This window comes from Populus nigra, chromosome 1, assembly GCF_951802175.1.
Source record: "Populus nigra chromosome 1, ddPopNigr1.1, whole genome shotgun sequence".
NCBI classification, from domain to species: Eukaryota; Viridiplantae; Streptophyta; class Magnoliopsida; order Malpighiales; family Salicaceae; genus Populus; species Populus nigra.
In genome coordinates, this window is record NC_084852.1 from 9573337 (window position 1) to 9629491 (window position 56155).

The 56155-nt window shown below is 31.4% G+C and overlaps 4 protein-coding genes across 5 annotated transcripts; 2 read left to right on the plus strand and 2 right to left on the minus strand.

Moving 5' to 3' along the window:
* The first annotated feature begins 6922 nt into the window (after positions 1-6922).
* LOC133676318 (uncharacterized) lies at positions 6923-12048 on the plus strand. The gene is made up of 7 exons (XM_062097980.1): positions 6923-7246; positions 7363-7437; positions 7535-7702; positions 8160-8330; positions 8780-8989; positions 10017-10105; positions 10575-12048. Exons 1-7 carry the CDS (start codon positions 7153-7155, stop codon positions 11499-11501), a joined length of 1734 nt encoding a protein of 577 aa, XP_061953964.1. The 5' UTR covers positions 6923-7152; the 3' UTR covers positions 11502-12048.
* Positions 12049-14986: 2938 nt separating this feature from the next.
* Positions 14987-19585, plus strand: LOC133669275 (uncharacterized). The gene is made up of 4 exons (XM_062089348.1): positions 14987-15417; positions 17040-17162; positions 18915-19034; positions 19277-19585. The coding sequence occupies exons 1-4, from the start codon at positions 15381-15383 to the stop codon at positions 19339-19341; spliced, it is 345 nt and encodes a 114-aa protein (XP_061945332.1). The 5' UTR covers positions 14987-15380; the 3' UTR covers positions 19342-19585.
* A 607-nt stretch (positions 19586-20192) lies between these two features.
* On the minus strand, positions 20193-24012 carry LOC133669260 (uncharacterized). Of its 2 annotated transcripts, none has more exons than XM_062089337.1 (8): positions 23728-24012; positions 23559-23614; positions 23407-23468; positions 22572-22731; positions 21682-22076; positions 21037-21513; positions 20672-20780; positions 20193-20552 (listed from the first exon to the last, which is right to left on the minus strand). In XM_062089337.1, exons 1-8 carry the CDS (start codon positions 23893-23895, stop codon positions 20417-20419), a joined length of 1563 nt encoding a protein of 520 aa, XP_061945321.1. In that variant the 5' UTR covers positions 23896-24012; the 3' UTR covers positions 20193-20416. The 2 variants fall into 2 exon arrangements, with proteins under 2 accessions (XP_061945321.1, XP_061945312.1); XM_062089328.1 differs by having other exon boundaries at positions 23344-23468.
* Positions 24013-26262: 2250 nt separating this feature from the next.
* Positions 26263-31951, minus strand: LOC133668245 (gamma-glutamyl hydrolase 2-like). The gene is made up of 10 exons (XM_062088022.1): positions 31325-31951; positions 30838-30924; positions 30541-30630; positions 29656-29750; positions 28963-29023; positions 28207-28296; positions 28065-28127; positions 27339-27427; positions 26596-26688; positions 26263-26490 (listed from the first exon to the last, which is right to left on the minus strand). Exons 1-10 carry the CDS (start codon positions 31775-31777, stop codon positions 26391-26393), a joined length of 1221 nt encoding a protein of 406 aa, XP_061944006.1. The 5' UTR covers positions 31778-31951; the 3' UTR covers positions 26263-26390.
* Positions 31952-56155: the final 24204 nt, after the last annotated feature.

Genomic DNA, 56155 nt, shown 5'->3' on the forward strand with positions numbered 1-56155 from the left:
TATTTTTTATTATTTATTTATTATATTTTATTAAAAAATCAAAAATTAAGTTATAACAATTCCTATAAACAACACCACTGATATAATCATGAAAAAATGTTAAGCTTTCCATGGCTGAGTTGATTGGCTCAATTGGTGGTTGTTTGATTTGCTTAAAAAAAAAGTCTTGTAAGGCATAGGAAATTTCTTGATGCTTAAGTCAATATGTGTATGTAGAGAAAAAAAATATACAAAAAGATAAAAATAAAATGAAGGTAATAGAGTGTGTATTTGGCCTATAAATTGTATAGCCTAGTCTAGTTTAAGTTGGATTGTATGGTCTTTGGCTAACTTTTAAGGTCTTTGGCTAAATTGGACTTGTCTTGTTAGAAATTTCTCCCTAACTTATAGGCTTGTCTGTACTCTGGTTGGGCTTGCCTGTGTGACTAGGTGTATTTATCCACCCAGTATCAAAAACAATTTCTTGGCAAAAAAGTACGTATCATTCATGTAAAAATTGGTGTTGATATTGGTTGTTAAGTTGGTCTGATTTGTTAGTGCTCTCGATGTCACCATTGGCCAACCATGGTTTCTTGTTAATTGATGTGTCATATAGTGGTTGTTGTGCCACACATGTAATTGATGAAAATGTTGGTGGTGGAGAATGTTATTGGTGCAAAAAATGGTGTATGGTATGTATAGAAAAACTTGTGTGCATATGTAACACCCCACCTCACTAGTAAGATATTGTCCGCTTTGGGCCTCCCAGTCCACCCATATCCAGGGCTTCCACCCAGGTCCCCCTCACGGTTTTGTTCTTGGCAGCCACGCATAACCCCAAAACGCGTCTTACTAGTCAAGGTGAGTATGCACTTATAAGGCCTTGGCTCTGGACGCTTGCTTCCGATGTGGGATCTTACAATCCCCCCACCTTATGACGAGCCGTCCTCAGCTCTGATACCAAAGTAGGTATTCGACATCTTGAATTTTTATAAAAAGATTAATTGAAAAACCAGTGTTAATTTTAATTAGAAATTCTATAATTTATGTTTGATATTAACGGATAAATTAGTACCGGTAATTGGGAGGATGAATTAATGCCCGATAATTGAGAGTGAATTAATGCTCGGTAATTGGGTGAATAATTTAGTACCGGTAATTGGACGGATGAATTAATGCCCGGTAATTGAGAGTGAATTAATGCCCGGTAATTGAGTGTGAATTAACGCCTGGTAATTTAGCGGATGAATTAGTACCGGTAATTTGACGAATGAACTAGTACCGGTAATTAAGCGGAAGAATTAGTACCGATACTCAAGTGAATAAATTAGTGTCCCTAATGAGGGAGCAATACCCCGTGAAACGGCTAAGATTGGAATTTAATGGAATGAATATGGAGGTGTAAGATATTAATGTTTCATAATAAAGTGTATATATATATGGTTATAGTGAAATGATACATTGCATTTATTGATAAAATGTTAATCTTATTTTCAGGACCCTCACAGCAGTAGAATAGATCATGCTTGAATATATGCTACTTTTTATGTATTTATTTTGATCAACATGTATTTTGAGAATTATGAATGATGTACAAGAGTTGAATAAACCTTTATATTTGTAGAACAAAACTTTTATATGTATTTAATGTATATGTCATACCTAAGAATATCTTTATGTTAAATTAAGTATTTCTATTCTATCATAGTTGTTCATATGATTAGGAATGTTGGCTTGATAAAATAATGGGGGTATTACATTCATAATCTAAGTTTTTACTATTTTTTTATATAATTATTATTAATTGCATCTTGATTATTGGACAATACTTGTTTTTTTTTGTGATGCGTTGTTTGGGAAAGAGGTCCAAGATGATTGGACCATGATTATGATTTGAGTTGTGACAGGAATGAAGATATCGATAACTTGGTATAGTCCCGTTACAAGGGAAACTCTGCCGAATTTTTTTAAAAAAAAATTACGTCGTATAAAATTTTACACTTTTAAATAATTATGTTATTTTTTTTAGGTTGTGATAGTATAGAAAAATCATGTGCATGAAAAGTTTATGTGAACGGCTCATGAAAACCAAAAAAAAATCCATAAAAAGGCATGCCAGGCAGGATTGGACAAACCGAGTCTTTGATAGATTTTTAGGTTTAAACTCCAATCGTTTCGGTCAAGCACAAATGACTTAAGAAATATATTTTTTTGGAAAAACTTTCCTTTTTTTGCCATCGCTTTGTTTAAGATGATTTGTTAATTCTTAATTTTCTAAAATTGAGTCAAATTTTGTAAGTTTTCTTTAGCACATAACATGTTGTGTAAATTGCGATTTGTTAATCCAAACAAATTATTTAGTTACAACTAACTAGTTAGTACACCCTGCGTTACGTTACGGGTAGGATTCCTAGCTAATTTGCTACACAAAATTAGAAGGTTTTAGCACTATCGATATGTTTTTCGGTAACATAAACATTTTTAATTAAAAAATTAAAAAGACGATGCTGGCATTTTATAAAACAAATTGAAAAATATATGAACTCATAAATCATAGAAACAATTTTTAACATTAATTAAAGATTAGAGTAAGAAGTTGATCTTCATTGCAAGAAGCAAAAAATAGATGCAATTGTACATATTTTAACCTAATGATGTGGGTAGCTTTTCAAATTTTTTATTTTATTGTGTGAAAATAAAAACATATATTCATAAGAAATACAATGATTTAAATTTTGTAGAAAATATATTTTTAGTCAAAAATCTCTTTTTTTATTCATGTATTCTTTTATTTTAAAAAATCAAATACTTTTTTATTAGCAATATGATTTATAAAACAAAACATGAGAAAACAAATTAGAAAAAATTCTATTGGTTGGAAATACAAAGTAAAAAAATGTATCCCTCTAATCAAAGCTTTGTTTTCTCATTCATATGTTACCTTTATATATATAACATGTTTTTTTTCATTAGAAGTATTGTTTTTTAAAATTAAATCTTAAATCAATAATTTTTATATGAAATATCAAAAAAATAAAAAATATGAGAAAAATATTAAAAACATTGATAAAATACATATTTTATTTGCATTAAATTTGTATAAGGGATTTTTAGAAAACAATGAAGCATGTTATGTTAATATGTAATTATTAAGAAAGTAATTGTTAATATTACCCTAAAAGCTAAAATGTTATTATTATAAGTAAATCTAAAAGTATGGAGTATTCACTGTGAAATTGTGGATCCCATTACAGGACATTGTGGATAGATTCTTCATAATATTATTTTTTTTCATTCCTTTTCTTTCTTTCTTTTTAGCTTTTATTGAATCAAATCTTGTAGGGGAGGGTGAGATTAAAAGACATGGGACCAAAGTTAAATAAGCAAAGAAAATAGGTGGCATTTTTCCTGTTTTTCTCTTAAAAAAAACCAAGAAACCATTTTATTGGGGGTAATTCAATGATTTCACAATAGTCCATTTGGCATTTGTTTTTGTAATGTACAAGGAAAAGACCTTTATACCATTAAATTCAATTTTTTAAAAAGCTTACGTCTAAGGGCGTTTTTATTTTTTTTTAATGAATAGTAGAATAACTCACATGCACATGGAAGTGGATTTTATATAACTTAAGTTCAGGGATATTTTTGTATTTGCATTTAGGCTTTTTTGTAATTATCAAATTGATTTAAGGGTAATTGTAATTTAATATATATAAATATTATTAAAAAAATTGTTCACACTAGTGATGGCCCTCGCGCCTTTCGCGCAGTATATAAGGGGTCGTTCAGTGGTCAAACGTCGTCTTTCATGATAACGTTTGAATCGTCTTTGCATTACCTTCTTAGAGAGGTGGTGCACGTGGTCAAAGATCGCTCGGTTTAGCGTTGAAGGCCTTTTCTTTTTTCTTCTTAATTCTTTCCTTTTTTATTTTCATGTATGCCCCTTCAAAATATCAGAGAGGCCATTCAAATTTTTTTCTCTTTGGATTTTGTTCCCTTTTTTATATATATAACTATTTGTTTTATCTGGATTTATTTATAGAATTGGAATTATTTTCAACTTCACTCCTTTTAATTTTTTTATTTTTCAAATTTAGTCTTCATTCTTTTAATTACTATTTTTTTAGCTTAAAATAATTTTTAAATTTGATTTTTTATAATTTCATCCTCCTTAGTTTTTCTTTCCTATCAAATTTAATCTCTATTCTTTTGATTGTTTTTTTTCACTTTAACAATTTTTCTAAATTAATTTTTTTTATTTCATCATTAAACATGAAATTGGTTTGGAATCAAGCTTTTTGGTTGAGCCCAGTTCTAAGATTTCACAATTGCTAGTTTTAGAAATTAACTTGTGTTTAAAAGGCTTAGCTAGTTTGTCTTGGTTTTTTTAAATAGATATTTTTTTTTATTTTATCCTTCAATATTAGATTGATTTTAATTTATTTTTTTTGCTATTCAACATTGAGTTATTTTATGGTTGAGCTTCACAGTTTTATTCAATTAGCTTTCATTAATGATTTGTTTGTTACCTTTTATTGGCACAAATAATCATTTAACTGAATAAAATATTTATCATAGGAAACAAAGTTATTAAGCATGACTGAGTACATGACCTATGTTGTGAGATCAAATATCTTAATCTTATTTATTTTTTGATCAAGTATTAATTTTAATTAATTAGATGCATGTATAATCATTTCAATTTATGATTGAGAATTTTTTATATCCAAAAACATGTTGAAAAAACTTTCATATTCATTTGTTTTACTGAAAAAAATTATATGACCCGCAACAAAGCGTGAGTCAAATTACTAGTTTGAAAACTGACATAATTATATAATTATTTTAATATCATTTGAATAAATTTATTTAAAAGTTAATTCTATTATAAAATTTAAAAACAAATTAGGGCCATTTCCTTTAAAAAAAAAAGATAGGTGTTACTAGCCTAGAGAGAATGATGTGTGTCTGACCCGGAATTATAAAACCCAAGCGCAATTGGGCTTGAAAAGCCAAGTTTGTTTGCCTAGTTTTTTTTTCTCTAAAAAAAGATAGATGATATATCTTTTGCTCGTAATTTATTTTCTAAATAGCATGAACAATATGTCTTTCACATATGCAAATGATGCATCACTTACCTATCATATTTTTCAATCATTAAAGGTGTTTCAAGTGATAAAAAAATTTAAGGTACAAGTTTATGTACCCTAAGAATTAAGTTACAAGTTTATGAATTTTAACATTTGTTTTTTTTGTTTTACCAAAAACATAAAAACTATCGGACCTTTAATTCCTATTTCTATTCCTATTTTTTTAATATAAAAAAACGGTACTTTTAATTTTAGCCACCTTTAAGAAAAGGGTAAGCTCTCTTCCTAACCATAAATTGGCTAAAATTGATGTGCCATTTTTTTAATTGAAAAACTAAGATAAGGAAAAACTAGTAATTAAGGAAGGAAAAACTAGTAATCAAGAGAAGGAGACATAAACAACTGAAAAGGCGCAGCCAAACATGCAAAATAAAACTATTTCTTTTATATCATTTTTTTATTTTTATTTTTGTCACTGTAAACCTTACAAGTCCTTGGCTACTAGATGCTCCAAATGTGAAGCTGGATATCAAAAACTAATAACAGAGAAAGCATTGGAAGTGAGATAGATACCTAGAAAGGGAAAGAAGGGAAAATAATAGTGAAAAAACTAAAATAATTAATTAAGAAATAAAAAAATGAATAACTTTTTAGCATATTTATACGGCAAACGATATTTAGGCAAACTAAAAAAGGGCAAATAAAAGATAAATGTTAAGAAATAATGTTAATTATATTTTAAAATCTCATTTAATAATTTTAGTTTTTGAATTATAATAATTTTTTAAAATGATATTAAAGTTTCAATACCAAGTAATTAAAAGTTTAAATCTCACTACTTTTATTTTATTAATAAAATCAAACACAAGATAGAAGTAATCTTATTTAAGTTTTAAGCTTAAATTTTTTTTAAAAAATATTATGGGCACATTTCTGAACATGATTTACAAGTGAGCGGCTACTTTTAAGAACCAAATTACATGGAAAAACCTATCAATTTAAGATTTACTGTACAATTATATGTGAGTTTCATTTGATTATTATTAACTAAATTACAAGTTTGCAAGGATTTTTGCTTAATATAATTTTTTTATATAATAAATGATTTGTAATCTAGTTTTAAAGGTAACGAGAACATCTATTATTAGTTTAATTTACAATAAGGGAATGATTATATAAAAGAGAATAAAAAATAATCTAAAATATCTCATAAAACAAATTACTTCATATATATTTAACTTGAAAAATTATTTTGAGAGTCACGCTTTAATATGAAGCCATCAATCCTAAAAATAAATTGATTTTTAGATTTAGTTCTAAGAAAAAGTTAAATTCGACACCTTTAATGATAACGGGCATTGTGCATGAAATGATATTGAATAATTAAACTGGGCCAAGCTCATTCCAATTTATTAGAAAAATAAAAAAGAAATAAATAATACAGAAAGATCAAGGAGAAGACATTTTTTGAAAAAAAAAAGTAATATTAAACTAAATTTGACCAGCAATGATGAAGGCATTAAATAAATAGTTTCTAAAATTAGAGGGATTATTTAATTTAAAAAAAACTAAAAAGACTAATTTTAGCTGAATTATTATATTTTTGCTTGAAGAAGATGACGAAAAAGAAGAAGGATGCAAAGCAATAACCAATCAAGAGTATCCACGATGACACAGACGACACCAAAGGTGGAACCCCATGTAGAAGATCCTAACCATCTCTTTCCTCTGTCCTCCTTTGAAATTTCACTTTCTATTTATCCTATCTTTTTATTATTATACCTCTAAAAGAAAATGAAAAAGAAAAAAAAAAAAAGAGGATAAAAAATCCACATGCAAAGAGAGATGCCAATAATTAAATAAAATAAAGCTGCTTTACTACAGTAATCACTGCTAGAAACGAGCTAGCTAGATAGCTGCCAAGTAACAGCTACAACGCACAGTGCTGCCAAAAATAATGTCCGTCCCGTTCTCTTCTTCTTGATAATCTAACCCCATAAATTTTACTGCTAGACTACTAATCTCTCTCTCTCTGTCGTTATTTTTTGAGTTTGGGTTTGTCTGGAGAGAGAGAGAGAGAGCTATGAGAAGATCGCATTTCTACTTTACTTTTATACTAGCTCTGCTACTTTCTGTGGCTTGTACTTTTCAATTCCAAGCTCATGCTGCTCCTCCAGGTTTTTCTCTCTTGTCCTTAGTTTTGATATGTTTTACTTAGAGGGGCTTGGTTATTTTTCTTTGATTTTTTCCTCGTTTGTGATTTAGCTTATTTTTTTGGTATTTGGATGCTTAGCACCTTTGATTAAGCACTTGTCTTCTCTTCTCAAATGGACCACCACTGTGGCATCCTCAAAAACACCCCATTCAGGTTAATTTGAATTACCCTTTTGTGTTCTCTTCTTCTTGTTATTTCATGATTAAGCTTTATGATAATTTTTTCTGCGTGGTTTGCTTTTTTTCTGCAGATGGGAATGTTCTTCAGTTTGAGGATGGATACTTAGTTGAGACTGTTGTGGAAGGAAATGCAATGGGAGTGGTTCCTTACAAAATACGCGTTTCTGAGGATGGTGAACTGTATGCTGTCGATGAAGTTAATAGCAACGTTGTTAAAATCACTCCACCATTGTCACAATGTATGTATTTATGCTTGTTGCTTTCCTTTCTTTTGTTGCAGTTTATTGGTTTTAAGCTGTGTTTGAATGCTGTGAAAATGTTTCAAGACAGCCAATTTATTGTTGAGGTTATGTTTCTTTATAGTTTAGCCTTTAAGCGCCTGAAAAATAGTAGATAATTCATTCTGTTAAGCATAATTCAACCGTTTGCTGCAAACAACGTAAAACAGATGTATCGATGGGCCTGCTATTGTTGGCTTTCTCAAAAAGTAGAATGAGATAAAGAATTCTTTTAGGTGCATTTCCTATTTTAAGAGCAACTCAGTTTAAAATCCAACTCTGTGAGCCTATATGATGCCTTCTTTGCACTGAGTGAGGAAACGGCAATTCTATCCACAATAAATAAATGAAGGTTTGGATTTGAGCTATAGATTTGGTGGACTTTTTGTGTTTTGATCTGTAATTTTATTTCTTGCAGATAGTAGGGCAAGATTGGTGGCTGGGTCATTTCAGGGTTACACAGGACATATTGACGGAAAACCAAATGAGGCTCGTTTTAATCATCCCAGAGGTCTAACCATGGATGATAAAGGGAACATATATGTTGCCGATACTTTGAATCTAGCCATCAGAAAGATTGGAGATGCAGGTATGAAGAGTTTGCACAAGATGTGAAGTTGTAAATATTAGTGTTTTTTATGAGAAAATGACTTAATTCAACTACATATACGGTGTGTTTGGCATTGCTTGCGTGGACAAATCTTGTATGGTAGCTTCCCCCAAACCATAGTTTGGGATGTGGTCAGTATTCCATCCACTCATACTGCACTGATAGGCTGATAGCCAATCATTTTTGGGTTTCTAAATCACGTTTTGGGTTGAAAAGGCCTTTTATAGCACCCTAATTCTGTGCCATATATACTCATAAGGTGTATAGTTCTGTATGGAGTTACTGGCATGTGATCAATTTTGACAATCCTTGACTAGTTATAATGTAAAAGATGATGCACTAAGATTTGAAAAATCTTAATTGTTGAAAGTTGAACATTTGAGTGTATATGATGGAATAAAGATGTTAAGTTTGGAAATTATCTGCAGGTGTCACAACCATTGCTGGGGGGAAATCAAATGTTGCAGGTTTTAGAGATGGGCCCAGCGAAGATGCCAAATTCTCAAATGATTTTGATGTGGTGTATCTTCACTCTACCTGTTCTTTGTTAGTTGTCGATAGAGGAAATGCTGCTCTTCGGCAAATCTCGCTTAACCAAGAGGATTGTGATTATCAGTCCAGTTCATTTACTATGACAGGTATGATTCCATGTTCTTTTTTATCACCTTTCTTTTAAAGATGGGGCAGTGATTAAGTCATGTTGCTGGTTTGTGGCATTAGATTGTTTGAACTTTATCTGGAATACAGTCCATTTCAACCAAGCCAAGAACTACACATGGAACAGAATTTAAGTTTTGAATCTTACTTTACCAGCCTAGTCTCTAGTTTGACCTTGCCATGGATTAGTCATTGACAGAAAATGTGTAATATGGTAGTTGGCTGCAGGGGAGGTGTTTAGTTTATCATAGTGAAGAGATGTACACATCCAATCAATAGAGTGCACAAGGAAGACAGCAATAGAAAGCAACAGGCTAGTGAGCAAAACAAGGTGTTGGGGGGTTCTCTTTGATTGTCCATGCCTTTGCTGCCATTTGAATTTTTGTCTTCCATGATAAAATCTTTAGCTTTAGTGCAAAGATATACTCAAATTTTCACATAATTTGCGACTTCCTGCTGTAATACCACATAGGAAACAGAGAACCACTAAAACATAGTGAGCTATGGAACCAAAATACCTATGGGTCAATCAAAGCAATTCATGTGTATCCCTACTCTGGTACAGGATTTGGTTGCTTCATGCTGGTTGTAACTTTTTTTTTATCATACCGTCAATGATCCACTGGTCATTAACTCCTGTTGAAAGATTGTGCAATGCATGGTATTCTTTTAGTGAATGTCATTTAGTCTTTTTGGATACAAGTTCCCAAGCATGTGTTAATGATCCTAGAAATGTGAAAAAATGGATTGGTTCAGCAACCAAAAACATGAATGCATTTTGGTTTCAACATTGAATCACCAAGTCTCATGCCCATTGTCCAAGGCCCCAAGCATATCTCCCATACCCAACCCAACCAAAAATTCTTTATTTTCTATTTTAGGCATTTATTTTTGTTGTAATGTTTCTTGAGGTCAATGGAATTAAACACTGTTTTACATCACTTGGATTTTGAATGCCATTTGGGACTATCCCTTACTGACTGATGTACTTCATGGATCTTTTGGAAGATGTGATTATGGTTGTTGGTGCCGTCTTGATTGGATATGCTACATGCATGCTTCAGCAGGGGTTTGGGTCTTCTTTCTTCTCAAGAATGGTATGATTTCTTACGATTTGTCTGATTTCCTCGAAATGGTTAATCTGGGATTCAAATACCTACTTGTTTCATCCTCACTAGCCTTCCGAAGATATCATTTCTTTCTTTCAATTCAGCAACTATCTGTTCGGCATTCCATTAAGTAGCCAATTTAATTTTAAAAATAATTCTGACACGGATGCAATCTTGAGGGAAGCTTGTATGCTGCTTGAGAATGTATGAGCATCTTTTTGGCTGTAGTTATCTGATTCTATCTGTTGTTGAACTGTAGATTAGAAGTGAATTTGGCTTTGTTTCCATTATCTGTAGCATTGATATAGTTTTAGAAGTTGTTTTGGTTTGGTTAGGGAAGGTTAGATCATATACTAGATTGTTACTCCAATGGAATGCATGTTTTCAGTTGCATCATAATGTTTCTCCTTTTGGATTGTTCTTATCCTGTTCTCTAAATCCAATGCTTATAATGCAGAAACAATCTTCAGAGAGTGAATTTAAAAAGAAATCAAGTAAGGAAAAACCCATTCCTATTATGGAGAACATGAAAGAGGAGCCCAAGTGGCCGTCTTTTGGTCAGCTTTTGATTGATCTATCTAAGCTTGCTCTTGAAGCATTGGTTGGTATACTCCTCTGTTTTGTTCCTTCTTGGAACAGACCAGGTGAAGCCAGAACAGGCCTCACCCCTTTGAAAGATTCTCTAACACTGCCTGAAGATAAAGTTGAGCCTCCATCAGTTCAGAGGCAGAGTACTCCTGCTCCTGTATCTGAAAGTCGCCAGGTCCATACTCCAACTACAAGTGATAAATACTTGGAAGGGAAACCACCAAAGATCAAGTCTGCCAGTTTTAAGGATCCTTCTTTGTTAAGCAAGCATTGGTCTTCAAAACGACAAGAATATGCAGGATTCTATGGTTCAGGTGAGGTTCCCTCTCATGGTGAAGCCAGAACAGGCCTCACCCCTTTGAAAGATTCTCTAACACTGCCTGAAGATAAAGTAGAGCCTCCATCAGTTCCGAGGCAGAGTACTCCTGCTCCTGTATCTGAAAGTCGCCAGGGCCATACTCCAACTACAAGTGATAAATACTCGGAAGTGAAACCACCAAAGATCAAGTCTGCCAGTTTTAAGGATCCTTCTTTGTTAAGCAAGCATCGGTCTTCTAAACGACAAGAATATGCAGAATTCTATGGTTCAGGTGAGGTTCCGTCTCATGGCAGGTCAAAGAATCACAAAGAAAAATCAAGGCATCGCCAACGAGATAAAAGTGGTGAAGTAGTTTTCGGAGCAGTAGGGGCTGAGCCAAAACCTGCTGAGATGAAGCATGTGGACTACGAAAGTCCAAAATTTGAGCATTACAATATCAGAAACAAGTATGGGCCTGATAGCTCCTACCGATTTTGATAGACTACTACTCTCAGTATTATACTGCCTGCCAAATCCAGCTTAGCTTGTTTTTTTCTCCACCCTTTTTTGTACCCTTATGTCTGTTATTGAACTAATATCTAATTCAAGTTTAAACTTGTAAGCAAGGGTTTATCTGTCAGACACTTTCATAAAGGAGTTCATGATATTTCTTAAACTGGCTGCTGCAACACAATCCATCTGCAGAACGGGTGCAAGAACTGATGAGCATTCAGGAGTTGAGCTGCTGGTCGTCCAAAAGGGAATGATCATGCATTCGAAGGTTGAGCGTCTTTGTAGACTCATTTTGCTTTCTTTATGTAGTCGGCCTTTTAAATCTACAAAACTTATTTAGTATATGCTTGTACTCTAGATTATTTTGAAGTATTGCATTTAGAGGGTGGGATTAATCTGGCATTGGCATCATGTAACAATTCATCATCATACAAGGATAAGCTTATGAACACCGAAGGTGTATTTATTGCCATGGATAATTTTTTCAGAAGTATATTTTTATTTGAAAATATATTAAAATAATTTTCGTTTATTTATGATATATAAACACAAAAAGAAATGGTCTTGAGATTCTTGTGGTTAGAGATGCTAACTTTGTTTAGTTGGACTGCCAGATTTATGCACGGGAACAACTTTTTACACCATTTTTTCCCCTTTTCAATCCATTTCAATGAAGGTTAATCACCGTTAAGATAAAAAAATTAACTGGTTAAATTCTGAATTTATTTTTTTATAAAATATTATTTAAATTTTATAAATCTTATAATTACTGAAAATAATTACTGAAAATTTATATGATTGTTAATTTTAGAACTTGTAAAATTAATCAAAATATGTACAAATTAATCTAGTTATTTACGGTAATCTAAAAATAAAAAAATTCATTCACAACATGTGATATGCTTCAGACTGATTAGGATTAGTTCCTTTGTGAGGGAGAAGAGCTCGACTTATCTTGCATCACTGAAAGTGGATTCATTAAAAAAAATAGCAACGACTGGAAAGTGGGATTGATAATTGGAATTTGGACGGTGACTCAAAACAAGAAGATCGAAAGAGCTAGTGCTGATGTGATGTATATCAGCATTTTTCCCAGAGATTTTAGCGGAAACCAAGGAATTCACGTGATAAAGAAAAATCTGTCAGCCCAGAACCCTTTTGCAGGGTTCGTCATTTCTAAGGTGGCACAGTGGCGGATACTTTTCAAGTGTGCCATGATAGATAACTGTAAAACGCTGTTGGGTTTTCGCATCGAGCCACGCCGCAGGTCAAAATCATCCCGGCTGCCATGTGAAGTGACCGGAAAATATCCACTAACGTCACTATTTTGACCACTTGATATGTTTTTCTCACGCCTCCGCTGTATCCATCTACTTCTTTCCAATGAAACGTGTAAAAGTTGGGCAATGCTATTCTGATTTAAAAAGTCAATAAAAATTATAGTTTTTAGAAAATTGATCCGGAAAAAGATTTTGATTATTAGGTATATCTACAAATCAATGGATGAGTCAATGACATGCATCAATCTCAACATAACTTCTAACCTCTACACATTTAATTAATTCAAAAAAAAAAAAATCTATTAATCAAACAAGATTTAATTATGACTCGATCAAGTTTAGTCAGATCATTCATTTTATTTAAAATCTTGTCAAATCAAACACATATTTTATCATTTTAAAATCTCGATCAATTTAGCTAATAATCCAACTTAGATTAAAATTTAGTTTTCAGTATCCTGAATTAAATCATTATATCACGAATTCAAATATAAAAATCTATTACTAATAGGTTTAGTGCAAGGTATCACTGTATTTTAGATTAGTTTAATTCTAACATAATACTTGAGATTTAGGTTTTAACTCAGTACATCGATTATTACAGGGTTGTACATCTGTAGCAGGATTAATGCTTGAACTTCCTTAAACATATAACAAAAATTCAACATACAAATGAAAACTCGGGCTATAAAGCGAAAAAAATAGAAATTGGACAAGCGGCTAGCTGCTGGATCTAACCCTTTTCTATGTTTTTGTTTTTTTTTTCCTTTGATTTGTTTTGCACTCAAAATGCTATATTAATTCATTTACCTTTTGTTTTGATATAATTCTTAAGTAATTTTATAAATTTTTATTTTATTTTTAATGTTTTTTTTTTCAATTATTATGTATATAATATTAAAATAATAATACTAATAATAAATTGTTCATGAAGATTTGATTCAAATATTTTTTTTAAAAAAAATTAAATACATTTGATTTAGTTTTTTTTTTAAATTAAATAGATTTTAAACATGATTTATCACATTTATAATTCTTTTAGCTTTTAATCACATATAAAATATGAATATATTATTTTGATATTTTTAAATTTGCTTTAACAATTTTATATATATATATATATATATATATATATATATATATATATTAACAACACATTAATTCCAATTAAAAACATTAAGATCACTAAAATAAACAAGAGATGAGTTAAAAAGAAAATTGATTTTAGACTTGAGAAATACTAATTATGTGCTTATTTAAAATGACTTATATTTTTAATCAAAAAAAATTATTATTTTATAATTAGTTTTAAAAAGTTAAAAAACTAGATATCAAATATCTTAATATGCATCTTTATCTTAACTTTCTAACTCTATCCTTGGTTTAAATCAACAAATTTATTATCATTTATTAACTCATGTAATTTTTTATTTAGTTTATTGAGCACACATAGTAGCATTTTATTTTGCAGTAAAAATTTATCTTGATGGGAATCTGTTTCTTCAAAATGACAATATCTTTAGGTATAATAATAATATCAAAAAATTTCTTGAAACCTGTATAAATTATTTTTGTATTTAAAAAAGATTTAGTCCTTCACAACATAGCGCGAATATGCAAGTAATAACTAATGAAATAATTTATAATACCATGTTTGAAACCAACCATTTACTATAATTAAATTTAATTATAGTATTTAATTTAAATTTAATTGATAAATTAATTGAATTCATGTATTTTAAAAAAATAAGTTTCAATTTATTTTATTTTTTATATTACCAATCATAACCTTTATCTTTTTTCTTTAAAAGTCTTGCAAAAAACAGAGGTTGGTGGATAGATATTTTGATAAAAAACTAATTTTAACATTAATGTTTTATATTTTTTGGAATTGTAAATAATATGAATTGATCTTTGATTTATTTTGTATACTTTTTAAATAATGAAATTCATTTAAAATTCAATTTTTTTTCACCATCAAAATAATTTTACACATGAAATTTCATTAAAATATTAAATTAAATTAAATTTAGAGTGCTCGAAATATTCTTTAAAGAGTTCAGACAATTGTTGTCACTTGTTAGTGAAAATATCGTTAAAAATCAACCCGCCCTATAATGAAACTGAGAATTCCGAAAAAGCCCCTTACTCAACAGATTACCTACAGGCAGCAAACAAAGATCATGACAGCCAACCATCAGCTTCGCTCTTAACCCCCTTTCTCACTCTAAACATTATCTTATAATTAAGCAATCATCATCCACAATTAAGGTAACCCTCTTAATTAATTTCTTTCACATATCACCCTCATTATTACAAACCTCGCCGGAATAACCGCACACAGCTCTCACCGGAAGCTGAATATAAATAAAATACCATCTCCCCACTCCCTCCCCTAAAAAAAAATAAAAAAATAAAAAAATAAAAATATAAACCCCTCTGTTTCACTCTCTAGAAACCAGCAGGGACCGAAGGGAACTTCATTTTGACTTGCATTTCAATGAAGCTTCTCTAAGAGCTCTCCCTCTCGAAAACAAAATTCTTTTATTGAAGTGATTTTTTGTGTTTAAAAAGCAAATACAGAATGGGATGTGCTGGATCCTCGCAAGCCAAAGCAGACGGTAACCTCACTCTATCGTCTCTCTTTCTCTCACCCCCTCTAATTCTCTTTGTTTGTTTGGCAGCCGAGAAACCTCAAGGAAAAAAAATTAATCAAGAATACATAATGTTTTGGATTTTTTTATTATATTAAAAGGAAAAGAAAAGGGCAGAAACTAATCGTAACTGATTTTGGACGTTATTTGTTGCATTAACAAGATTGTTAGTTTTCTGTTTTCTGTACTGTTATTACAATGCACTGGTGACTTCTGAAACCTGGATGATAGAGAGAGATTTGGTGACGGTGATTATAGTTTTTCAGATTTAATTACTACTTAAATGTGAGATTTCTCAATATCAGGATTTAATTTAGGTCAAAATGCTTCTCTTTGTGAATTTGAGATTTTCTCTATTGAAATTAAAAACAAATAATTTAATTTCTTTGCGAAACAGAAACAGAAAGTTGAAGATTTCATTCATTTTGGAACATACTCAAGAACTGAATGTTTGACTGAATGCCGTGGTTGCTTTCTTTTTCTTGTAAAGAGTTTTAACACGGATTTGTAAATTGATAAAATCCAATGAATCGGAATGAGTATAATTTGTTATCGGTGCTAGACCTCTGTGTGATTTTGAAGGGCAATGGATGATTGGTTCAGTCTTTTCGTGTTATCTATTAAGCCTGCTATCATGCAAGAGGTTTGAGACCAATCAATGATTTGAGCGGCATTTTAACTAGCTTCAAATTACAGTTATAGGCGAGTTTATTATTTTCCGGATTTAGGATTTGAGGTGATCGAATTACCAAACAGATGTACTAGTTGTATATCAACTGTAAAATATATTGTACAGCTTCGGTTCCAGCTTAGCTTCCATTTATGCAAGTATTGAAAAGCTTTAATTACTGTAATTTCGTTAAAATGTGCTTGTTTTTAATGAGGTCTAATTAGCATGTTTGGTAAGTATGTTCTGTAGGCACATGTAATAGCTGGAATAGTGAAATCTTCAATTCACGAGTTTCTACGCACCGCTGTTTAACAGATTTCTGGAAATTTCCGCAATGATCTCAAGCTTCTTTTGGTCACCATATTTATGTAATCTAAACATAAGAGTATTTGCTGAGCTGATCTTTTAAGTTCATGTCTGTGTGTGAGAGAGATCTTATGTTTCCATGTATGTGTTTATTTGTCTGTATACTCTTCAGTGGGCCTATAATTTCTATGTTTTATTTTGTTTTTCTAGGCTATCCTTTTTATTGAAGATGCAGGATTAGATAGACAATTAAGGAGAGGAGGAGAATTGAATCTTATCTGTAGAATATTTCCTTGCCATCTGCTTTTTTACATTGCCACTTTTATGTAAAAAATGAACCCAGAGCACTCAAATTTAACCAGCAATCCTATGTAAAGCACCTTTTCTTTTCCTTAAATATATATTTCAGTGTACTTTGTGGCATGGTATGTCATATGCATAATAGTCATAACATGCCTTTTTCTATCTCTTCCTTGATTCCATTAATAAGGGATGAATGTTAGGTAACAGTAGTTATGAAGAGAAATATTTGAATGCCAACCAGTTTTTTATGTATTCTTTATTTAATCATGGTAATTAACAGAGACGAATGTCATATTTGTTATTATGACAGGGAGTGCTAAGAAAATACGGAAGCCAAAACCTTGGAAGCATCCTCAGCCTATTACAAAGTCTCAGCTTTTACAGATGCGTGAGGAGTTTTGGGATACTTCGCCTCACTATGGTGGAAGGAAAGGTACCTTTTTCTGGAATGTCATACCACTTGTGGCTCTTCACTAGGATTTTTCATAGAAATTAACCTTGGGTTGAGTAATATATTAATTTTTATAATGATTGAATTTATCTTAGGAATGAGAAGAAGATACTAATTGATCTTTTGTTGAATAGGTGAAATCTGTCCTTTTTTTCCCAAGTAAAATAATAATAAAAAAAAAAATCCAGAGTGAAATACAGAATAAAAGTAAGAAACCTTGAGAGCAATTACATTGAGAAGTGCAGGTCTAAGTTATTGGAAACCATATAGAGGGAGTTTTGGGAAGAACCTCAGAAATTGCCACCACAGTACACTGATTGGACTGTGATACATATGTGTTCATCAATAACAGTCGCTGAATGTTTAGGAATGAGCATAAAGAAAACAATTGCAAACTATTCTTAATTGCTTTGCTACATAAAATATTCAAGCTGAAGGGATGTTTGATTTAGATTCCCCTATCAGTTATTAGTTATTACCCATGAATTGTCTGTCATGTCTCTAATCAAGCAATCAGCGTGCGTAATTCGAGCACATAATTATTTTTAAAACATTAATCTGCTGATCTGAACTTTAAGTTTTGACCCTTAATGAGGCAGGGTATCATTATGCCGCAGTATCCATGAAGATTTTGAAAGGACTATTCTTGACAGTTCATTTATAGATTTATAATTAGTAGGCTCCTTTCTGTTGATGTACAAGGAATATTGGAAAATTTTAGAATCTACTTCAGAGTGGAGATGTGCTTCGTAATTTTAAGGTTCCACTTTCCTTGACGACAGTTTGGCCATTGGCATTGCTGGTGCTGTGCTTTGTAGATTAGGTTTCTACTTTCCTTAATACTGTTTTTGCCATTGCCATTGCACAAGATCTATTTCTTCTCTCATATAATATTTTACTTGCTACTTAAGAATCTTAACGCAGCTTGCAAAGCCTACCACATATTATCTAGTCTATATTTAGGATACGTTCAATTGAGTAGAAATTATCTCTAGCATTGACAAAAGAAACGAAAAATAAAAAGGAAGCAAGCGATAGGATGGTTTTGGAATAATGGATGGCACTAGTAAAGAATTTGAAATGACAATTCCTAGGATTTTTATTTAGTGCCAACTGTGCCTTGAGGATCAAGTAAAAGTTGTAATTGGACCTGAATATGCTATAGGCTGTACAGGTTACCCCAAAAAAATAACTGTAGGCAACTTTGACTGGAGCTACTGCAGACTTGTTTCTCTATATCAGACAGTAGTCATACTGATACAGTACATGTGACGATATCAACCACATGCCGACCTAGCTTGTCACATTCCAAGGCTTTATCATAACATCATTAACTATTACTGAATCAGCATTTTATCATTTCAGTGGTCAGTGAAAGTTTTTTTTATTTTTTTTTTGTGTTATAGAAATTGGGGTTTAGAGGGGAGGTTACTGCATATGAAGATTAAATTTATCACTTCAGTGATTAGTAGCTGTGTTTACTTTCCACAGTTGATAAAAAAGGGGATAGAAGGGAAGTTATCAATTATGAAGATCAGATGTTCATTATGCTGTCTCGCCATCTATCTAGTCTTGCTAAAAGTTGCTATGAATGAAGATGAAAGGTTTTGAATTTTCTAGGACAAAAAATAAGATCCGGTTGACTTCACATTATAAAAAATTGTTTATAATATGCTTTCCAATCATTTATTGTATCTGATTCTGAGATATAGATTCCAATTTTCTGGATGCCAGAGATTTGGGATGCTCTTCAAGCTGCTGCCGAAGCTGAATTATCCCTTGCACAAGCAATTGTGGACAGTGCTGGTGTCATCATTCAAAATGCCGATTTGACAGTATGCTATGATGAAAGAGGTACTTAGTCCTTCAATTCCTTATTGCGTAACCTTTTGTGTTCAACACCAAATCTCTCTAAAAAAGTGGTGATTTTTTTGTTTGCAAAAACCAGAATTTACGGACTTCTTACTCTTCCACAATAAGAGTATTCTAAATTTTTCTTATGCGGCTAAAGTGTATTTAATGTTGGTCTTTCCATGTATGTGATACAAATTTGATATATTTCTTACTTTCATGTTGTATTCAAAATGTTCCCGCAGGTGCAAAGTATGAACTACCCAAGTATGTTCTGAGTGAGCCAACAAATTTGATCCGAGAAACTTAAAACAGAGAACAGAGATCAATTAGCACTGTGTGTGCACGGATTGAATGTAAATCATGTAAATTATCTCCTAAAATGCCTTTCAAAAAGTTGGGTCATTTTATTTCTTTACATTTGCCACTAGATTTTCCTGCTGTGCTGTAAGTTATTGTCGTTAACTGACAACAGCATAACAATTGTTTGTATTTAGTGAAAAGATGTGTTTTTTTCACAAAACCTTAATAGCCAGAGGTTGGTTGCTGGGCTACTGGGCGGTGTTGTTTGGTGCTTGACCATATTATTGAGTTGAAATTTATTATATGATGATGAGTTCTGTCAGAAATGGGGCTTCAAGGAGTTTTGATTGGTTTATGGATTTTATAGTTTTGCAAACTAGAATAACTTTGGAATTCGTATCAAAATGATTTTTCTTTTTAGATTCTCTTTATTTTTCATTTCAAAACATCAAAATATTGAAAAGTATTAAAAAAATATCAATTTAATAGCTTTTCAAGGGAAACGCATTTTAAACACTCTTAGTTTACTGCATTTAGGAGCAGAACATCATGAATTATGCATGCTATTGGATTTTCAGGCATGGAGTAAAAGCTAAAGAACTTGATTGCTTTTTGCAAGAAAAAAAAGAGATCATGGGTGTAATTTTGGCAAATCGAAAAGGTAAGCTTCAGTTTCTACTGCTGAGTGCTTTTCTTTTCTTCTATTACTTCACCACTGTTGAGCGTTGGTAATGCTAAACGAGTGGGATGTGCGAGCGTCTTTCCTTGATGCAGACAGGTATCTTTTTCTTTGTACGGTTTATGGGCTCTAATTGCCATTTGAGCTTCTCCTTATGCTGTAATAATCATAACTGAATATTTGGCAGAAGAGATTTCACGTGAGCAATTAGTAATGATAAACATGTATTGATTTCATACAACACAAAAGGTTTAGCATATCGATTGCCTCAAGGCCCTAATCCTCCATTCACAACGCCAAAAAGGAATATGCAAAAAGAAAACCACAAAAGAGGGAAGAGGGGGCAAAAAGACGAAGATAAAAGAAGGTTATCAGATGACGTATTCATATTTAGTTGGTTTGCTCAAACCCTCTTGAAGAACGATAGAATGTTGCCTTGTTTAGGGTCCTTGTTCCCTCCCTTCTTGTTCCCTGCTTTGCTTCCTGGATTAGACGGAGCACTGTTTCCTGCTGCTGGAGACTTCTTAGTCAGAGGTGCCCTGAATGTACGAGACAAGATTAATAGTGCAGTTACCAGGTACAAGCTAAAGTTTTATCACCAAATCCTAAAGCATACACCGAATACATGCAAGTGAAATTATAATGTAATAGTTTTGACCTGTTGTTAACAGTATTTGTAACTGCAGTATTTTCTGCTTTCTTTTTCGAATCCTGTGACTCAACTTTCTTAGTTTCTGTCTCCTCCCCTTCCCAGACTACCTCAGTTACTGCAGCAGAGAGAAAGACATATATTAACAAAAAAGGAAAACAAGAAATTAGGTTTCGTGGAACATTTCAATACTAGAGAGAATAATCCAAGAAAGGAATTTAAAAGAAAAGGAAAACAAAAACAAAGAAGAAATAACCAAAATACAAAGATTTAACGGGTAGGATATAGAGCTTTTAAGCAAAAAACAAAAAATCCAAGTCATCATATTTCTTGGAGGATTTTCTGGAATTTGAGAAGGATGAGCAAGGGAGTACCTTCTCTTCCACGCTCATCAATCTGTGTCTTTAGCACTTTTCTCCTTTTGGGGGAGTTTGGAGCAGCACCAGCAGCCGTATCCTTCTGAGCATCACAGAAGGTGAAGTCACTCTGGATCTTCTCCAAAGAGGAAGTTTTAGAGTCAATGCCTTTTCCATCTGAAGAATCATCTCTCAACAACTGATTACGTGCTCCTTCAGTTGATTTCTCTACCTTGATCATTGGTTTATCTTCTGCTTGCTTCTTGAAGTGGGGCTTCTCCAAAACCAAGGCTGCACTGCTTTGGCCCTTTGGAAGTTCTGGTGATGCTAGATTGACTGCATCTTCTAACTCATCATCGGAATAATCTAAAACTACCCTCCTTTTTCTACTGTTATCCCCATTAGAAGTTCGCTTAAAATTCACACCCTGAGCCTCATCATCACTGCTCCCAATTTCAATTTCTTCACAAGCAGAAATTTGAGCTTCTGCACTCACTAATAACATGTAATAAACCAATTCAGAAATTGAAAAAGAAACAGCAGATAAGAATTAAATCCCAGGTGTAGAATAGGAGCTTGTCTTGCAGAAGTCACATCAGAAAATCCTACATCCTAGTTAAGCAGACAATTTCCTTGTTGTATGGCAACCAAATAAAAACCTACCAGTAGGATTTGGAATGTGCTTATCATTATCAGCTTGTGCACTAGATGGCTTTGACTTCGCAGATGCACGACCCCACAAATTTGCCAACAAACCTCCATTTCCAGAAGAGGTTTTATCACTCTGGCCTTTCTTCTTATTGGCAGGCAAGAGAGAGACCTTTTCTTCATCCACAGTCTGCTTGGTAGCCAGATCATGAACTCCTGTTCCATTCCTTTCACTTTTGACACTGTTCACCAGATTGGGAGATGGAGGACCAACCTTCGGGCTTTGCTGAACTTTGGTTTGCTTAAATGTAATAGTTTCACACAATTGAATTACTGGGATTTCCACACTTTTGGTTGCAGCAGGTCCATCAACATTGTAATTAACAAAGGAATTAAGAATCCCACAAAATCTGCAGAAGAAAAATTCAAGCACCGAGGAAAATAAGCTAATTTCTGCCGCAATTCATGAGAAGGGAGAGAGAGGGAAACCCTCAATCTGTAACCATCCAAGGCTTGAAATATCTCATCTCATTACCCCCAACCAATTCCCACCCCCAATAAGAACACATTTGTGTGTGCTAATTACATTAAAAAATGAGTTCAAAGTGCATCATCAACAAACTTGACATAACCAGTCAACTCTCTTCTAGAACAGTTTAGTACTAATAGTTTTGTTGCACGAGGCAGGTCAGCAATCAGAAAATTATTGAGGACCATCGGTTCAGGCTTTCATTGTCTGAATATTTGCAAAGTAACAAGCTGTTACTATGGCATCTGCATTATTGTAACGGCTGCATATGAATTTCATAAATGAAATAATAATCATATCTAGCAATTCCATGATCTACACAAGTCAAGTTCTTGTAAGATACTGGAACTGATTGCAGACTACAGGTGCATCATACCTGTTATCTCTTAAGCAATTATCAACTGTGAAGGATTGCTTGAAGAGCTCTTCTGCCTGAACAAATTCAGCATTCCAAAGTGCAGCTGGATCTTTTGGGATGCAAGCTTGAACACTATATACCTGAACTGAGCAATTGCCATTGAATTCTTGTTTAGCTTCTGCAAGAAAAAAAATCGAAAAAGGAAATCTCAGCATATCCCTGTATCCTTGTCTCAGGCACAACACTCAACTATGGATGATACTAACAAACCACGAAATAATGCATGAAATTTATGTACCAGCAACGGGTGCAACAGCATCGATCCAGAATCAAGTAGCCGAGGTATTGAAATAGACAAAAACAACTTTCATCACACATATTCATGTGAATGCATAATATGCTTGTTGCACTTCTATAATTCTTTGTTCTAATCAATAGAATTCAAAGAATTCCAACTACATTTCCATGGCCAATTCGAAGGAAAGAAATTCTAACTGCTAAACTCTCTTCCAGGAAGAGGGATCATAGATGAGCCAGGGGAAAAAAAAGCCAAGTGAAAAATGCTTAAATTGCTTAGGCGAAAGCACAAACCTATGGTTATGGCATACTAACAAGTCACCTAATGATTCTTCCAGGACACATTATTGCAAACCTAAGAGCAGCAGCTAGCAATGCCACCCTAAAACCCATCTATTATAATGGGATAGATGGAAATCCTTGCGATTTCGAGTATCTCTCGTTTCTAACCAACAATAACTACAATGATGTTAGCACCATTCAAAGACCTGACCTTCAAGTTTGGGACCGGAAACAAGCCTTATATGGTAACTTGAAGGGTTGTTCTTTAACCAACCGGATAGAGTGTATACTACTTCGAATCCACTTCCGCGTGTGTTAACAAATTCTTGAAGCAACCTTAAGGAAGCAACACCAACCATTTGTTAATTGAATGCACAAACCAGGAAAATAAAAATAAAAATCACAAATTTCAGAGAGGAAAATAACCTTTTTGCAGCATTCGATGAAACCATGAAATTTCGACTCAACCACTTGTATGAAACCTGAAACCAAGTGATTAAATAATTAATTGATTTTCTAGATTTACTAAAACCGACCCAAGATTACAACAACAAAACCCAGTAAAACTAAGGGGATTGAAGAGGAGTAGAAGTACCACTTGGAGTTTATCAGAGACAAGAACTTCAATTTCATCGAGAATGCCTAGGGTTTCCATTTGGGACAAAATTTCTTTGGGTTTTGGGCCCAAAGAGAAATTAGAGATGGAAGAAATTGTGCAGGTGGTTGTGCGGGTGGGTGTGCGGAAAGAAATTACCCAAGCCATCAATCAAGGACAAAATGAGAGTGTTTGATTTTCCCTCTTCAAAGACACTGGTTTTCCCGCCATGTTGTTTTTGGGGTCTGCGTTCTTTTTTTCAAGGGTGGACTAGCAATGCAGGCAGGTGACATATATATATCACCTGTGTTTTCCATGGATCCAAATTCTGGGCCAAGGGTGCATCAGCTAGGCCCATAATTTAACAGGACGAAAATGGATTGAATTATAGTGCTTGTACTTGGAAATAAAAGGGAAGATTATTATCCTAGACTGAGTATTGAATATGTGGATGTAGGGGTGGATGTGGAGATAAAAGAGACCTTTAGGAGGTAAGAGATGACTGTGCTGCCTTCGTCGTCCCAGAAAAAGCTTGAATAATATGACTTGAATAAATATGATGTGATATTTATAAATATTTTTTTATAGTAATATGACTTGAATATCTTGTATGACAGGTAATGTAATCCATATACCATTAGAATCAAGAAAAAGCCTATAATATTAGTGCTTGGTAAAGAGGGATTTTTTGTGATAATTGTAAAAATATATTGTTTAATAGTGGTTTAACATAGTTTGTGAAGAAGAAAAAGAATTAGAGCGTAAAGAATCAAAGTGATGTAGAAAAAGAACAGTTCGGAATAAGCCATTGACAACTAGTAATAGTTATATAAATATTGAAGGTGTTCATTTTTAGCCAGCTTTACCTAAGTCGTGCCGATATGCCAAGGTCAATAGAGCGCAAAAACATTTATATAAATTTTAATGATGGTACACTTCAATGGCTAGGGTCACTTGGTGTGACCGTAAAAGGACATTTAAATAACTTCTTTTTTTTTTTTTGAGAGACCACGAATAAAAGATTTTTTAATTTTATGACTCTAATAATCAATTAATAACAATAATGCAACTCACTCAACAGGGATTCAAAAATAACTTTTCTTTGATGTTTTAATTTTTAAGTATTTTTTATTTTCTTAAAATAAAAAATTTTCAATAATTAATAGTTCTCTTATGATATTTCTATAAATCATTAACTAAAATTAAACACCTTTCTAGCATTTTTGTTGATTATCATTGACTCTTTTAGTTTGATTTTTTTAAAATAAATAATTACTTTGGTACATTTTATTTTTTATTAATCAAGATCAAACATATTATATTTAAACTTAAATATAAAACACATATAAGGTGTTAAATACTATAAAATACATATTAAATTAAAATGTTTCACAATTAATGTTGAATTTATTTTTATTTTATTCCCTTAAATTTTTAAATTAAATGAAATACTAAAATAGATTTTATAGAATTATTTGCAACAAAGAGTAAGTGTATTGCGAGTTATAGCTAGAAGACAACTATCATAGTGATAAATTTAGAGCTACTCCTCCCCCCCCCCCCCCCCCCCAGCAGTTTGCACCAGTTCTTTCCCTGAAACCCAGCAGATTCATCAAAATTAGGTAATTATGTTCTTATGGTTCAAGTAAACACATTTGTTCGGCGTTATAGCTATTTGTGCTGGTGTTTCTCACAATGTCTTTGATGGGGCATCATTTTGCACCTTCATGAAAGCTCGGTCAACTACTGCTTGTTTTACATCACAAGCAGCATATCCCAGTTTTATTGCTCCATTTCTCTTAGTCCGCTATGTTCAGAAAAGGAAAGTGTGCTTGGAGAAGATTTGTGTTTGATGCATTGGCGATAAGACAGCTCAAGGCAGAAGCAAGTAGATCCCTGTTTGTCCAGTCCCCAACTTCAATTGAGGTTCTAGCAATTATCTGGAGAAGTGTCATAGTTGCTTCAAGAACAGGAAATGACTCAAAAAGTCGACCTTTGCCTGAACATAACATTGGAAATCTTGTTTGGAAAGAACCTGTGCAATGCAAAGCTAGTGACCAAATAGAATTAGATGCCTTAGCGAGCTATCCAAGGGAAGCCGAGGGGAAAATTGACAGCCAATTCATGGCAGAAATACATGGCGATGAAGGGTTTTTTTTCAAGGTTATCCAGCATCTGAAAGAAAAGAAAGAAGTTTTCTGATGAGAATTGTGACTATCACAACTAGCAGTTTGTATAAATAAAACGTGCTGCTATGAAGCTGATTTCGGCTGGGGTAAGCTATTTAGATGGGCACCAAGGCATTCAACACACATGATTCAATGTATTTGAACTACATTGGTTTGATGGAAACAAGAATGGTATATGGAATTGAAGCATGGGTAGATTGGATGAACAGGACATCATAGTATTTTGATGTAATATGCAGGTACTTGACATCATAGTCAAACAGGGTCACCAGTGAAGTTATGAGTTATGACTAGGATGCCGTAATACATCTTAATTGGCAGTGGCGTAATGTAAATACTGAAAGCATTTGCGAACACAAACCATCATGTCTTGAATTATTAACAAATGCACTTAGTTCAGTTCGATCTTAAGCTTTACATTGTTGACAATGATACAATTTATGTGTTCAGACTTCAGTGCTGAGTCTTAAATATTTATAACTTCACACGTCCATGACAATTACCATGCACAGCACACCTCGTATTGTTTGGTGTTTCTGGTTCTGCGAAGATGTAAACTTCATCATATCCCTTCCTACAGTAGGATATATGAAGAAACGCAAATCAGTAAATGCAAGTGCCAACCTTGGTAACAATAAATTTGGGTGCCAAACTTGGTTCTCGGAGTCAATTCACTTACCCAGCTTTCCCACAAAATGTGGGACTGTAATTGTAAATTAAATTGTCAAGTACCTTCCGAGCAGGTGGCCTGTTCAAGGACTTTCTAGCTTCACTGCAGCACAAAACAAACATTGAAATCAGTTTTTTTTTTTTTTTTCCATCTCATTACTCTGCTGTGAACAACAAAGCACCATAGATAAATGAAAAGGTTCACGAAGCAGGAAGCAGGCAATACGACTTTAATTTCCTTCGTTTGGACTTCTGACAGGGTTCTCAGAAAATGAACGCAGCAGAACACAAAAGTTTCAATATCAATATTGATAGGAGTAATATAGAATGAATTTAAGCAAGATTATTAGTTAAAATGTCAAAATGTTAAAAATACAGTGATTATGATTTTCAAATGCTACTGGTTGTATTCGATACAACCACTGTAAACAACTTCAAATATATCTAAGCTTGCGTGTATCATTTGATCATTCTGGTACTTTCTGTGTTTTGAAAGGTCTGAACATGAACTATGCCTTCATATTTTCCGCAACAAAATTTCCATGAATACCATGTTTACAACAGAAAGAATTAACCAGCCTTCTTAAACTAGTTCTAACATGCATGTGAATGAGTAGACGATTTATTGAGCCTGTTTAAAATATCCAAAACCTCAGTTCAGAATGTCCATGGCTGAAATTACATCCTCAGCACATCTCATACAAAAAGCTTGCAGCATAAACTAATAACTTTTCAGCACAACAAAATCCTCACCTAACAAAGAAGTTGGCAACATGTTGGGTCACTTGAATGGCATCCTCTGAGTGTGGAATCATCGATAACCCCCATTCAAAAGCATTTTTCTGAAATGCATTTGGATTTCAGTCACCAGTAATCCTACTACCATAAGCAATTGTATATTTACAATAACAGTAAACAAATTTTGAAAAACAAAGGAGAATTGAAACTTGTGCACCATACCATGAGGATCGATTGCTCAATTATGTTTAGAAATTAAGCTGAGGTATAAAAATATTATGATGTTATTTTATCCCCTGCCACCTCCCACTGCTCCTTTTGCTATGGTAATGCTAAAAAAATAATTGCCTACATTGTTTGGACATTAAAGCCACTTAAATATTTTAATACTAAATACCCAAATTGATCTATGTAAAAGCACCAGACCCAGCTTAAACACATACATGCAAGAGTTTCTTATATGATGACCAGGTTTGCATGTATTTTACATAAAGAAGAGTAGGAGTGCAATACATGGAGTGAAAATTGACAAAAATTTCTCCTGTAACTACATAGCACAAACAGCTGCATCCATTATCCCACGCTATTTTTTTTTAGGGTATACAGGACTTGTCATCCTTCCTGAATTTCCTGATTATCTAAATCCATATTTTATACTTCAAGTATGGAATTTGCCCATCCAAAGATGTATCTCCACAGAAAAACACAATGGCTCTAATGCAAAGCACATGACAGCAATACCTCGGGATGCCATTGGAAGGCAGTCACAGGATAGTTGCGTGCTTGTACAGTGGAGACATAAACCTAAAATAGATGTTGGGAAAAGAATTAGAATTCTTCAAGTGTATAGAAAACTACTTCACAAAATTATTGCATCCATTACCTGGTTATCTTCGTCTGCACTATTAGTCAGGATCTCAAAGAAACTAGATAGATGTTCATTCCCCTGAAACCGTTGTGGTGAGATGCCATACTGTTGCATTGGAAGATCAGATAAGTTAGATAAAAAGGGGAAAGCAGCCTTTCTGGTCATTGGATTAGTATTCTAATTTGAAAATAAAAGTAGAGTATTAAAGATTAAGACGGCATTGATGCAACAATCATGTTCAAGGGCAGGTGGCAAAACTTAGAATTGGGAGAAGTAAATATTCACGTATCATCTCCCCAATCCTGTCTAAATTATGGAAATGCAAAACATAAATATTTCCCAAGAAAGTGGAAACTCCAGATCATACTCTCCTGACGACGGCATCATCGTTCCGTCTTCCACTCGAGTAATACTCATCAGCCAGTGTATTTTAGTTTACTTTTGAGGGACAGTTCTTCAGTATAAGAGTATTAAAATATGGCCAGATATGGAGGAAAGTCTAATTTACATTTTCCTTTTTGGCTTCAAATTTAATGAATATCAAGATATTCCTAGATCTCCAATCACGAGGAAATGGATAGGTAATGCTGGTTTATAAGACAGAACACTGCACCAAAATAATTTTTTTTTTAAATATAGTCCTTTTTAAAGTGTAAAATGTCATATATTACAGAAATCTAAACAAAGAAAGAAACAAGAAACAGAGCATTATGTGTCTCTATTTGACCATGCAACCAAAGTCCAAAGGTACTACCAGTTTTGTGAACTCACATGATGGTTTTGCATGACTAGGCAATCTGTACTCAACTTTTTAAGCAAAACTGGAGGAAATCTGCAAAGGAATATTGATGTTAACTAGCAGTTTTTTGCTTGGTACAACTAAAAGTATCATTTTGCCAATATTGAATAATTATAGAACTTTTATAAGAAAAACCATTCACAATAAATGCCAAAGTAGCTAGGCAAAACAGTTCCTGACATGATAACAAAAGACCTCCATTTATCCCTTGCGGATTGCATAATGCCACATATCATGCTTCGCAGTGTACAAACTGGATAATACAATTTGACACTACATCATCTTGTAAGTATTCACTTATTCAGCACACATCCATATTGGATATTAGGTAACTATATCAAGTTAGGACATCTTCTCCATGCCAGTAACCAAGTCACACAAAAATAAAGGGTAAGCATTTGGCATGTCAAAGACGAAGAATTTGAAAAACTCTTTCGTTCAGTTATTGACAGAAAAGTTAATTGGTATTTACACTGTTTACAAATTCATTAATATCCTTTTGTGGCTCTATAAAGAAACTAAAAACTTGGTAAGAAAATAAAATTACATGCATCATGTTTGATAAATGCATAAAATTGAGAATGTTTATACAAACTGGTATAAGAGAAATGCTTGAATTTTACCAAAGCTAACGAGATGGGGGGGGGGGATTACAGCGTGTATACCTCTGAAACACAGTTCCTTCGATACTTATGTTTTCCATAAATTGAAGAGTAGAAGCCTGATCAGTTGCATTATATGTTTCCAGAATTTGATTGTCCTATTTTCAAGGAAAAATAAAAGTCATGCTCATAACATTTCTCAAGTGGGACTTGTAAGAATTTCCACTAACAAGAGTGCACTAATATTTGAAACAACTACTCAGACATTTTGACATTGATGGATGATAAAGTAAACAAAACAATTACTCGAGACATTTTTCTGAAAATAACTTTACCACCAACATCATCATTGCACTGTAAGGCCATATTTAATTTAATTATACATCTCACAGAAAAAAAAACCCTAAAGTTTTACCTCCTCTCTGCATACAATCAGGTTAAGCAGCAATAGAAAACAACAGAAATAACCACCTAGAACAAGAACAATAAAATTAGGAATAAAGTTTGAGACAAGTAGCTTGGCAACGCAAAACAAATACCAATTGCTGTAGAAAGGGTAACAGACTCGACAGATAGAAAAGGGGTAGAAAACCTAGAACCACCAAGCTAAATTCCAGATATCCACCAGGGCTTCCTTGAATCCAAGAGAGAAAGCGGAATCCACAGTGAAACACTGAAGGAAATCCACCGCTGTAAATTGAAACTGAAACTCTCAATTTATTGTCACTATGGCAAAAGATATACATAATGTGTGTGCTTACAGGCACACCAAAAGTCCTGAAGAGTCCTAATCACTATGGACTATATATTTTAAGTAACATATAAATTGGTAATCCTTCTTCTCGCACGGAATCAGTCTGTCAAAATGGAAAATATGGGAATAGGAATGGGAATGTCTGATCATTACAGGCTATATATATATATACATATGTTTTGGCCATATATTACCTCACTAATGATCATTGTCAGAATTTCAAAGCCTAAGCAGATGGCATACACTGGGAAATGGATGCCTGCATCATTCCTAGCTAAAACTTCCTGCAAGTACAAGATCATTGTACTGACAACAGTTAGGGGGGAAAACTAAAAGTTGAAAATGCCATGTCTTCTTTTATTCTTTTTGGTGAATTCTAAACATATTGCAAACGTGGGATGCATCGTCTTGCAAAACAATTTTTTTATTGAAATCATTTTTTTATTGAAATCAATTTTAGCATGGAAGGTTTGTTTGAAAAAATTACCTACCTTGAAAATTGCCTTCGCAGTGTCGAAGTACAAACCAGTTTTAGCCCAACCTCCAGTAAAGAGCACTCCATTTACCAGATTGAGCTTCTGTAATGCAACACCAAACAAGCAAGCTTAAGTAACATTTATAAATTACTAAGATTATAAAATAATGATAACATACCCCTACACCGTGCAAGCATTGCATTCAAGCCAGACTATCCCTTTTAATGATCATGCACAACAACTTTAAAGTTCAGATTTTGTTTTTGTTTAATTTCATTTTCATTTTCTTTTTCATCAACAAAGTTTCTAACTCCAAATCATTATCTCGAATAAGCAAATACTTAATTTCAGAATTACTTAAAAGTTCTCTCAATTACAATCGTTTAAAAAAAAAAATTCCCTTTTCAGTTTCCACTTCACTTCCTCTCCAATCTAATCTTATCATATGATCCAACCCACTCTAAAATCAATCTTTGCACTTCTCCTTAAAGAATCTAGATACCTCAAAAAGAATCTCTCTTGGCTCGTTATAAATCAATGGAATAACCCTAGCACCAGCTGATTCAACAAACTTCACGTACGACGCCGCAATATACGAAGCGTTCGTCGCGTTATTAAGCCTCCCGGAGGCACCGTCCCCCGGATGACTCAAAATTCCAATCACCGGACGGTAATTCAGATTTGTGTCGGGGGCCGGACACTTAGGCGCGGAAGGCGAGTCATCGGCGAGTTGACTCGGGAGGAGAATCGAAGGAGAAGTAGCTGTTGCTGATCGAGCTAGGGTTAGCTCTTTAGAGAGCGAGATTAAGAAAGGGATCCAAAGGTAATTCCACATATCTGGGGAAATAGAAGATGAGGTGGAGGTTGAGGGGAGAGAAACGGAGGTGTCGTTTTGGCGATCGGAGGCCTTGGTTGTAGGGGTAGAAGGGGAATTAGAGAAGAAGTGGGACGGCATTTTGGGAAAATAGGAAGTAAAGGAAGTTAGGGTTTTTGAGAGGAGGAGGCATGCGAGAGAGGGTATTTGACATTGAAGAGAGAGGAGGGGGGGCGGTACTGGCGGGGATGCGAGGAGACGGTGAGAGTGGCGAAGTGAGCACGGCAAAACGGACAAAAGGAAAGGTCAGGCAGTGATTACGCAAGGATGACAGTGTGATTGGACAATCAGAAACCAGTTATCTGCTTCCACGTGTATATGCTGTCGTTGTCTTTATATTTAAGGGGTAAGAATGTCCATTTATTTTATTACTCTTTTTCATTTAATTTGAAGGACAGAATATATAGGAAGATTCCAGACAAAGCACATGGTGACAGATTTTATTATTTAATTATTTATTTTAATTAATATTATTGTTAGATAATTCCGTGTATTTCAAATAATTTTATATATTTAAAATTAATAATTATATAAATCTCTAATAACCTTAAAGTTTATAAAACTTGAAAGGGTAATATCTGGAAACAAATACAGACTTGAGGTATAGTTTATTTAATTTTTTTTTTTTAGGAAAGCATATAATGATATGTGTTGGGTGTTCATCCATTTATTTTTTCCATTAATTAATTAATTAGTTTGGTATTATTTGTTTTCATTAGAATGATGTATTTCTTCCATATTATTTTTGGTTTTCTACAATTGTATATTGCTGCTATCCTATCCGCAATGTATATCAAGAGATGCTCTTCTTCGCTTTAAAAGATGGGAATATGCAAACTGCAAACCGATCCTCTTTCTTTGTTTTTTGAGCCCAGTTTCTTTTGTGATAAAGGCCTTCTTCAAATAAAGGGTACAAAATTCTGTGAGATCGAGTGATGATAACTTGTGAGGAAAAGTAAATAAGAAAACAAATCTTTACATAGAAGTTCTTACAACAAGAGAAAGGAAGGCAAAGAGGGATTAAACACTACAATTTATATACATTTAGATTGTTAATTATACTTAGACCAGTGATAATGGAGATATGTTTTTTATATATTAAACCATTTGGGAACGCGAGGCAAACCGCGTTCCACAAAAATTTAATTTAATTTTTTGTTAAAAATTAATTTTTTTATATATTTTGGATTGTTTTGATGTGCTGGTCTCAAAAATAATTTTTTTTAAAAAAAATATCATTTTAATGTATTTCAGCACAAAAAATATTTTGAAAAGTAACCACAAACACACTTCCAAATAAACGCAAAATAAACATTGTTAGCTGTGCATCAGTTTCTTGTTTCCCAGTCAATTAGCATGTATGAACTATTTAAAATATGTTTTAAAATAATCGATGAAAATATACGATGAATGGTTCCATTCTTCTTCTTTTTCTTCTTCTTCTTTGTCGCCGAAATCAGTGTTCATTAAGCATGCTTTGTGATTTTTTTAATCTATTTTTCTACAAAGAACAAGGTTCTACAATTATTACTATTATAAAGTAGACATGTCAGACTTTAAAATGGTTATATGATCTGGATTTTTTTTGGCTAATAAATGAAAAGGTTATAAGCATTAAAAGTTAGGGAAAAAATCATTAAATTTTGTAAAAAAAAATATGAGAATTAGGTTTCTAGAGTAAGAGATAGAGATTGAAGACAACCTCCCCGTTCCATCTACACCTCAGCCGAATAATTGGTCTAAAAGATACACCGTAGATGCTTTTCAATTCTTCTTCTTATTTTTATTTTGACTCCTGTTTTGCTTTCAATTTATTTATTTATTGTTGATAAAATTGGCTCTCTCTTTTCTCTACATCTTTCTCGTTGTTTCTAATTATATAGTTTCTTTCTGTGTAAGAAGAGAAGCACAAAACCTAAGTAAAGCGAATTTTTAATTTGTTTCTTACTGATATAATTAAAAAGATTCAAGATCTTGTTTTATTTAAGCTTTACCCCCCCCCCCCCCCCCCAAAACTGATGTACACAAAGCTTGCCATGGATTTGAAATTTGTGAATTTTTGAACAAGTTATAAAAAAATGTTAATAATTTAATAGGAGGTAGGTTGATCCATGTAGGTTATTGTAAAAATTAGTAATTTCGCTAATGTTTATAATATTGATGTTAGTATTAATATTAATACTAATAATCATTTAAAAGATAATAATCTTGATGAATATCTTAAAAATAATAAAATAATATAGTGTGAATTTTTATCTGAACTATATATTTTAAAGTGTTTGAAATTTTACATTCTTTATTTTACTTTTGTTTTAATTATATTATGTTGTTACTTACTAATTAACTGTAATTATTAATATATAATTAGTTAAAAAAGTTAATTGATCTGATTTGAAAACTTGAGTTTACATTTTGTATTTTATTAAAAAAAATCTTAGTATTGATGGTTACCAACATCATTTTATTTTTTAGTTTACACCGTTATGAGCTATTATTTGAATAAAGAAGTAAAATTTTTGAATTAATTGTTAGACAATTGAGTTAGAGTGAGATGGGTAGATCGATGAAGAAAAAAATGTGTTTGAGTAAGGGTTAGAGAGAGAGAGAGTAAAAAAAGAAGATGGAGAGGCAAGAGAAGAACAAACATGTCATTCATGGGATCAACTGAATATTCAATCTCTATTTTATATATATATATATATATATATATATATATATATATATATATATTCAAGTATAATATATATGTAGGCTCACGAGTCCACTCTACAGCTTGCCACCAACCATTCTTCAGCAAAAGAACGCTGTAAAATTCCACAGTCTACACCTTTATCGCAAGTGTTCAAACTATGATCAACTGGGCCAATCTCAAGTAGACGCAAAAGACTTTAATTAGCATTTTAGCCAGGCAGGAAGGATGCTCGAAGGAATGCAGCTTTGAAAGAATTATGAGCGCTGAAATTTGGTTAAAAAAATTGAAGTCTCTTCTTTTAAATCATTTGGTGATTCCGTAGTTAAAAGAACAATAATTAATAGTGTATTTGTAACATTTAATTTAAATTTTTAGTTTAATAATTTATTTTCAAAAATTCTTTAAATATTATCGATGATTTTTCAATCCATCGATGATTTTATTTGAAAAAAACAATAATTAGCAGCACATTGATAAGTGAAACAGTTCTTATAATCTTTGAAATATATTGACAAACACATTCCGTCGATATACTCATATGTAATAAAATATGAACAGTATCAGAAAGAAGGGAAATAGTTCCTACAGTTTTTAGGATATATCGACAAACACATTCCGGCGGTATACTAGTATGTAATGAACACCGTGAACACCAGAAAGAAGGAGAACAATTCTCATGGTCTTTGGAATATACTGACGGATAAATTCTCTCAGTAATAATGTTTATAAAAGTTACATGTCATTGTATTGCTTAACTTTTTTTTTTCATTTCTTATTTTTACACTGCAATTCTCTTGGTATATACTAAGATAATTTTTCTATCGGTGTTTGCTGATGGATACAGGGATGTAAAAATTTGTCGGAAAAAATCATCATAAAATACCAATAAAAAAATTTAATTGGTGTTTCCGTTTATATTTGCTAATTTTCTGGTAGTGAACTAAGTTGTTTCTTTGTTCTTAGAGAATACCAATAATGTGTGTGCGTATACGTGTGTTTATATGGGTATTGCTAATCCTCTAATTTCATTTTTCACCGCATAAACAATTAAGGGGTGATAAAGTCATGAAAACATTATATTGGATTTGAATTTTAAATAGCTGCATCTTGAGTTTAATGTGCATAAGTTTTATTTCTGGACTTGATATTCCTTACAAAACAAGTCTTTATTACAATAGGAACCCTCCAATATTTAAATCAATAATTTATAAAAGAGAAGGAAAGTATACCCAAAAGAGCTTAAGATAATGAATATTATGATGAACTTGTTTTCTGCTTGATTTCTTGAATGGACTTGGTAGAATTGTCATTGTTTACTTGATAAACCAATATATTTATACCTCTGATCACTTAATTTTACCTCATCGAGAGTGAAGTAATAATTAAGAATAATTGATTTTTTTGGTAAGTAACTAGAAAAGTTGAGTCATTGGTTATTGTTTATTTCTATGCCATTGATTGAAATGTTAGCATTCACACTATCAGAAAATTGATAAATACAAACAGAAATATCGAAGGAATATTTCTGTCAGAAATTTACCGATGGATTTTACCGACGGCAATATACCAAGGGAATTACAGTAGGAAACAAAATAATTAAAACAAAGAAAAAAAATATTTACGTGATGATTTAACCAACGGAATTACCGACTGAATAAATTCCATCGGTAAAATCCATTGGTAAAACCGTTGGTAAACTGTGAACATGTTCATCATGTCAATTACAAAAGAAATCACTGACATAATTTTCCGTCAGTATTTTCCAGAGAGCTCTGGAATTGTTCACTTCCCAATGGCACTGTTAATTACTGTTCTTTACAGACAAAATCACCGATGGATTGAAAAGTCATCAGTGTTATTTGACGGTTTTCTAAAATTTTTTAATTAAATTAAAAATTTTAATTAAATATTACAGACGGAATCACTGACGGATTGAAAAGTCATCGGTGATATTTGATGGTTTCTGAAATTTTTTTATTAAATTAAAAATTTTAATTAAATATTTTTAAATAATTACTGGCGGAATTACATTTTGCCGAGGGAAATATCAATAGAATGAAGCAGGTAATTTGTTTTTGCTTATTTTTTCCGTTAGTAAATCAATTGGTAATAATATTTTTTTATTACCAATGAATTTACCGACGGATAAAAAATTACAGATCTAAAATTCACAAACAAAGCATTTCTGTTAGTGATTTTATTGGTAAATTAATTACCAACAAAATAACAATGCAAACACCAAAAAAATAATAATTAGATAAATCTAAAGATTATAGTAGTTTAAATGGTAATTGGTGTGTGAGATAGGAGATAGGTTAGCGGGAAAGCCAATTACAAGGAAGTAGGATTCTTTCAAGAAGACATGTTGACAGGAGATAGTCATTTATTGGCGAGAAAGGTAGGCGAAGATAAGCATTATATTGATAATTTATGTGCAAGCACAGGACAACATGGTGTTGTATTGACTTCGGTCGGATAACAATCGTTTGAGCTGCACAGCACTCTCCTGGGGTTAGAGAGCATTCCCTTGAGCCGGAGAGTAATCCTCATGACAGTAGGATAAAGTTGTGAGACATAAATAATGTTTTTTTTTTTTTTTTCATTCTTGTCTCTTGTTGATTCAATTTTGAAGACTTAATCGGAGAATGGATTGAAGTAAAGGGATTGAAATGGAGAAAAGAGGGAATAGTTTATTGGCACTCCAATGACTTCCAAATTTTCTTTGGAGACTATATAGATATAAAAAGATCACACAAATAATTTAATAGATTATTGAGGATGTGGTCTCTGCACAATCATTCATATTCATCTCGTTTCTTGCGATTTGTCTGAAAGAAGGAAAGAAAGGTAATATCACCCGCATTATATAAAAAAAATAAAGCTGGGCAATCATGCTAGCATTACCGAGCCCACGAGAAGAACATGTCCCCTTTTGCATTATTTGTGAGGGGACCTCACACTTTATGGAGTCAAGTCACACACACTAATGTTAAAGGCTTGGATGAGCTATAATCTAGATCAATATTTTATCAATATTTTTTTTTATTAATTTTATGTAAAACAAATTTATAATTCTTGAAAAGAAAAGACAAGAGAAAAATAAAGAAAAATAAGGGAAAAACATAAAAACAAAATCCAAGAAAAAAAATAAGAAAAGTGAGAGAATAACCTTGTAAACTTACAAAGTCCAACTTATAAAACATTATTCTAAAGAAGAATCAAGTGAAGGAAAGAGGAATTGAAAGAGTAAAAAATTTCATTACTTTGTTTTCTAGTTGACATGAGATTGTTATTTTATCCCGGTTGAAGAGTTGTTACAATATTGATTTAGATTCGATTATAAATGAATTATATTCCATAAAATATCGAAGGATATAACTTTAATAGCGAGTTTATTTTTACTTTCACTTTAATTTTATATACTTTTAAATTTATTTATTAATATTTTGGTTAATACATTTAAATTAGAACTTTATTGTTACCTTAAAAAATTCATGTATATAAATAAATAATTGATCTTAAAAAATATTTATATATTTATTTAATAGCCCAGCGGTAAATTCCTGGCTCCACCCTTATATATATATATATATATATATATATATGACTCATACTTATCTTTTTAAAAATATACATATATTGTGGTTTCCTAAAGTACATATAGAAAACGCTAAAATCTCCCATTGGTGAACAGTAGACAGGAAAACTACTGTTGAAGTCAATGAAGTCATCCATGCTCTCCATTATAAAACCATGCCTCAAGTCTCACTAGGACCTCATAAGCTAGAGTATAGTAGATAGATTTAGAGTTCCAGAGCATTTCAGAGAGAGAAAAACTTCTCCATTATGGCTTGCATGTCTCTGGTGGCCGGTGGCTTCATGCCAAAGTCGACCTTGGTCCGCATGCCTAATACCAGGCTATGCTACCAGCGTAAAACTTTGATCATGTAGGTCAAGTTTCCTGTGCATGTGGCTATATATTTGGAAATTTCCTTGTCGTTTCGCTTACGAATTTCTGGATCTCATTCCAGTCCAGTACTCAAATAAGTGATGAACATGCATTTGACATTCTTCTTCTTCTTCTTCTTCTTTTCGCTGGGGCTATATGAATTAATGGCTTCTTAACCACTCAGCTGATAATTCATTAATCATTTTCATGTGTTAGCCGAGCAAAAAAATGTTTTTAGATTATAAAGGTAATTTTGAAAGAGTTTGGGTTTGTTTATAAAAACAAATGACTGACAGCCAATTTAACTAGGAATTGTTTAAGGTCTTTCTTTAATGATTATCTTTAGTGACAGTCACTTGATTTAGATATGGAATCTCACTAATTACGTCCATGTCATTATCCTTTTCTTCTTGTGTGTGATCAGAAGTGCTGGACGTGGACCTGGTGTTAGTCACGGGGGCGGTGGCCAAACCAACAATGGAGGACGCAAACCCAAGGATGCGGCTAATGTTGCAAAGGAGAAACTCCCTCTTGGCGGCATCAACAGTGAAAAAGAAAAGAAGAAGAAAAGCGAAGAGAAAGTAGACGATGGCACTACAGTGGACAATGAAGCCACTGGTTAATGGTCAATTAAAAGGGGCAGGACTGTACGGTGAGCTGGGCTAGCCATGTGCTGAAAGATTGATATTATTAGTAGGGGGACTCCATCAGGTGTGTTTCTGTTCTGGCAGCTCTGAACTGCCTTCTAAGAAGCAAAATTAGGTCGCCTAGTTGTGTGAAGTAGTAGTACTGGACGTCGAGTTTTTTTTTTTTCCCGTGTTGCTTGAGAATGACAAGATATGTATATAGGTTTGGATTGGATTTTAGTAGCAGAAGTTAAGTTTATGCAGTATGTAGTAGCTATGGCTTGGACTTAAGGTGTACGTACGTAGTTGCTTCTGTATGGAGAGCAAAAATTGGTTCTCCACTGCTGTACCTCTCTCTATTATATTTCTAATGTTGCAGTAATGTATTTTTTTTTTAAAATGTTGTGTGGCTGTAAATTTATTAAAATAATATTTTTTTTATTTTTTAAAATTATTTTTATATCAAAATATCGTATCAAAAAAATTTAAAAATATATAAAAAATTAATTTTAAACAAATAAAATCTCAAATTTTACCCGACTCCCATTTACTATGCAATGTAAAACAGGGTATTTTTATTCAGTATGTATATATATATAGGTCTATAATTGAGGTTGTTTGGTTATCCATTTGCTAAACTTATTAATAATCGAAAAGGCATATCAAATTAACGTCATATTTTTTAGTTTTCTTTTCAGTTGTTTTGACATGAGTCATATATATATATATATATATTTGCTTCAGAGTCTTTGAGGACTTTATTACAGCAGCTCTTCTAAGATGGCCGGATCAAACTTACATGTCTCGGGCAGTAGCACTCTAGTTAATTTTAAGGAGATTAAGATAATTTGTATAGTAATTTAATTAGTCAGATTTTTAGTTTATTTTTTAAAAATTATAAATTTTAATATTATAAATTTTAGAACTATTAAAAATTTATCATCTTATTAATTTCAAGTTCTCGAGGAAGATTAATCAAGAAATACATGTAATCTGATGTGTACATCACAGTTAAAAAAAAAGAGTTCCCTGATGGACTTCTCGATTGAAGATGAACATTAAAATCTTATATTTTGATATGAATATTCTATTGAAAAAGAAAGCTGATGACGAAAACATCAAATAGAATGCAAGTCAATGCAAGTCTTTGACAAGAAACTTGCCGACAATATGTTTCCGTCGGCAATTCTATTAATATTTTAATTATAGGAGAAAGTTCATGATTGTTTTATAATTTTCTGATGGTGATTATAATAACACCTTTAAACTTCTTGTTTGGGTTCTGGTCTAAGGTCTTTTGAGCCTTGGGGCAGTTTCCAATCATCTTCTCCTTGTAAAATTAAGCCTTAATGTGGAGTCAAATCCTGTTCATGGTGGGGGAGGAAAGAAAAAAATTTAAAGGCAAAGCTAGCCAAGAACGCACGCGTATGACTGCTTGAGTCGGGGTCAACACGTCATGGAGTGGAGATACATTTTTGGATAAGTTATGAATTGTACCAATTTTGTCCTCATCTTGATACGGAAGTTGTAGAATTATATTTTATTTCGTACTATATTTTAACAAGTCAGACGCATGGAGGTTTAAAATCTATAATTAACGTAAGCTTCTGGCTTCCAGCAACTAGAAATATTAACCACGTGAAAGAGCAAGCGTGGAATTTTAATTTATTTTTATTTTGTTGACCATTCAGGCAGGCTATACCACAGTATTTGAAGTATCCTTTTGTTGGAGCTATTGCATATAAAAATCTGGCATCAAAACTCAGTAGGATATTCACATAGAGAAGCAACTGAATTCAGAGAGCTGTGAAGAAATTAAATCAGTGAGAAGTTCTTCATTTAACTCTGATCATGGCTCTAGTGGGTTCTGGTTTCATGCCAAATGCCATGCTGACATTTGCCTAGCTCCATCTCCTGCCATCAGAAGGCTGTGACCATGTAAGTTGATCTTTCTGTTGTACGGGGAACTGCGAATTACTTTATGAAAAAGAATATTTCTTGGACTCGAGTTCGACTAATGAGCGTCTAATTTAGAGCACTAGCTCGTTCTTTAACAAGTGCCTATCGAACACTGGCTTGCTAAACCTTCTATATATATATATATATATATATTCCATGCATTTCCCACACGGAAAAGTTGATGCTTTCATTGATTCTTGTATTCCAAAATAATTTTCTCATGTCCTGTTAAACTGAGGTTATATTCTATTAAGAGATGATTAATTTTACTTGGAGTGAGCTATTTTTATGTTTTATTGGAGCAGAAGATGCATGTGGAGCTCGAAAAGGGAGAGGATCGTGAGCAAAGGAGAATACGGGCCAAAAATCCATAATGTTCTTAGAATTTCAAAGAGGATTGAAGTTAGTGTCAGGGAAGAAAACATTGATCCTTTTGGCTTTAATGCTGTTGAAGATAATAAAGACAGCAAAAAGGATGATGCTTCAGCTCTGGAGTCATAGGCCACTGATAAATTACTTTAGTAAAGCTAATGTTATGTCATCACTTTTCTCTCTTATCCTTTTTAATATTGATTTTTACTTGATTCAACTTGGATTATTGATCTAATTTGGTATGATACATTCAATATATTATTTTTTTAATATTAAAAAAATATAAAAACTTGGTTTTTTTAGTTACTTGATTCAACTTGGATTATTGATCTAATTTGGTATGATACATTCAATGTATTATTCTTTTAATATTAAAAAAATATAAAAACTTGGTTTTTTTAGTTAAATTATTGTTTTACTCGCTATCCAATTTGTTTTTAAACCAGTCAAGTTAATCGAGTCATGTCAACTCAATTTCTATATAATTTAAAATTTAGTTTTACCAAAACAAATAATTAAAACATCTAAATATTTTTTATATTAAAAAAATTAAACTCATAATCTAGCATGAATCAATGATGTAGTTATTCAACTATATACCCCAACTTTATTTTCATTTTCATAACAACCATGATGTGTCCATTCTCTCTTCCTTTTCTTTTGGTTTCAATCTCTCAACATAGACACACCATCAAATCTCTATTTTCATCAATCTTGTTGTAATAACATCCAACAAAAAATAGCAAAATCAAAGCTTTTAGTTTAAAGAAAAAATATATATTAATGAAGAGCAAAATTTTCAAGAATTTTATTTTTAAATAAATTTAATGATATTATCTTTAGATTAGTCAAATCAATTGAGTCACATCAAATCAATCCCATACAATTTAAAATATTAAAAGTATTTCTAAAAATGTTATATAATTTAATTTTTTTTATCTTTCAGGAATTAAATCAACAATATAAATCGATACGCAGATGGTTTTAGTTTATACTTTTTTGTGATGGAGTTTGTGCTTGTTATCAATTATTTTATCAAGTAGGACTATAAAATAAAACATATTCGAGGATGAGACAATGATGCTGTCTAAAGATGGCTGGACAAGGCTCCCATGTTAGCGCGTACAGTACACGAGGCAACCAATTTTTCCTTCCCTCCACTTCAATCCCTAGTTCTCATATAATTCTCTAGTTCATCTCTGAGATGAAATTAAATTAACACGGAGGAAAGGGGAAATAGAAAAAGAAGTATTGTGCACGTGCACATCATGCAGTTCAACTCTCTAATTGCTCTCCAGCCAACTAGTCCATCACCAGCTTAAGCGACTACACCAGCCCAAGCACATGCTCTAGACTCGGCCCAATTTGAAGAAAAAAAAATTTTGTTAAAATTTAATATAGTTTGTATGTTTTGGATCGTTTTAATGTGCTGATGTCAAAAATAATTTTTAAAAAATAAAAAAACATCGTTGACATACATTTTAACATGAAAAATTATTTAAAAAATACCCGCAACTACACTACCAAATACGCTCTACACCAGCCCAAACATATGCTCTAGACTAGGTCAAATCCCAACCATCTTGGAACTGAATCTAAATCCACTGCAAATTATCAAGAAAGTTAGTACAACGTCGTATCTCTCTTGAATAATTTTTTTTTTATCAATGATTATCTTTTTCCAACATATTTCTTTAAAAGGTATTAATATTTTTTTAAAATTACTTGCGAGTACCAACTTTTCTATAAATAACACAACAAAATATATCAATCAACACGCCTACGAAGAAAAGTAATTATTCCTCATCATTACTTAATTCTCCACAGAATAATTAATTTCACGTAATCAAGGTTATAAAACATCTCGGATTACCAAATAAACTAAACACAACTACACAATACAAAATATGACTCCATAAGAACAACAATGCATTCTTCATTCTCCTTTTATTTCCATTACATTTTTTTTTTTTTTGCGTTTACTAATTATTGGAGAGTTGTTATATTAAGCAGTGGTCGGGTCCCATCACCCCATCAAGCAGTCTTGAAAAACTCCAGATCTAATTCGAATTTTTTACTATTTCATCAGAAGTAATGGAGATTTGTGAGTGTAATAAACGGTAATGGTTTCATTTATTTGGCAAGAAATCCATATATATATATATATATATATATATATATATATATGTAAAGGTAATTGTTTTCCTATAATTTGCATCACTTGAAATAAGTAAACTTAAATTCAGAAAATCCAATCACTGTAAGAAATCCTTTATTTCAATCTTATCTTGTTTGATCGTAGCTTATATTTAATATAATTGTTGAAGTAAACCTTTCATTTCAACTCTATATTGTTGATAAGACGATTTTGCAAGCCTCTCTTCTACTATCTGTTTGTTTTGTTTCCTTGTGAGGGTTAGATTTTACACAAGTTTTGAAGGCAGAGGAAGTTTAAGGCATGTCACATCTAATTTCATTGTTGAAGGGCGAATTTGACTAAAAAGTTAAACTAGAGGGACTACGAAATTCAAAAGACATATTTCACCTAGATTCGTTGAGGGGTACGAAGATCAACTAATTTTCCCATGATGTATGAGCTGCTCTATTTCCATTTGTTTTGACATGTGAAGCAGAAAAACTATGGAATTCAAAAGACAAGCCCAATATAGAACCTCTTTCTGGTGAAAAAAAAATGATTAAATGGAAAAAAAATAATTGAAAAAATTAAACTGTAAAAAAAATTTGATTAAACCGATTAAAATTTTAAAAAAACCGGCCGGATTGGTTCGGTTTCGGTTTTATAAAAAAACCCGAAAAAAACTGAAAAAAAAACCAAGTCAAATCAGAAAAACCGAGCCAAAACCAAGCCAAACCGACAAAACCAGGTCAAATAGAAAAAACTGAGCCAAACCGAAAAAACCAAGCTAAACTGGTTTGAATAGGTTTTTTTCTAAAAAACCGAACCAAACCAAACCGAAACCGGTCAGTTTAATCTAGTTTCGGTTTTTTTAAAAAATAATTTTGACTTAATTATTTTTTTTTAATAAAAACCAAACCAAATAAAAAATAATAACCCTTACTTTCAGCCCACAAACTGAAGGCATTTACAGCTTTCAAATGATAAATTAATTCCAAGATCATTGCGCGAGCTACAATTGCTTCTGCATTTAAGAGAGTATTCTGATAAATAGAATTAAAAAATGTGACTTAGATTACAGGGTTTTTTATGGGCTATTGGGCCTTTTTAAGCCTTTAATACCATATTATATTACATAATTGAGATTAGATTTTATTCCAAAGATAACAATTTTATATATTATTATTATATTGCTTATTTATACGATGTGAGATCGTTTTTCTAGTATTGTTAAAGAATTTTTGGTTTGCATGATTTTTTAACACGGTATTATATTTGTGATAATTAGAATATTATATTTTTTATTATATTTTTTATAATTAAATAATCACAAGTTAGAATATTATTATTTTTATTTTTACTAATAAAAATTATAATTTCAAAGTAAGATGGTATATACTTGTATAAATTTCAAATTTAAAATATTTTTATTTGAGAAAATATGTTAAGGAATTAATATAAAATTATTAATGAGGTCTTATCTAATAGCTTAAATTTTTAGATGTAAATGCTTCTAAAACCTAACTTATCTTTATATTTTATGCCAAATTTCTAATTAATCCCTACAGGTCTAATTATTAAATATAGGATTATTCTTTAATATCCTTATATCAAATATTCTCTGATAAGAAACTCAATCCAAACTTGATTATAGAAATTAAGAAATAAGCATGAAAACAATGAAATTTAACAGAATACGATAATTCATTTTTTTTCAAGTTTTTTTATATAAATTATAGGGGTTTTTAGTTTCTCATTTGATGATATTTTATTCATTTAAATATAAATATTTATTGGAAAGATAGATTAGAGAATGGCATTAAATATGAAGATACTAGTGAAGTTCCCCGTGCAATGCTGTGGGATAAAGGTTGTTTTTTTTTTCAATGAAAAAAAGGCATTGTCAACATGTTTTTTAGTACTATCATAAATTTTTTTAATTATGAGTTGAAAATTTAACACACGTGTTTAATAAAATAAATAATAGCTATAATTGAAATAAACATATGATAAAATCATGTTTGCTCATTTTAATTTCAATTATTTAGATTAAATAAACATTATTTTTCATAGTTCTAACACTCTTCTCATTGAAATAAAAACTCTTATTTTGATCTCAGAAGAACTACGCCCTTCACAATTCAACAACCGAGTGTTGGGGCATGCTTTCTCTCAAGTTACCAGCAAAACATTTGCTCACACGAACATTTCTAGTATGTATGCATTGCTCGAAGATCATTTTCCTGAATAAGTTTTCCCTGACTTCTCACTCTATCATGGTGGGAGGTGAATATATATGCCCTTAAATTATTTCCTCTGTATATGGGTAAGAATAACATGCTACTGTTGTTGCAAGATTATAAATAGAAGCACTCTCAAAAGCAACAGGAAAATCCCTCAAAGGCACACGTCAAATGCGGAAGGAAAGAGGCTAACCACAAATAAATAACCAACACAGTGCAACGAAAAACATGCCAAGAACCATTATCAAATCCATAGGATAATGTAACAAGTTCAATTTCTGAACTACATAATTTTTGGACAAAATTTGGAGTCTAATCAAACCCTGTTGTACCCGATATTGGAAAAACAATGCAGATTCAGGGTCAAATTAAATGAATATTGAAAGAATCTGCATTAAAATTAAGTCCACAAGCATAATTAGATTTTTAATTAGCCAATTTGATTTAATCATGAGTCATTATGTGAAAGAACTTAATTATACTTTTAATGGGTCAAATTAATTTTATTAGGAACTTAATTGGTGAAAAAATAAGTTTGGAAACCCAATTTGAGCTTAATTGAGAAGATTGGAATTTTAGAAAACCAAACTTAATTTTTATCAAGTTAATTGCTTGAAATCAGGGGTAAAATTGCAAGAAAATTAAAATTTAGGGTCAATTGGGAGCTACATTGAAGAAATTTGAAGCTAAAGACCTTTTTAAAAAAGACATCAAACTTTAGGGACTTAATTTGGTTGATGACAAGGGTGAAATTGAAAGTTTTATGATCAATTAAGGGTAAAATTACATAAATCCAAAGCCAATGACCATAAGGCGCTAAAATTCAGGGCTGATGTTGAAATTTGACAAGGGCAAAATTGCATTAAATCAAAATTTTGAGGTCAATTAAGGATACAACTGAAAAAATTTAAAAGTTGAAGAACTAAATTGAACTTTGGCAAAACCCTAAATTAAAACCCTAAATCCAAAATGGTGCCTTTATATATATATATATATATAACCAGACGATGCGTCCATCTTTTTCTTCTTTTCACCCCAAAAAGCAGCTCGGGTGGCTGCTTTTTAGAGACATTTAATGCTTCTTCTCTCCACTAAACCGAACAAATCATACACCACCATGATGACCTGACATTGTACTACATCTCAAAATAGGTCTCGTCGGCCAACTGCCACCGCAACGCCGCCCTAAAGTGGCTAACCTGACTAGTCTTTAACAACCAATTTTCACAAATCATGATTGCACCTTTGAACCAATGTTTGAGATCTTTCTCAGTTGAATCAAGGGCCAATATATATCCCAGATAAAAAAATAAAGTGTCTCTCTTCCATCCCCTATAAATAAGGATGAATTCCAGACATTAAGCGTCAAGAAATCTAAGGCTAAAGTTGGAGAAAAATCAGCCCCTTTCCTATTTTTGTTTTTCGTCAACCTTTCCCTTCTCCCTCCACTGTCGTTTCCACCATCATCCACATTTCGGATTTCCCAGCACCATCAGGAACGTCGTCAGCAACTTTTCTCCTCCGACCAAGCAAGCATTCTCTCTATTTTTCTCCTCAAACCCCCTCTCGACATGCAGAATGTGAAGAATCACATTTTGTAAAATACCTAACTTGGTCGTTGGGCTGTGTTAGCAACCATATTGGCCCATGCTGGAGTCGTTTCGGCCCAACCCAAAATAAAATAAGAGATTGAGCCTCTTGTCGACCCAACCGACTGGGCTTGGGCTCCAGTCTCGGCCCAATAACATAAAAGAAAGAAAGAAAGAAAGATTGTTGGGCCGCTAGTCGGCCCAACCTGCATAAGTTAGGATGGACTTGTTTCAGCCTAAATTGAATGGTTGGGTTAGATCCAACTCAATATATATTTAATAATAAAATAATATAATAATATCCAAATTTTTCAAAGGGCATTTTAAAAAAAATTGTGGGTCCCCCACATGTTTTTCCAATAATTTTGCATAACATTAGGCTATAGACTTACACTATAAGATATGAATATCGGTATTAAAAATACTTGGTTCTCTCCGAAACTAAAATTTTCAAAAAAATTATAATTTAATTTTTTCTTTCCGAAAACAAAAATATGCATTTTGTCTTAGTGCATACAACCAAATCTTAAAAACTTTTCATGCATATTTTCTAAAAAACGAGTTAAAATCATTTTTTTATCATATTTTAAAAATACAAAATGGATATCATAACTAGTTTATGATTATCCGTTAGGCTTTGGCCAAATTATTAAAATTCCTTCAATAACTATTTTGTTTAATTAATATCTTAAGTATTAGGATTTAGCTGTAGATTTTAATACTTGGGGTATAAAATTACACTGTAAAGTATACCTTCAAGCATTAAAGATAAAAGTATAAAATAAATGCGATGCTAAAATTTGAACCTTATAATGGTTAGGGTTTAACTCGATAATGCAAAAACTTACTCATAAAGAGAGATTTACCTTATACCTTAGAAAAAGATCAATTGATAGAAACACAACCTAGAAAATAATCAAACAACAATACAACTTACCTTAGATAGGATGCATTGAGGGTGATGTGTTTTCCTCTTGCACAACTAGTCTTTTACCCAGACTCTTACGGACTATAAGTTTTCTAGTAACCATAATACTAACTGACAACTTTTAAACTTCATAATCATATTTTTATTACTATAACCAAAATCTATTTTCAACACATTCAGGAGATAAATTTATCATTCAACGTTGTACACATCATGACACAGTAATGCACACAAAAAAAACCAAAAGTGTTCTTTGAGAAGCTATTACGAAGTTTAGATATTTGCAAAATAAAATGTGAGTAAGAGTTGTGACTTTATGGCCTAACTTTGATCTCCCTCGTAACACAATTTTTTTTAGCTCAAATTATGAGCTGACTCTTAGATTTTGTATATTCACTTTTTTTCATCTCTTTTTTGGCATTTTAATGCAATCTAAATGTGAAGAAAGTCTAGATGCATGGATGAAGAGCTTAAGAAATCTCCATGGCCTATTAAATGACTTATTCATCCATTTAATCACGACAACATAATCAGATTTTAAAATGAACTTTACTCCAACAAAATCATCTTGCGAAGAAGATGGTTCAAGAGCTTTAATCACAACTAGCAATTTAGATTCATTTAAGTCTTTAATTACAGCATTATATGCCTTTAACGTACACTTAGTATCATTAGTGAATTGTTTTATTAATGCTTATTTACATGCATTAATGTCAAATCTAATTTGACATAAAATGTTGATTTGAGAATCTCGTTATTTGAGCCTAAAGTTGGATTAGTTTTTATTGAAATTCTTTATGCCATTAACTTGGTTAAATATGATTGGCACAGTTAAAACTAAATTATGTCAAAAAAATAACTTTTAAAAAATAAAAATAAATCTAAGGGTAAATCAAGTAACCCACAAATCATCTCAATGAATTGGGCATTTGATTGAATTAGTTTATAAATGGTAGTTTCTTAAATACTTTGAAATGGTAAATTAGAATAACCTTCAAATTTAAAAATTCAACAAAAACCTCCATCATATAAGAGAATAAAATGTCAAGAACCTATTTTGTATATTATTCAATATGCTCAAAGATGTATCCATTAATAATTTTTCATAGTAGATCCTATTTTATGCAAGAGGAGGGAGTACAACTTGTGGTATACCTAACAAGTTCTTCCAAAATAGCATCCCCCATTGGTCTAACATTCTTCACTTTGTTAGTAGATGCATTATGGATATAAAATGGGAGAAATGACCTTTTCTATCTTTATATTATAGTAAGGTTTTAATATGCACTTATGAGCCTTTTTTTTTTAATTTACGTGGGTGTTCAGGCCAGCTTGCGCGCACCACAACTAATCCCACGGTCCATTAAACATCTTGTAAACCTAGTGAGCATGTAAGACACCGTGAGGGTGACAGGTATGTACAATGAGGTTCAAATCCGAGTGTAGAGAAAGGGAACAAGCCCCTACTACCATTAGGCTAAGACCTCAAGTGCTAACTGAGCCTATTTTATTCTTATAAGACAATGAAGTTTCCAATGTATTCTTTTATTAAATTTTTCTATCTAAATTAACAAATTTTTTAGTGTACATGGCTTGATATTAGGAGTGATTATTTTTTATTCGGTTTGGTTTTTATTTATGAAAACAACCAAATTGAAATTTTATAATAAGAAAAAAACCGAAACTGGTTTCAACTGACCGGTTTCTGTTTGATTATTTTAAGTTAAAAACCAAAACCCAACCAACCGGTTACGATTCGATTCAGTTTCGGTTCAGTTTTGTTATTTTATATTAAAAACTGAAAATATATTTTTTGGGATTTTTTTGAACTTTCTAATAGGTTTTTTCGGTTCGTTTGATTTGGTTTTTTCTTAACTAAACCGGTTTGGTTTGGTTTTTTGATTTCAGGCTTATGAAATCAAAACTGAACAGAATCAATTTTTTTTAAAATATTCTAATCGGTTTAATTAATTTTTTTTATGATTTGATTTTTTTAATTATTATTTTTTTATTTTCTTAGTTTAATTGATTTGTCAATTTTTTTACTCATCGTTAATGGATATATAGTATTGAAAATGACAAATAAAATAATTGCTTAAAAACAATCACACGAAACAATATTTTTCTTCCTTTTCGAAACCTACTTCTCATAAAATGATAAACTAGAAACTCAATTAATTACAAGGATAATATTAGCTCAGTTAGAAATAAAAACACAGATTGGAAACTCATCTCATAATATAAGAATATACTGCATAATTTCCTCTATAAAATGAAATATTTGTATTATATATGTTCTTATTTTTTAAGGAAAAAAAAACATTTCTTCAAACTTTTGGGTAGTATTTGTAATTTCAAGATACAACGGAGATGCTGTTGTAATTTACCCATTTTGAAAATCATCACCGTATATTTGATGATTTTGTGTGTTTCTATCTGATTAATATGAGGGTGGAACCCACCATTTAAATCATCTATGGATTTTGTTATGATGCGAAAGAGGAGTGGAAGATCGGAACGTACTTATTACCCAAACATCATAATATCATAAAGCTCTAGATTGGACTGTAAACAACTTTAATTCAATATATATATATATATATATATATCAACAACTTTTGAAGGTGGAAGATTCTTGAATTCTATACAGGTGGGGTTCTCTGTTGGTAAGTAGTTCTATTGCTTTAAGAATGGGATAAACCATGATGAGATATCTGATGAAGAAATATGTAGTGTTTTTGTTTTTGTGTTTAAAAAATATTTATAAAAAAATATATATTTTAAATTGTTTTGATATGTTAGTATAAGAAATAAATTTTAAAATTAAAAAAATATATTTTAATATATTTTCAAATAAAAAAATACTTTGAGAAGTAATTACTATCATAATTTCAAACGGTAATGTACTCTTTAATTCTAAACTTGTTGGTTGTAAGAATTTATCGTTATGATCTTAAAATTTAGATAGCGTTTCGGAATGCGGTTGAAACCGTATTTTCTAAAAAAATATTTTTTTTGTTTAAATATGATTTTATATGTTTTTAGATTGTTTTAATAGGCTGATGTGAAAATAATTTTTTAAAAAATAAATAAATTATTTTAATGCATTTAAAAACAAAACATATTTTAAAAACATAATTATAATCGCACTTCCAAACACCCTGTTAATAAAAGCATAGTTATCAAACTCAGTTTACTCTAATGGGTTGACCCGCTGGCAGGGCAGAGCCATAATGGGGCAAGAGAGGACAATTGTCACCTTAATTTTCTTTTTGTTTTTTTAAAGTATTTTTTTATATTAAATTATTAATATAATAGGGATTTTTCAAATTTTAAATCGTGTATTGCAAAAGTTGTATAAGCGACAACAGTATTTTCAATGGTAGCCATGTACTTTGTGCCCACTGCAATCGATGCATCAACTTTTACAATTGAAGATCGAGAGTATCTTTAAACATGGAAATGTCTCTTCTTAAAACAAAGAACACTCGATCCCAGATAAGACCTAGGATTGATATGATTTATTTTTGCATGAAATAATCTTGGTTCCCCTTTATGAAATCAATATTGATGTTCAACTGCTTTTAATTCTTTTATTTGCTTCTCCATCAAAAGGTTTGGTATGTAGTGGCGGAGCCGCAACGGGACAAGAGGATGCAATTGCTCCTTAATTTTTTTTTAAAAAAGTATTTTTTTATATTAAAATATTAATATAATAGCTTTACAGGGTTAATTTTTTTTATTCGCTACTAATTGATCTAAGCTCTCTTTTTTTTCATTATTGTTCATGTCTCTATTTTCTATAAAATTTCTCTTCAAGCACTGAGCTATTAATTAGTTAAGCAAATAACATCTTATGCTTTATGTTTTAGAAAAATTTTCTTCATTTTTTTTTGTTTCATTATCTCATTTTAGTTTTATTTCTTTATAATTAGTTATTGAAAATGTTGAGGTTTATAATAATTTATGGGTTCGTTGAATTAATATGTGTTTGGGTAATATTATATGCTAATGGATATTAATTGAAATGAGTTTTGATGAATTGATAAGTGTTTTGCTATGAATTTTATATAAAAATGATAGTGATGAATTTACTAGTGATTAAAAATGAAGTACAGGACAACTAAAAAAAATTAGAGACATAATAAATAAATTAAAAAGAAAACATTTAATATTTATGGTTAATCTACTTGTATAAAACAACAAGTCAGCAAGAATAACATCAATTTGTGTCAATCCTTTTAAACTATGATTTTAGATGTTATATATCATATGTCAGCATAAAATTGTTGTCAAGAACTTTCCGGTCCTTGGAAGATTTAGAAATAGATAAATGAAAGTTTGTTGTATATATTGAGAAAGATATTTTTAATGAGATTAAAAATAAAATCATTATGAAGTAGTTTTAAAATATAAAATCTCGAATAGAACAATTATAATGTAAGTTTTTTTATTTTAAAAGTATTCTTAAATTAATTTTACTTGACTTAAGTTGGTACATATATTTCAAATTAATTTCTTATTATAACATGTCTATATAGCATATAATATCAAATATCTATTAGTAATTTATCCTCTCATTTAAAAATCCTAGCTCTGCCATTGCCCGCCGCCACTTAGGATCTTGGCCAGGTCTATAAAAGGTAAAAATTAGACTTGCAATTGGCCTGGTAAGATCTATACGACCTGCCGGCTCAACTCATAACTTAGATGACCCGACAAAACCCGCAAGAAACCCTTTTTTTAAAAAAATAAAAACTGAACCTTTTCTTACAAAGAAGAAAAGAATTAAAGGCACTGCAAGGTATCATTTCTCTATTTGCTGAGGAAGGAACAAAGAGGGAACATTTTCCTTATAAACAGAAAAATTACATGAAGGCGTAGCAAGGTAATATTTTTCTACAGCATGCCCACGAACATTACGACGCGGAATTATGCCACTATTTTTCCTAGCAAAGTGAGAATTTAAATCAAGAGCATTAGAGGAAAATATTCATGTGACAAAAAGGGCATCGGGTTCAAGTTAAAGGAGGAAAAAAAAAGTATTGTCTCGCATGTATGGAGAGTAATTAAAGGTTTTTTCCTTAGTCGATCCAACCTTGTACACACGATTTTTATTGATTATTATCTTATATCAAAGTTTATTATATAAATATTTATTTTTTTATTTTTTTAATGTAAAATTAAAAGCTTGTTAATATATATATATATATTATATTCATAAAAAAAATTATTGTTTTTTAATATATAAAAAAAATATTTTTAATTTAAATATTCCAACTTAAAAAATTATCAACGTGGAATAAAATATATTTTTAAACTTTATTATTTAGATATAGCTTACTTTCAAATGTATTGTCTTCTAATTTTTTTTATATAACATATTAAAAATTAATTATTTTAAGTTAATTTGAATTAATTGAAATTATTATGTGATTCAAAACCTAATTAATTTTTTCAAGGTAATATGAGTTAATTATCTGATTAGTTGGCCGTATCAACCCAGGACCGAAAATGATAACTATAAATGAAGGTGTGCTGATGGCTGAAGCAATTATTTACCACCATCTATTAATTACCAAGGTGACATTTTTGTACTGTTGAGGAAGAGCCCAGCAGACACGTGATTGGCAACTCATTTTCATTCTTCTTTTTATGCGCGTCGTTCAACAATTTTTATACAATAGGGCCCCACTTTGATCACGCCATTGCTCATCTTGTCACGTGAACAGCGAGGTGCGCATCCGCATCATCTTCTAATGTAGGCGCATGCACACCAAGATTAACCTCCTCTACCAAGGGACAAGGGGTGAGGTCTTGACAGGTGCACCGATTACTGACACGTGCGAAAGCCGTGTAGCCTCTCATTGGACGGCTTAGACAGAGACGGTTACTGAATAACAACGATGACATCGCCACGTGGCGATAATCATGGCTGTTGGTCAGGCTTGAGTGGACTAGGTAACCGTTAGCGTGTTGGACTTGTCCGTTGACATTCTTAAATGTCAAATATGCCCCTTCGAAACATCACTGGTATATGTGGGTGTTTAATGTTATAAGGTCTTGAAATGTATTTTAATTATTTAGACTGTTATTTTATTTAATTATTTTTCTCATTAAAGATTTATGTTGCTTTCTTTAATTATTTAAATTGGTAGTTATTTTCCTCACAAAAGGTTTATGTCACCTTTTTCTTTTCTTATTTTTGTTTTTTATTTTTCTTTATAGATAACCAAAGATGAGGTTTTTTAACCTGATTTATCAAGAAAATAAAATCTAAGGTTGGATTTATTTCTCATGGCCATTAATGTATTTTATTAATATTATAGTCACATCTAAAATTTTCATAACAAAATTACATTAAATTATGCATCATATATCAATGATATATGATATAAAAGAGAAATAATTTTAAAATTTAGGGTGTTGTGAACTTTAAAACGTCTATAAGAAAAAAAAAGAAATAAATTATTAAAAATTATTAACAAGAAATAATAAAAAACTTATAATTCTTTCCAAAAAAATATTATAGGATATATATAGAAAAATATACATTGTAGTCAATTAGTTGGGTACACGTAATATTGATTTTATTCATATAAAATATATCTATTATGGATAAAATCTTTCTTTATCTTTAATATTTAATTATATTAAATTAATTAATTTAATGTTTTATTAATAAATGAAGAGTAAAAATAAAGTTCATAGAGTAAAGTGTAATTTCTAAATGTTTTTTGTCAATGTTTTATTAAGACTAAACATTAATTAGAGCTGTTAAAATTAATACATATTATGTTTTTTTTTTATGAAAAGAAGTAAATACTTTTATAAACTGAGATATGAGGGATACTTAAAACTAATATGCACGTGCTTATCATATAACATAAACACTAATTTAACCTGTAAAAAAATTCTATATAGAAAGTGTTATGCTTTGATCTTGACTAAATGTTATCCTAATTAAGGGTAACAAACAGATATATATTGGGTATAACATAAACTATATGAAGATATTTGAGTAATGGAGAGATGATTTATCACTTTAGGTGAATTAAAAAAAATATTCATTATATTCTCAAATAGTATTAATTGTGAAATTCTTAATCAAGATGAAATAAATTTTGAAAAGAGTTTTAAAATCTTATTCAAATAATTAATTACTATAATGTTAAGAATTAAAACGATTTAACAAAACAGACACACTCTATACTATAATATCTAAATCAAAACATATTAATGAAAGGATAATGATTACACTAAGAAACTAATCACTGAAATGTTAAGTCAAATCACTTATAACTTTCTAAATATTTAGAGAATCATGATAGGTTATTAAACATTTTACTTGATATTTAAATATAAGTCAATCAAATTTTGAATTGATAATAAATTAAATTGTTGCATTTATTTAATTTAATTTTACTTAGGATTATGATTTATATTTGAGCTAACTTATTAGAAAACCTAATAAATCATACATTGGTTAATCAAGTATGATTTGATTGTAAATAAATTTTAAAAATTAAGAACTGAAATGTAATTAATACAGGGGATTACAATGTAAATATATAAAAAATCAAGTAAGGACTTGATTAAATAATTTTCTAAAATTATTCTAAAATAATATGTGTAATATTATTTAAGGGAAAAATTAATTTTTTGTTATTTATAATTTTTTTAAATTTTTCTATAAATAGAATGTCATGTTTCTTATTTTCTAAAAGAAAGTAAGTAGAGTACAATACAAAAACACTTAAAAAAAAGTGGTCACTCTAAGGTTTAGAAATCCCTTTTTTTTTAGGAGATTTCTCATTGGTGGTTCGTGTGGATTATCGTTAAATTTCAGACACTTGGACAACTTGTGGTTTGCAACAACCAGCCTTAAAGAAATTATTCAAAATCGAAAAGAAATGCTCTTCAGATAATTTTCTTATAAACCCTGAACAACTTTAAATCTGTTT

Coding starts and splice junctions, on each gene's coding strand:
- LOC133669275 (XM_062089348.1), top strand. CDS start 15,381: ATGGGATGTGCTGGATCCTCGCAAGCCAAAGCAGACG. Junction 15,418..17,039: donor CTCGCAAGCCAAAGCAGACG/GTAACCTCACTC, acceptor TTATTATGACAG/GGAGTGCTAAGAAAATACGG. Junction 19,035..19,276: donor AGTATGCTATGATGAAAGAG/GTACTTAGTCCT, acceptor ATGTTCCCGCAG/GTGCAAAGTATGAACTACCC.
- LOC133668245 (XM_062088022.1), bottom strand. CDS start 31,777: ATGCCGTCCCACTTCTTCTCTAATTCCCCTTCTACCCCTACAACCAAG. Junction 29,751..30,540: donor TGACAATGATCATTAGTGAG/GTAATATATGGC, acceptor CCTTGAAAATAG/GACAATCAAATTCTGGAAAC. Junction 29,024..29,655: donor GAAGGAACTGTGTTTCAGAG/GTATACACGCTG, acceptor ATTCCTTTGCAG/ATTTCCTCCAGTTTTGCTTA.
- LOC133676318 (XM_062097980.1), top strand. CDS start 7,153: ATGAGAAGATCGCATTTCTACTTTACTTTTATACTAGCTCTGCTACTT. Junction 7,247..7,362: donor AGCTCATGCTGCTCCTCCAG/GTTTTTCTCTCT, acceptor TTGGATGCTTAG/CACCTTTGATTAAGCACTTG. Junction 8,990..10,016: donor CAGTTCATTTACTATGACAG/GTATGATTCCAT, acceptor ATCTTTTGGAAG/ATGTGATTATGGTTGTTGGT.
- LOC133669260 (XM_062089328.1), bottom strand. CDS start 23,895: ATGGCTTGGGTAATTTCTTTCCGCACACCCACCCGCACAACCACCTGC. Junction 23,615..23,727: donor TCTCTGATAAACTCCAAGTG/GTACTTCTACTC, acceptor ACTTGGTTTCAG/GTTTCATACAAGTGGTTGAG. Junction 23,469..23,558: donor TCATCGAATGCTGCAAAAAG/GTTATTTTCCTC, acceptor TGCTTCCTTAAG/GTTGCTTCAAGAATTTGTTA.